This window comes from Peromyscus californicus, unplaced genomic scaffold, assembly GCF_007827085.1.
Source record: "Peromyscus californicus insignis strain IS unplaced genomic scaffold, ASM782708v3 Scaffold_5__1_contigs__length_169319896, whole genome shotgun sequence".
NCBI classification, from domain to species: Eukaryota; Metazoa; Chordata; class Mammalia; order Rodentia; family Cricetidae; genus Peromyscus; species Peromyscus californicus.
In genome coordinates this window covers 37,752,225-37,823,512 of record NW_026294573.1, presented here as the reverse complement: position 1 = coordinate 37,823,512, position 71,288 = coordinate 37,752,225, and the positions used below count along the sequence as shown (strand labels likewise).

At 49.3% G+C, this 71,288-nt stretch overlaps 1 protein-coding gene across 1 annotated transcript; it reads right to left on the bottom strand.

Moving 5' to 3' along the window:
• Nucleotides 1-29,603: 29,603 nt before the first annotated feature.
• Nucleotides 29,604-54,327, bottom strand: Faah (fatty acid amide hydrolase). Its single transcript, XM_052715980.1, has 15 exons — nucleotides 53,663-54,327; nucleotides 42,503-42,616; nucleotides 40,472-40,606; nucleotides 40,141-40,274; nucleotides 39,847-40,053; nucleotides 39,562-39,602; nucleotides 39,209-39,333; nucleotides 38,366-38,491; nucleotides 37,798-37,895; nucleotides 36,449-36,548; nucleotides 36,164-36,204; nucleotides 35,396-35,435; nucleotides 34,848-34,956; nucleotides 34,178-34,323; nucleotides 29,604-33,977 (listed from the first exon to the last, which is right to left on the bottom strand). The coding sequence occupies exons 1-15, from the start codon at nucleotides 53,855-53,857 to the stop codon at nucleotides 33,849-33,851; spliced, it is 1,740 nt and encodes a 579-aa protein (XP_052571940.1). The 5' UTR covers nucleotides 53,858-54,327; the 3' UTR covers nucleotides 29,604-33,848.
• Nucleotides 54,328-71,288: the final 16,961 nt, after the last annotated feature.

Genomic DNA, 71,288 nt, shown 5'->3' with positions numbered 1-71,288 from the left:
ACACACACACACACTAAACTAAATAAAATGTAAAAAAAATTAAAATTAAAATAAATAAACTCAAACATGGGAAGGAAATGAGAACCCCTAAATTACTGACAGTAGGATTTAGGGAATAGGAAGTAACAGGTCGGTCAGTTTTTCATTTTGTATTATTTTGCATTGTTTTCTTGAGTCTTTTCAAGCCATGTATTGGTTATGTACATTTATGAAATAAAATTTTAAAGAGAAATGAGAGGCTAGAGGTAGAATGCTTACATTGGGCAAGAAGCAGAGTGGGGGGGGTGCAATCTGGCTAGGGCAGGACTGGCAATCAAAGGCGAGCAGGTTGACTCAAAGGAATAGAAGGCTTTTACCCAAGCAATGCCAAATACATTCCTTAGCCTTGTCCCTACCACGGAAAATCTGGCTAAGGCTGAGTAATTGAAGGCTAATTGGGTTTTAGGCTTGTTAATGCTCTACGAATGTTTGCACAGAGGAGAGCCAGTCGATCCGGATAAATGACTCCCCATGGGACACATTGGACACGTTGGTGGAAGAAACATGAGGAGAAAGAGCATTATGAATGGTGAGCAGCAGGGAAGAGTTTTTCACTCCAGTCCAGAGGCCAGGGTGAGGGGCCCTGAGATGCCCCTGGAGCTCTAGAGGGTATCGAAAGTGGTAAGAAGTGGCTAGTTGAGGAAACACTGGAGCTGTGCCCTGGTGAAGTGGGATTCCTCTAGCATCAGGGAGGAGACCAAAAGGGAGGCATGGGCTCGAGACACACCCTAACACACACCAGAATCCAGCATACTGCAAGGTTGATGCTCTGGTCTCACCAGGGAGTGAGGAGCTAAGCGTGGTACCAGAGATAGATGGGTACTGAGGGCTACCAGACTTCTGCCCTCCCCCACAGAGAGGGGTGAAAGAGAATGAATGCCTTTTAGAACCATTTCCTGGCCTGGACTGTACAGGAACTTGGGAATATCATGCATTCCCCAGGCCCAGGTCACAGACCTTCCTTCCAGATTCACCTCTACTGAACCCTTGCTTGAAACCCAGGCATTGGTCGAGGGAGTCCCTGAGGCTCCCCAGACTCTGACCAGTGGATGGTGTTGGCTTCTGATTCTGACATAAATATGTTCCAGCCTCTCTGGTTCCCCTAAAGAGGTCAGATGATGCCAAGAGAGATGCCTTGGAAGGCAGGCGGGCCCTGGAAGACAGTGACTTGAAGGAAATGGTTTTCTTCTGCAGAGCTGCTGCTGGAGGAGCTGTATCATATATGTGCCGTGGAGACAAAATTGCCAGCTCCCCAGAAGCCCACAGCCTTCACAGTCTCCTCTCTCCTTACCAGAGGCAGGAATACTGGGTGTGCTTTCGGAGGATCAGCTGCACAATGTTTTCCTCCTCCTCGGGCCTGACTTGGGAACTAAGGACCCTTGTGACAAGGAAGGAAACATTTAATGAGTTTGTATTCCCCTGGCAGCATGGTGACTGACAGATGCCCAGGGGGTCACTACTCTTCCCGTGTCCGGGAAGAGGATACAGCAGCTGTGGGCCGGCTCTGCATGCACACATATGAACACATGTCTGTGTCCCCTCCTGAATGTGTACCTGGACAGGGCTGGAACCAGAGATCACTTTTCTACGAATAGAGACAGCTATGGGTTTGGGGAGAAGAAAAGGAGGTTGGGTAACTAACTACCTTCCTTTCTGTAGGAGTTCCATTGGCCTGAGCCTCAGCTCCCCACCTGGTTGCCTTGGGTCACTCTTCACATGACCAACCTGAGCCAGGTGGGTGGGAGGGAGCCTAAGGCTGCCCACAGTGGGGTTGGAAGGAGTCTGGGGGCATGGTCGATGTAGAGGCCTGAGTCTGCATGGGTAATGAGGCCAGGGACTGGCTTGTCAATAGCATTTAAGTACTTTTCTCCCATTTTCAGGCCAGACTGAATTATTTATTTGTTTCTGGTCAATTGCTGGTAATATCATTAGCATTTGTCCATCAAACGTAGGGAGCAGCATGTAAGTGGCCCCCTCCACTGACCACCACATCCCAAACTGACTCTCAAAGGTCACTCCATCCAGTTCCTTGCCCCTGATCTCCAGTTATTCCAGGGCCAGAATTTCTCAGAGGCCCTGGGTCCAGGATGGTCTCTCTTCCCACAAAGCATCAAGCAAGAGGAGTTAAGAAGTCTGCCAGTGGGTGTGTTTCCTGCCCTTCTTACACACTCCCACCACCAACTCAGAAGCCCCATCTTCCTATAGTCGGGCACCACATTTGAAAGAGACTCCTTGGGAAACAAGCCAAGGCCAGCAGAGGAAGACTTGGGTGGGCAGACAGCGGCAGAGCCCAGTCAGTAGGCAGGTGAGTCAACCTGCATCTTCCGAGTCTAGAGTAGAGTACAGTTACCTTTTGGAGTCAGCTGTATGTAGCATCTTTTCTCCTACTCAGCACTGATTCCTAAGCCAGAGTTCTCCTTTCCATTCAGACCAGACTCCCAGGAGGTGAGCTCTCTTCACCCCAGATTAAACCCTTAATGAGGATTTTCTTTCTGGTTCTGCAATCAGTTCCCCCAGGCCTCCCTCAGGCCAGGATCTCAGAGTGGATCTCCATGGCTGAACCTTAGGCCTAGCTTTAGTACATGTGACTCCCTACACTACCCCACCGAAACCAAAGGAGCCCAGAGGATTGGTGCCCAGTAAAGGATTTGTTGATCCACACCTAGCCACCTAGCATCCAGGTCAGGAGCTTCTGAAACCAGACCATAATTTTATGGGCCAACCTAATCTGCTTCCATCTTCCAATGTAAGATTTAAAGAAGAAAGTGAAGGGTGAGACTTTGAGATATTGGCTGTGTGCAGGAAGCTTACGGAGAGTGGTCTGGGGAGTGATGGCAGGGAACAGCAGTATTGGAGGAGGAGGTCCAGTTGTAATGCAGTGATATTAGAGACTCAGCCAACTCCTCAGCCCAATCTAATGCTGGGATGGCCTTTCAGAGTTGCCACAGATTGAGATGGGGATGGAGCACGTTTTCCTACTATTGCGTTACCCTGTCACTTATAGACTGTACCTGAGGAGGGCACGGCCTTGGGAGAGCACCTGAGGACAATTCCAGGGGAGGAAACACTCCCAGGAGCTGCAGACATGAATAAATCTAACATTCCCCAAAGACATCCACAACAGACTTTCTGGGCAGCATGGATAGATGGATAGGACACAGGGGCAGTGCATGGAGATATAGGTTGTTATGAAAGTCGGGGGATGGGGCTAGAGAGAAGACTTGCTGGTTAAGAGCACTTACTGCTCTTATGGAAGATCTGAACTTGATTCTAAACACTCATGTCCAGAGGTTCACAACTGCCTGGAACTCCAGCTCCAGGGGAGCTATCACCCTCTTCTGGACTCCACAAAAACCTGCATTCATATGTGTGTGTCGTGTGTGTGTGTGTGTGTGTGTGTGTGTGTGTGTGTGTGTGTGTGTGTGTGTGTGAAAGAAGCAGAGAGAGATTTTTTTTCAATAATTGTTGGGGGAAGTGGCTGGACAGGGCAGTGTGGGTAGGTACACCAGGTTGAAAAGTTTTCAGGGCAAAGAAGGGTGACAGACAGAGAGGCCTGGTGATCTTTCTTCCACGCTTGCTGGGCCCAGCAGCTTCAGTAGAAGTCTCCCCCAGCGCTGCAGCTCCTTCTCCTCAATCGCTAAGCAGGATTAGCCTCCTCTTCCTCAGGAGGAGGGGGCTCAGCGCCTGCATCAGCCACCAGCTCTGGCCCTAATCCCCCTAGCTTTCTAATCCATCCACGACTTTCTTAGGCATTAGCGTTGGGCTCCCTAAGCACCACCCTGAAGATGGGAGCTGGGCTCTGAAGGGAATTAGGCCAGCCTCAGAGGGTGGTTGGGCAGACAACTGGAGTGAGTCGGGGGATTCCATCTACCCCTCAGCTGCTCCTCTGTAGCTTCCCCCCAAGACAGGGTCCAGGGTCCCTTCCAGATCACTGATAAAACTAGGTAAGGAAGGGCAGAGAGGGTCAAAGGAAGTGCTCCTCTGGCCTCCTGAATATAGAGGGGGTACCAAATGAAGGTATGAGGTAGCTCAAAGCTGGCCAATGAGATAGGGAAGTTCAGAAAACTGCCATGGGAGAGACTGAAGATAAACTGCGGCCAGATTGTGAAAGGCTTTGAATGCTAGCTGAAAGATTCGAACTCTACCATGGAGGAAGTAAGAAATCCTGGTAGAAAAATGCAGAGTCATGGTGTTGGTACCTGGGAAGGACTGGCAGGGAATGCAGGGTCACTCGGTGCCAGCTCCAATCTTGTTTGGGCAGCGTAACATCCCAGGTCGCCACAGGGACAAGTGTAGCCTGGCTGGAGGCTCTCTCTGTACTTGTCTGGGAGGTGAGGTGAAACTACAGACCATTAACTGCCCATGGCATTATTTGATTTAGAAATGGATGGCGGTAGCCCAGCTGTAGCACAGGGCAGGGACCAGTGCCGAGTGGGCAGAACGTTCCTGTGTCCCAGGATGCTCTCCTGGAAGACCTGTCAGACCCAGTCCAGTCCCTGAGAGTGACCATGGGCATCTTTCTTATTATGGCAGCCTGCGCATGGAGCTGAGAAGACAGGAGACTATGTGAGCCCTGGAAGTCAAGAGGGGCCTGTTCAGTAGCTGCTTCCTCAGAGACCAGCCTCCTTCCTCTTCCCACCACACCCTCCCTTCCCTAGCCCAACACCCTAGCTGAAACACCTGCAGACATTGCCAAAAACTTTACTAAAATTCTCCATTGCTGTTCACTTTTCTTTTTTTAACAGGTGAGACAAATGAGCCTTAAAAGGATGTCACTTTTCCTAGCCTCACACAGCAAGTGACTGCACTGAAACCAGGGAAGCCGAGGGAAGAAGGACATCCATTCACAACCAAGGCACAATGTACTACAGCAGCTGCAGCCTGACCGGGCGAGTCTGATGGATTTTCCCAGAGAAGCCACTCTGCCTGCTGCTTCTGGCAAGAAGGCCTCCTGAGCCTCGGGTTTCTCAGGTGGAAATGAGTTGATAATTCCAACTCACAGGACAGCTACAGTCCGTATCCAGTAGGAGAATACATGTACAGGGTCCCAGTGAGGGCTGGGAAGGGTTGGTTGCTGTTGCTTTGTTAAAAACAAAAACAAAAACAAAAAACTGCCCAGTGACCAGGCAGAGAGGTAGGGACGGATTCTCAGCTGTAATTCCAAAGTCTTGAGATGGACCATCCCAGAGGTAGCGGTAGGGAGCTGGGATCCCCAGACTTTTTGCAGGGGTGGGCAGTAGGGCAGGCGGAGGTATCGAGTGGATGGTGGGATATTAACAGGCTGGAAGGTTCATCATGGCAGGTTCGTTAGGCCATCCCAGCAGGCCCCTCTCATTGGGCCTCCATAATGAGCCTCCACTGGATTATCTGCTCCCACCTCCACTCAGTTTACACTGTCAAATCGAGTTTGCATTTTAAATGGGAATTTGACAAGATGGGCAATTTGTCTACTGACGAGGTTAATGGGTGTCATCCCTGCGGACTAGAGAGGGAAAACCCATGCCCTTTCATGTTCTGGCCTCTGCTCAGATCAATGACCCTGGCTGCTCCTCCTTTCCACTGTGCGCTCAGACTCCCTGATCCCAGAAGCTACCCCTATGTGTAGCTCACCACCTCCAGGCAGTCTCCCGGAAGAACCCTGATCTGACCCACTTGTAGTAATTAGGCTGGGTTGACAACCCTTCCACCTGCTCTCAGTTAAGGTTCTGAGGACTGAACCTTATCACCTCTCTTAGAGAAAGAGCCTCTCCTCTTGGAACCAGGCTCTGAGGCCAGGGCCAAAGTTTTCCTCAGAGTTGGGCTTACCTCCACCCGCTCCATGTGGAGCCAGTGGTGTTCAGGTTGCCACACGTGTTCCAGTGCTGGGACAGGGTCATCTTGACAAGGAAAGGTTTTGAAGCTGTCACCTCTAAGTCTTCCAGATAGGCCCAGACTTGACCTCCCCAACACTGGGTCCACTTCCACGCTTTCCACATAGAACTGGGCAAGAACCCGGGTTTGTAGGAGCCTAGCCAAAGCCAGGTGCGGGGCCAGGCCAGGATGCAATCAGGCCGTACTTGAAGAAGCCTCCTCCTCCGCTTTGCAGAGGCCCAAAGCCCTGCCCTTCCCCACCCTGGCTAATGTGCCACAATTACCTCCTAAGTGCCCAAACAAATGTGGCTGCTGGGGAAAGTGACACGGGGTCCAGGTGATGGATTCGTGCCATCGGGGAGCCGGGCGGAGCGGGCCCCATGCGGGGGGGCAACACTAATATTGTATCAGCGTCGGCGCCGGCGCCACGAGCCGGTGATGAATATGTGTCACTTTACACGGCGCACACTCGGGGGCCTGGCTGCGCAGGCATGGAAAATAGAGTGTCTGGGATTAATGATATTGAAAATGATAGAGAGCAGATTGGAAATGGCTTCGCCTGCCCGACCCGCAGAGATGGAAACGTACCTCACAGCTATCTGCCCAGGCTCGGCCCCCACCTGCCCCCCCCCACCTTCCACCAGCTGCAGAGGCTCATGATGCGGACCCTGAGTTTTGGTCCTACCTGCAACTGCTTGAGACAGTATGAGCAGGGGTTGTGGACCTGTGAGCAGAAAGACAGAGCATCAAGAACATCAGCCCTTGATTGGCTTTTGACCTGAAAGATTCTCACCCCCATCTACCTAGTGAACCTTGACCTTGTCCACAGACAAAGCTCTGTTCTCAATTTCAGATGAGACATGCTTCTGGCCAGAGTAACTCTGTGGAAGTTTGAGAGTCTCACAAGATCATAAGAGCAGCAGTGGTATATGTGGTGTGTGTGTGTGTGTGTGTGTGGTGTGGTGTGTGTGTGTGGTATGTGTGTGTGTGTGTGGTATGTGGTGTGGTGTGTGTGTGTGTGTGTGACCACAAACACACCTGTGGGCTGTGTCTATCCTATGAAGAAAGAAAAGTAGGTGGATCAGTCATTCTGTGTGCCTTGGTGTTTATGTGCATGTACAAGGGATTTTGCCCTTGGTTGTGGCTCATCTTAGGTCACTTTGTGCCCATGTGATTCTGTGTGAAAGTGTGTCTGTGAGAATATGCAAATATTCACCCGGAGATGCGTGAAGTCCAGGCAAGGACAAACTTTTCTGTGATCATAGGCGCCTATCACAAGCTAAATTCCTAGCACCAGAGCAAGATGCTTTTCCTATAGGAGCGGGATCTATCGTGCTGAGATTTCAGCAGATTTTTTCAGAGGGACACCAAGCTTGAGACCATCACCCTAGCTCAATAGCTATCAGGCTCCATTTAAACCAAGGACAGAATAATACATCAATTGACCCAATGATACTAGTTTTTTTGTTTGTTTTTGAAACAGGATCTTGCTCAGTAGTCCTAACTGGCCTCAAATTCTACATCCCCATTTCCACCCCTCAAAGGTATTACAGGCATGTACCATCACTCCTAGCTTACAAAAGCTGCCTAGGGGCTCCTGATGTGGCAGGTACTTTTTGGTGAGGGGACAGATGTGGTCCCAGATGTCATAGACATACAATCCATCGGATAAATAAAGGCCTAAGAAAACAAATAATAGTAGTGCACAGGGAAGTGCTGCAAAGGAAGTATTTGGATGGCCATGACAAGATTAATGGGAGGGCATGTCACTGGCTGAGATGGTCAAGTTCAGCTCTGTACAATGACTTTCGACCTGGAGATGAGGAGCTGGGCCTGTGGAGAAAGGAGAGGAGGGAATGCCAAGGCCTTGGACACAGACTAAGCCCTGCTAGGAGGTGGAGCCAGAGGAGGGCCTGAAAAAGAACAGGACCAGATATGATTTCAGTTTTGCTCTGGGTAAGTATGGAGCTGTTGGGTTTTTTGTTTGGTTGGTTGGGGTGTGTGTGTGTGTGTGTGTGTGTGTGTGTGTGTGTGTGTGTGTCTGCCACACAGCCTGGTTTTTATGTAAATGAGGGGGATCCAAACTCCAGCCCTTGTGTTCGCAAGACAAGTGCTTTTATCCTCTGAGCCATCTCCCCATCCCCTGCTGGAAGGTTAAGGAAGAGACAAGGCAGGCCTGGTGATTCAAGCTTTAATTCCAGAACTTGGGAGGCGGGAGAACTGCCATGAATTGGAAGCCAGCCTGGGCTACCTAGTGAGTTCCAAAATTACACACACACACACACACACACCCATCCAAAAGGAGAGAGAGAGAACACAGCAGATGATATTTACATTTCCCCCACGGTCAGTCTAGGGTAGAGACTCATTCGAAGGATTGAGAGCAGTAGTTCTAATGCCTTTCAGGAAGTTATGGGGTCAGCTGTCTGGGCCCAGGGCCTGTGCACCAGTATCTCACACATACTCATCACTTGCAACAGAAACAGTAGAGTGTATTTTCCAAGGTCTTTCCCAGCAGTACCTTGGGGGTCTTGAAAGCCTTGGGGGCCCCTTTGGGGAGCATTCTCCTCAGCCTGGCCACTCTGGCTCTCCCTGGGCCCTTTCTCACTTTCCTTCTCACAGGGTTGCTGAGAAAAGCCTTGCTCTGAGACCACCTCTTCCCTCCCTACCCAACTGGCCTCCAAAGCAGCAGCACCCCACCTCCCACCCTTCTCCCCACCCCACCCCTGCAAGCTGGCACCTGAGAGAAATGGGCATGGAGCTGAAGGATTGCTACAAGGCCCACTCCACCAGAGGACAGAGGAGAAACCTGACTCTCCCCCAGACTTGGCATAATCCACCCACTCTGTCCTAGTCTGCAGCCCAGGCAAGCTCCCAGGTGGCAGTGACCTCAGTATTTGGAGGAGGGAGGAGGGAGAAGGGACTTAGGAACGACCTGTCCCCCCCTGAGGCTACTTCCCTCTCCCTTTCTGCTCAGTCTGACTTTGCTCACCCACATTCTCTCTCAATCTCTCTGTTCCTTTCTCTCCCTCCTTCCCTGCCTCTCTCTCCCTTAGTCATTTGCAGAGCGGAGATGGCCTAGCCCATCTGGGAGCGAGAGCGCTGCCCGGTGACGGAGGCGCAGGTAATAGCCGAGTGGAGGAGAGAGACGTGGAAATTTATGACATTGAAAATGACTGAGAGAGAGTGTATGTGTGTGAGTGTGGGAGAGGGGGTGAAAGGGAGAGGGAGGGAGTGTGCACGTGGCTGTCTCACACACACGCGAGAGCTTACTTTCTCCAAGGGAGGACAGCCTTGTTGGAGTAGGGGAGCAATGCCAGGCCATGGACAAAGGCAGACAGGCAGACAGACAGACAGACAAACGATGGCACCGAGTGGGAAGGAGGGAGAAGAGAGGTGACGGCCACTGAAAGCACAGTTAACAACCAGCCACAGGACAGCCACCCAGAGCCACCAGTTGGCAATGGCTTGCTTTGCCCTGCTTGTCCCCAACTTCAGGAGTTCTGGTCCGAGGAGGGACCGTCCCCATGGCATAGGGCAGTATGAGCCTGGAGTCTGAGCTAGAGGTTTTCTAAGGGGTGAGGCCAAGAAAGGGTCAGACAGACGTCACAGCAGGTCAGTGACAAAGTAAGGATGGAACCCAGGACCCCCTTTTTCCCAGAGGGGGTTCTGTCTCCCTAGGTGTCAGTGTGGTGGGAAAACAGTATAAAAGGATCATGAAAGGTAAAGAGATACCCAGAGTGACTTCTTTACACCCCCTAGTCAGGAGAGAATCGATCCCTTGGGATGCTGAGCCCCCCTAATACCTCTACCTCAGCTGTCTCCAGACCACTCAGGACACTGTTACTAGGAATAGAAGTGACTAGACATCCCTCAGAGAGCTTAGCCTGCATCTCCACTAGGGAGCACCCCAGGCCCAGAGGACTATACACCCTGGTCTCCTTGACTCTGCCCCCCTGGCTCACATACTGTTGAGTCTCTTCCCAGACACGGGCTTTAAACCAAGATTCACTTAACAGATGCCCAACTAGAAAGAAAGAGAGGCAACTCCCAGTTCCACAGAATGCCCTCTCTTTTTTACTGGCCCTCCACTGAGGCCCATCCTCCCCTTTCCCTCCCTCTCCTGTGCCTTAGCAGTCTTTCCAGAACTCCCTTGGATGAATATTTCCCATCCCCGGGCAGGAGAGGCGGCTGTCTACAGATCAGAAACACAAGATTCAGGGCCAGACAGCCTCCCCGAAGCATAGCTCTGCCGAGTGATTGGCTGAATGTCTCTGAGTCTTGTTTCCTTGCTCTCTCCTAAAAAAATGGGGCTGGGATGAGGGTCACACAGCATCCTGTATGCAAAATGACTGGCACAGAGAGGGTGCCCAACCGGTGACAGCTGTCCTCAGGCCCCTCTGAGCACACGTGCAGCTCTGTCTTGGCTCACAGCTACATTTAGAGGGATGCGGTTGAGCGCTGTGGGTGAGGACAGAAAGGAAAACAAGCCACAGCATGGGAGAACGCTGCCCACGTAAAGAGAGGTAAAATGGGAGCTATAGCAGAAGACACTCGAGTTAACCCTAAAAGGGACTTCCCATCCTGAGACCCTAGAGAAAGCCATATTTCAAAAGTCACCGCCATCTCTCCCCAGACCTGGTCCAGTCTGTCCTCATCCTGGAGGCAGCTCAGAAACAGCAGCAACTGCCCTGCCTGGGGAGCGGTGGGGGAGGTGAAGAGTTCACTGGGCTCAGGGGCTGTGGGCCGCAGGCCTCCCACCCAGCCCCAGTGCCCTGGCCTGGCCCATTGTGGCCGCATAAAAGGTGACGGATGGTTAATAGGGGAGATAACGGGATTCATAAGGGAAATTTATCGGTCACTCTGGTGGTATAAATATGTTTATAGCGGACTAAGGGGAAATGAAGAAGCCCCAATAAATCACCATGAAGCCACCAGCAACTAATAGGCAAGCGGCCGCAGGAACCCCGGCATTGGCGCTTGCAGACACCCCCTCTGGCTGCCTGGTAATGGCATGGCGGGGCTGCAAACTCGTCAGCCTGGACGTCTGGCCCACGCAATAGCAGGAACAGGACTCCAGGGGCCACCTCTGCTAGACCAGAACTACCCTGCTTTCCTGTGACACCACCCCCACTACACCCCTCATCATCGTGGGGGATCTGGACTCGGTGGACTAGAAAGACTTAGTGGGCTGTAGGCCTATGGGCCAAGGCCAGGAGGCTCTGGTGTCAGGCTGGCTTCAGAACTTGATGTTGTCACTTTCCAATCCCAGCCTCTCTTGCCTATCATCATCTGCACATTGACTTAGAAATTCCCAGTTACTGAAAGAAGAGCAATAATCCACTGCTAGCTGATTGACACCTTGAAAGCTTCAATGAGTGGCAACCAGTCTTGCCCTTGGGCAGGGCTGCCCCTGTTTAGGAAGTGTGAGAACTAGACAGCATCCTACACACATGCTCAATAAGAAATCCAAGACTCAGAAGTTAGAGGCCTGGCGACAGTCACACGGTAGAAAAGAAAGGCTATTTAACTCCAAGCCCAGGACTCTGTCTCCTGCCCCAGTCTGTGGGAAGGTTCTGAGGGCCCATGCTTGCAAAGGAAGTCTAGGATTCTTAGGGATCCTGGAGCACTCAGAGCAAAGCCACAGGCCTCTGGCAGTGATTGCTGGTGCTTATACTTGAGGCCTCAGGTCCCTTCATCCCTGCTCCCTCTCCCACTCCCTTGCTGTATAGAAAGGACTGGCCTGTCCTCACCTCAGCAGAGTGCCAGCCTGAAGCCTTTCATCTGAATGCACAGACCTGTTTTGGGTCTATATGTATTCCGCTATCCTGGTCACAGCTAGGCCAAAATCCCCTCTGGCTACTTCAGTCCCTCATTCCTCCCTTCCTCCCTTCCTCCTTTCCTCCCTTCCTCCCTCCCTCCCCCCCTTCCTTCTTGTAGTTTTACAGAGCTTTCTTGGCAAACCCAATGTTGAGCAAGATAGACGAGGCCCTGTCCTGATGGTGCCCATTGCCCGCTAGAGAAGTCAGGCCGGGATTAAGGAACAGGACGGGGTGTGTACTACAGCTGGAGCAGGTACAGGAACAAGAGAATGAATAACAGGCAGGCAAGAAAAGCACTTCCGGAGGAGGGTACCTGGAGGGAGTGAGGAGGTCAAAGAACTTCCAGGGCACAGTAGGCTTGGTTTGGCTATTTCTCTGTCACTGTGGCGGCCAGTGCAGACACCTCCACTTCCTACTCCACCAACACCTGGGTCCCTGCTCCTCCCTGGTGGTCCCTCCTCACTGGACAATGCTGCAGCCTACCCCCCACTTAACTGCAAGGATGGAGTGGCCCCTCCTCTCACCCTGGACACCAGAACTGTCTCCAAGAACCTAGTGTAGGGACCACCCTTCCCAGGGCTGGGTCCTCAGACATCCAGGGCCTGGACACCCCTAGGACTCCACTTCAAACCCATTGCTTTGAAGAGAGGAGGGACCGGGGCTACCTTCTCTCCCCCCCCCCCCCCCCCCCCCCCCCCCCCCCCCCCCCCCCCCCCCGCCTCCTTATGGTTCTTCCGTTCCTCTCTCCTAACCTAGTGGCTGTCTCTCCCACTCCTGTCTCTGGACCTCTCTCCCGTCCTGCTCTCCCTCAGTCTCGGGCTCGGTGTCTTCGACTCTCTCGCCCCCCTTCCTTCCCGAGGCCTCCTCCCTAGCCGGGCGGGGGAAATCGCTCCGTAAATAGGCGGATGGCCCGGGGCGCTCCGGGCGCAGACACTCGTTTTTAGAGCCGGTAATTGACTCCTTTCAGTTGATAATTCATGGCTTGCATATGCGCTTTAATGCGGGCGCCCGGGGAGGCGCGGCAGGCGGGGCGGCCCTGCGCCGAGCGAGCTGCAGCGCGGCGGGAGCGATCCGGCCGGCCTGGCTGCATCCTCACCACCCGGCCCTCGGGTCCGGGTCCCCCGGAGGCGCGGCCGCCCGCTCTGCCTGCCTGTCTGAGGAGCAGGGCACTGGAGAGCGGAAAAGGCTGTAGGGGTGAGGCGGGCTGCACTGGTGGAGCCTTCCACAAGAATGCAAGGATGGAGCAAATGGGCACCTCTTCCCCACGCAAAGGGGAAACTGAGGCTGGAACTGGGGCAATAGTTCTTACCAGCATTCCACCGAACAGGCACAAAACCTGAGCTCTAGCAATCGTACTTCTCAAGGGATGTGGGTGGGAGGCCTCAGGCCCGGAGGCTACAGAGATCCCTTCATCCCAGAAACTTTTCTTGCTTCCGAATTAAATTCTTCTGCGGTAATGGCCCACCCTGTTGCTCTCTCACAGACTCCCACTGAGGGGCCAGCTCTTCTCCGAGAATTCTGGAGTCGGACACCTAGACAGGTGGCCTCCCACCTCACCTGCCCCTCACCTTCCACGGGTCTGCAGCTTCCTGATTCCGTGGCACATGTAATCTTTAATGCCCTCTTAAAGATGTTTGCAGGAGCTGGGCTACCTGCCCGATGTCACAGAGTGACAGAGCGAAACCTGTGCCCAGTTGCTAAGTAGTGGGTCAGGCGTTAAAGTCGGGGGTGAAGCTGGCCTGGGAATAAGGAGCAAGAGGTATATTAGCTCAAAAGACTAGGGAAAGCCAATCCTGAAGACAGATCTGTCCCCAGGACAGAACTTCCTGTTTACTCAGCCCCTCCAGATGTTTCCCTCTCCCCACTGCTCACTTTCCTGTAGCTAATTTCAACCCAAAAAGAACAGTCCCTCTGCCTTAAAGTTCGAGAATGTTAAACCAATGTCAAATCGCCTAACTTACTCCTGCGTCTCTCTCGCTGTCCTTCCAAGGACCGATTTCCCCGTCTGTGCAATGGAGCTGGAGGATCAGAGAAGGGAAGTTCAATTTCCAGCGGGTCTGAGAGCCGAAGGCGCTGGCTCAGCTTGTGAAGCTCAATGCTGCCCTCTGCTGACCACACTTTGTAACCAGCCCTAGAAGGCAGGGACCAGAGACAGTAGACACTTGGCTGGAGAATCCCTCAACCTTCTTACTAAGCCTGTCTGAGGAAAAAGCATACGGCTATTTCTGTACCGGGCTTTTTCTTTTAAGCCACCAAACAGCTCCCAAATAATGACACAGAGACTTATTATTAGTTTTGAATGCTTGGCCTGACTTAGGCATGTTTCTGACTAGTTCTTTTGACTACATTAACCTGTTTTCCTTTATCTACCTTCCTGTATATCTTACTTTCACTGATTCTCTCTGTCTGGCTGGCAGGCATCTGCCTGGCTTCTTGCCCTGGGCATGTCCCTCATCCTCTCCTCCTCCTCTCATTCTCCTTCCTTTTCTCATTTCTCTTGAGCCTAGATTTCTCTTCCTATTTTTCCTCTCTGCATGCCAGTCCCGCCTATCCCTTTCCTGCTTAGCTATTGGCCATTCAGCTTTTCATTAGACCAATCAGATGCCTTAGGCAGGCACGGTGAAATAGATGCAACACATCTTTTCATAATTAAATACACATCCTTACATCATTAAACAAAGGCAGCACAAACAGAAGTAGCACACCTTTACACAGTTAAAGTAAAATGTAATCCAGTTAAAAGAATATTCCACAACGTATGTCATCAGAGATCTTGGACTCAAGTAGAGCTGAAGGGATGGGAATGTCTTAATGAGGTCAGCAGTATCTCTGTCCAGCCTGCACCTGGGCACCCTAAATGCTTCCCTCAGAACTGATGTAATACCTGGAGTCTTCATCTCAGCCAAATTCTTGTTTATTTTGCATGTTTTTGCCTGCGCCTATGTATGTGCACCATATGTATGCCTGGTGACCTCAAAGATCAGAAGAGGCCACTGGATCCCCTGGAACTGGGGTTGCTACAGTTTTGCCATTGTAAAAAATTGTTGTTACTGTTGCTAACTTGTGCTAAAATCAATTTCCAGAAAAAGTAACTTCTGACCCAGACATGTACCCACTCTTCCTCCCCCACCTCTCTTTCCCTTTCTCTTTCCTGCACTTAAATCAGCTGAGATGGTATTTCCTTTTGTGAACAGCTCTGAATTAGTCCTAGAAGTCATCGGTCATTTCCTGCACAAGGACCCTGCTACTACTTTGTCCTTTACTGTTTAACTTTCAGTACAACCTTTAAAGTACATAGTTTGAGTCCCATTTTCCTGGTGGAGAAACTGAGCTCCATAGATGTGTCCAGAGATAGCAGTGTCTGGTTCAGGTACCTGGTAAACTCCTGACCAGGGACATTCACCCTGCTCCACCCTCCTGTCTCTAGGATCTGCTTTCTCTCCAAATACCAAGAGGATCGTCATTTTGCTGTTTTCTCTCTGTTTTTAATTTGTGTGTGTGTGTGTGTGTGTGTGTGTGTGTGTGTGTGTGTGTGTGTGTGTGTTGCATGCCACCAAAGTGTAGGAGTCCGAGGACAACTTATTCCTTTCACCATGTGGGTTCCAGGGATCAAACTTGGGCCATCAAGATTGTCAGTGAGCCTCTTTGACAGTTTAGTCATCTTGCCATACCTGGTTTTGTGGTTCCCTCCTGACAAGGACGGGGCTGACACACAGATCAAATGGTGTGTCTTCAGGGATGGAAATGATCCACCCCTCCCTGCAGGTTCTAGCCAGGATTGAGCAGTTATGGGACAATTGCTCTTCACCTTTATCCATGGGGAAGTTCAAGATGTCCTGCAGGCTCAGGTAAGAGAAATTTTCAGCAGAAAGACACAGGAACACTCAGGAAATCAGAACTGAGAGAACGCAGGTAAGACTGTGAGTGAGTGCCCCTTGCTGGTACCTTTCGGAACTACAGGCTTCTGGACTTGGAATAGCTGTTCCCAGAAGATGTACAGACCTGCCGAACCTGGGCTTTCTCCCGTTCTTTCAGAGTGCAAGGAAGCAGGGAAACAACACTGGAAGCAGGGAAATAACACTGGAAGCAGGGATATAACACTGGAAGCAGGGAAATAACACTGGAGGAGCCTTACTCAGTGCCCGTTCCTGGGCTAGTCCCTTTCCATTTCGGAGTCTCTGATTTCTCTCCATTCGTGTGGTGGGGATTACTATGCCTTGGGTTCAAATGAAGGGACAAGGGTGACAGACAGGTGAAGTGGCTTTTCCAAAGCTATACCTGTGTACTGAATCCAGATGTTTTGGGAGGAGGGGGTTGCTGTGCAATCCTGCCTCGAAAAAGTTCCTCTGAAGCAGTCACTCCCATGAAGGGAGGGCCAGGGATGGCGAGACCAGAGACCCGAGGGAGAGCTAGGAGGATATGTTCTTAAGGTCAGGAGAGCAGTCCAGCCTGGGGTTAGAAATGGATTTCATCCTGCACAGAGCAGTGTCTTTGACATCAGCACCTGGTAGGGAACTCAGGAATGCCCCGAGCATTGCTCTATCCAAACCTGTGCTTCAAGTTGTCTATCCAAAAAACACCAGCTGGGCGGTGGTGGCACACACCTTTAATCTCAGCACTCAGGAGGCAGAGCCGGGCCGATCTCTGTGAGTTCGAGGCCAGCCTGGTCTACAGAGTGAGATCCAGGACAGGCACCAAAACTGCACAGAGAAACCCCGTCTCAAAAAAGAAAAAAAGAAAGAAAGAAACAAAAAGACACCTTTTGAGGTGGGGGAAGCAGAGGGCTTGTAAGAGTAAATTAATATGCTAAATGAAAGAAGCCAAACACAAAATCCTCACACTTTCTATTCCATTTATATGAAACTCTAGAAATTTCTGTCCATGGTGACAGGATAAGTGGTTACTAAGACCAGAAGCAGAGTGAACTGCAAAGAGACCTGATAGAAACTTGGAGGTGGCATGTTGTGGTTTGGGTATGAACTGTCCTCTATAAGCTCATGTGTTTGCCCACCAGGCTGGCCTTGAACTCACAGAGATCCACCTGTCTCTGCCTCCTGAGTACTGGGATTAAAGGTGTGTGCCACCCTCACTGCCCTCAGAGGCCTGGCCTTGATGTTTACGCTATCCCCCTTTCCTGTTCTCTCTGCTGCCAGTGGCCGTGTCAGAAGATCAGCCCACCAGCATGCAGGGCACTGATGGGTGCCTCTCAGACAGGCAAGGCCTGGAGGGCTTCAGCTTGAGAATGTCTCTTACTACTGCTGTGTTGCCACCATTTTTCTCTGGTATCTGGCATGGGTGAATGGGTGTGGGGGAATCCCACTCTCTTTAATGTAGTGTGATTATCTCATTGAACTATCCCATCCTACTGAGCATTTTTACCTGTGGATTATTACAAAGATTATTTCCTCCTAAGCTGTACTATTTAATTGAAGCAATGATTTTGTACAATAATAGTGTTAGCTTAAATAGAATTTTGATGATTGAGGGTTTTTTTAATAAATATAGTAAGAGATTGTGAATAGAGGTTAGATTCATGGTAAAATTAATATAGGTAAAGGCAGGATATGGTGTTATCGCTGCCCTTGATAAAGCAGGGGCTTCAGAGAATAGAAAATAGGTCCAAGGAAGTGTCATGCAGCTAGGACTTGAGTTTCTCTGGAGGAGCCATATAGACTGTGGCTTAGGTTAATGATTAAGGAAAACAGTTGTGTCTCAGAAGCTAGGCTAGCTCAAATTATTTTAATCTTAATGGTGGGGAGATGTGTTCACAGGTTTTGATGAGCATCATAGCTAAAACAAAGCTTTAAATCATGACCCAAGGTTAGGTTAAGATGTTTTGGTTATTGGCTTTGAAGTAGAAAATCTTGCTGAACAATTTAAAGTTTAGAAAGGCACATAGTTGAATGAGGGACTCGTTGAGGTCTAGAAACAAGAACCACGACAGCCCAGTTATTATTAGCTGATGTGCCTTTCTTGCTAGGATGGGCTGGTGATCAAAGGTGATGATTAATTACTCATACCCATTTTCTGCCCTCAGCTTCCTGATATAAAAAAATGTTGACAAACGGGCCTGCACCCTGAAGATTAAAATAGAGCTGATTGGTTTGTTTTTTCATATATAAAAGTTTATATTTGTGATTCTTATAAGAATTTTTATAAGATTATCTTTTGGGATAAATAATAAAGTGATTGATCCTTTCTTTTTAACCACAAAATGCAGCCTGCCAGTAAAAGAACTGGCTGAGAAAAAATACCTCACATGCTTACACTCTGTTAATCTATAACAAGTTGCTTGGACATGAATGTATGTAGGTTCTTGAAGATAATTTGTTTTTCACCTGTAATACATAAAATATTTAATCATGTAAGGGATATGGAAAGCATGTTGTTTTTTACTTGTATTCATTGTAATCATTCACTTAAAAAATAGAATGTAACCATGCTGTGATTTTTATATTGCTTGAAAGATTCTGCTGGGGTATATAAGCCGTCAGGGAGAAGATAGAGATGAGAGAGAAGGAAAACGCGAGGAAAGATGGAGAAGGAAGACATCAAGAGAGACAGAAGGCATACATCTGGGTAGAGGTAAGAAAAGAAATAAGAGAGAAGATGATAGAGAGACCCTAAATGTGTGTGTGTGTGTGTGTGTGTGTGTGTGTGTGTGTGTGTGTGTGTGGTGTGTTTTCCCTTTTTCGCCACCCCAGAGAGTTAAGTTTTAACCCCTCAGATTGAAGAGTCAAGTTGAGTGATTAGTTTTCCGACTCTGTGAATCCCCCTCAATCCCTGAGCTGCTGAGGCTGGTCCTCAAGGCAGCAACACTCTGCTTCTGGACTGCTAATCTGCATGAATAGATCACCCCGCCATCCTGAGGCCATGCCTTCCCATCATGACAGACTGTGACCTTGCAAACTGTAAGCCAAGAGAGCCTTCTTTCCTGAAGCTGTCATTGTCAGCTCTGCTGTCAAAGCAAGAAGAGAAGTCACTCATGGGGATATTATACTATATAAATTCTAAAGATTTATCTTACATTTTTATTAGGAAGCAGTAATCCAGTCAAAATTAATCAAGTCACTTTCAAATGGTGAACTTTGCTATTTAGAAATTATTATTTCAAGCCAGGGCATGGTAGCACACACCTTTAAGCCAGGCACTCAGAAGGCAGAGGCAGGCAGATCTCTGAGTTTTGAGGCCAGCCTGGTCTCCAGAGCAAGATCCAGGACAGCCAGGGCTACACAGAGAAACCCTATCTGGAAAAAAAAAAAAAAAGAGTATCTGCAAGAAGCATTTAATATTCCTCAAATGAACTCCATAGGAAGTCCCAAGACAACTGCATAATTCCAACATTGCTCCAAAGTCCAAAGTCTTTTTCTTCTCTTTCTTTCTTTTTTTTTCCTTTCTTTCCTTTTTTTTTTTTTTTTTGTTTTGGTTTTTGTTTGTTTGTTGTTTTGTTTTTGTTTTTGTTTTTCGAGACAGGGTTTCTCTGTGTAACAGCTCTGGTTGTCCTGGAACTCACTTTGGAGACCAGGCTGGCCTCAAACTCACTGAGATCCACCTGCCCCTGCCTCCCAAGTGCTGGGATTAAAGGCAGGCACCACCACCGCCCGGCTTCAAGGCAAACTTTTAATTGCGAGGCCTCACAGAATTAAAAACCAAGTTACATACTTCAAGAATACAATGGTACTAAGTAGACATCCCCATTCCAAAAGGGGGAGAACAGGAAGAGAGCAAAGTAAGACCAGACCCCCCCCCCCCCAAAAAAAAAAAGTGAAGCAGGGCAAACACCATATCCTGCATTCCACGTCCAGAATCTGGGCTCATGATGGCATCATCTGGGCTCCAGCAGATTTGAAGAACCTCGTCCCTCCAGCTCTGCTGCCTTCGACACACACGGCCTCCTTCCTGGCTGGCTCCACTCACCGCCTGTAGCTCTCCTCGGCAGGCGTTCGTGTTTTTGGAATTTACAACACACTGCGGTCTCCGTTGGCATTTATGCTCCAGCGTCCTGCTCACTCAGGACCTTCATGAAGGACCCGGACCCTGTTACACATTACCCAGGCTTGGCAACTTCCTGGAAACTTGGTGCCAGCCTCCATGACCCCATGGCGCTCTCCATGTTGCGTGCCTACAAGAACAGCGCTATGGACAACGTCAACAAAGTCCTGCTGCCAGCTCGTGATATTCCTAGTGCCATGATTTCTGCACACGTGCGGAACCCCCAGCCGGCCAGGTCAGGGTATCCCACTCGTGAGGGAGAGAAAACATGCTGGGCAGATGCGCGGGGGGGGGGGGGGGGGGGGGGGGGGGGGCGGGGAGGGGGGCGGGGGGGGGGGACATGGAAAGTCATTCACATCCAGGTGCTACATCCGCATGGGGCGTTTATTATAATACAGAGATGAAGAGAAAGACAGGAAAGTGAAAGCTGAGGAAGAAAGAGAAGGGGGGGGTTGCACACCTCGTGGGAATGGGGGGAGAGGGAGAGAGAGGAAGGGGAGGGGTATTCCTTGATGTCAGGAGGCAGGGTGGCCCCCAGGGGCGGGTTTCCAAGGGGCGGGTCAGAATACTAACACCTAGTCTCTTGGATAGTGAGGGCAATGGCCAAGTGCCTACAGCTGAAGCAGAGAAATACTCTCTTTAGGTTGTGAATTTTAGTGTCTGTCAGACACTCTCCTTCCAAAGGGGTGACCTCCAGTTTTATACCTTGAGCCTTCCCTGGGTGGGGTCTTGCCCTGAAGGCACTGTTCCTACAGTCCCAGTGCAAGGAGAGACAGAAGGGATACATCTGGACAGAGGTAAGAAAAGAAATAAGAAGAGAGAAGATGATAGACCCTAAATGTGTGTGTGTGTGTGTGTGTGTGTGTGTGTGTGTGTGTGTGTGTGTGCTCAGCGGTTAAGGGCACTGGCTGCTTTTCCAAAAGTCCTGAGTTCAATTCCTAGCAACCACATGGTGGCTCACAGCCATCTGTAATGAGATCTGACGCCCTCTTCTGGCCTGCAGGATGCATGCAGACAGAATACTGTATACACAATTAATTAATTAATTAATTAATTTAATTAATTAATTAATTAATTAAGCTTTAAAAAAACAAAAACAAAACAAACAAAAACAATTAAAGCTACTTTGCCAAACTCACGTTAGCTACCCTGCCCATAACTTTAACTATGTGTATACTCCATTACTTGCCAAATGGCAAATTTTTGCATCTTTGTTTTCTCTGTAAACCTGTCTAAAGGTGGTGAATAAAAAACATACCATAACTGGATGCTATGTTGTCTTAACATTTCCACACCAAACAAATTAGTCTATTACTTTTGAATTCAGTCTCATGAAAAATGTTTATGGCAGCCACTCGGCCCAGACAGGTGAAGGACACCCACAAGGCAGCTTGAGTCCTCATAGTCCAAGGCTGGTTGAAGACATCCTTGCGGTGCTGGGCAGATAGGTGCCATTATGATGAGCAAATACATGGTGGAGAAATAGGAGAGGAAAGAATCGGAATGGTTCATGAGCCATGGAAAGAGGTGGAGGGGAAGAAGCAAAGGCACTGAGGAACAGGCTGATGTGGGAGACCTGCTTGCCAGGCTGACATCCAGGCCCAGGTTGCTCCCAAGGGCCATGTCTAGGTCCATGGTCCTACTGCAGCTGGGTCTCTGTTGACATCCATGACTCATGTTGCCACCAAAGGCCACAAGAATGCCCTGGGTCTGGGCTGCCACCCGTGGCCATGTTGGTGTCCAAGGGCCACGCTGATCTGAGTGGTCTGTGCTGCCTTGATGATATCTGAGCCTGAGCTGCTGCCAAAGGCCATGTCTGGGTCTGTGGCCCTACAGTAGTCAGGGTCTGTGTTGATGTCCATGGCTTCAGTAACCACTGAAGGCTGTGTGGATGCCCAGGATCTAGTCAGCTACCTGAGTCCATATCTGTGTCTGGAAGCCATGCTGCTGCTGGGGCCATGATGATCTGAGTGACCTGTGCTGCCCCTTGGGGCCATGGTGATGTCCAGGCCCAAGCTACTGCCTAGAGCCACGTCTGGGTTCATGACCTTGCAGTAGCCAGGGTCTGAGTTGATGTCTGTGGCTCCTGCTACCAGAGAGGGATGTGCAGAGCCTGGGGTCTGGTCAGCTACCTGAGGCCATGTTGGTGTTATGGGGCCATGCTGCCACCTGGGCCATACTGATCATGGTGACATCCGGGCCTAAGCTGCTGCAAAGGCCATGTCTGGGTCTGTGGTCCTGCTGCAGCTGGGGTCTATGTTGATGTCCCGTGGCCTTGTTACCACAAGGGGCCATTAGACCCATGCATGTTGAAATCTGAGGGCCATGCTGAGCCAGCCCCATCCTTCACTGGTCCTGGGATAGCTGGCTCTGGCCCCTCCCTGGACACTGCAATGGCTAGGGTATAGGTGAGGTGGCTCCACCCCTCACCTGAGGGGGGCCATCCCAGCAGCCTGAATTGACCAGCTCAGTTACCACCCAGGCCCACATCTGGACCTTGGGTTGGCCCATCCTAACATATACCCAATCTATGACCTGCTGGAAGCTTGTGAAGGAACTGATCCTACCACTCAGGGCAACAGCAGGATATCCGAGAGGAATTTCAGTGAGTGTCCAGTGACGATGGTGTGCCGGAGGCCAGAGGCCTTGAACTAGACCAATGATTCATTTCAACGAACATTTGTGGGTGGAGCTGATTGGACAAAAGGGTATACTGTGTGACACACCACAGCTTCCAAGCCACCAGGATGAATGAAGAGGTGTTGGGGAGGTGGGAAAGATGGGAGGAGTAAGGTGGGGGTTTTTGTTTGTTTTGTTTTTAATTAATTTGGGGGGGAGGTGTAGGGTAAAAGGGCCAGCCAAAGAAAACACACCCTGACCCTGAAACCAGAGCCAGTTCACTGGCCCTGAAACCAGAGAAAAAGGTTAAAAAGGGCCAGTGAAGCCGGGCGGTTGGTGGGCGCACGCCTTTAATCCCAGCACTCGGGAGGCAGAGCCAGGCGGATCTCTGTGAGTTCGAGGCCAGCCTGGGCTACCAAGTGAGTTCCAGGAAAGGCGCAAAGCTACACAGAGAAACCCTGTCTTGAAAAAAAAAACCAAAAAAAAAAAAAAAAAAAAAAAAAAAAAAAAAAAAAAAAAAAGGGCCAGTGAAAGAAACACACCCCTGGCCCTGAAACCAGAGCCTAAGAGAAACACACTCCGCCCTATGACCAAACTCAGCATGAAAACCCAACCAATCCCTGAACACGAAGTCCAGCCAATCGCTGAGCTTTTCCAAGCTCAGGGGATTGAAATCCAACCAATTCCTACCTTGAAAATCTTCACCCTAGAAAAACTCCACCCCTAAGAAACCCTATATAAGCCCTGTACCTGTTCAGTTTGAAGCTGCCTTTTTCCACCCTGGCAGAGGCAGCCACCCTTCTGGCTTCCTCCCTCCCAATAAATCTCTTGAATGAGGTTTGGGTGACCACCTTCTTTGGCTGGAGTGGAGCAAGGCAGAGAAGTAACAACTGTCACCAGAGCAGAGCTATAAGGACTCTAACCAGAGCAGAGCAGAACTGCTATATCTCTGCGGAGGAAACTCCCTTAGCAGGGCAGAGCAGAGCTGTAACATTTACAGGTATTGCCTGACTTCAGACAGCCAGGATACCTTTCCCTCCAGAGCTGTAACACTTACGGGGAGATGCTGTAGGTGTGAGGGGTGGATATAGAGTACTGGGAGGTGAGTGGTATTGAATGTGAAATTCCCCAAAGAATTAAAAATGTTTACTACATTTATTTATTTCTGTGGGTGGGAATACACATGCCACCAACACTTGGCAGAAATCAGAGGATAGCTTACCGGAGTCCATTGTCTCCTTCTTCCATGTTATGATCAAATTCAGTGTGTCTGGCTTAATAGTGAGTGCCTTTACCTGCTGAGCCATCCTGCTAGCAATCATGTAGATTTTTCATAACAAAGGCAGAATATAGAAAGGTACTTTGCCAGAATGTAAAATGGTTTCCAGTCCAAGTCTCAATAAGATGCTTGTTCCCTTTTGAAACTACATATTATTGTCCATTTTTCTATCAGAAATATGGTCTTCAACACTCCCACCAGGAATGTCCCACAGGACTCTACCCTCTGCATATAGCATTCTCAGATTTTCCTAGCCTACAGCCCCAGATTCTTCCACATTCTACTAACCGATCCCAAAGGCTTCTGAACCAAATGGTCACACCAACAACCTGACTTCGCAGCACCAATTTCCTTTATGAATTTTCTTGTCCCTGTGATAAAATATACCTGAAAGAAGCATAAAGATGCTTGAAAGGAGATGATAGGAGGATTTATTTGGATTGTGGCTTGAGAGGGCCTGGTCTATTTTGGCAAGAAGACACGGTAGCAGGATCAGCTTCAGCAGCAGGCGTGTGGAGTGGCTGGTTACATTGTACCAGCAGTCAGGAAACAGAGTGAAAATTCAGGCCAGAACCAGGGACGGGCTATGCCATACGGGTTGCCCTCCATTCACCCAATTCCAACAGCAAAACCCTACCTCCTGAAAGTTCTACAACCTGCCCAAACAGCACCACCAGCTGGGAACCAAGTTTTCAAACAGATGAGTCTGTGGGAGAATGTTTCAAACCCAAACCATCACACTTCCGGCACTCCACGATGGTTCTGCCTCTTTCCTGTTTCCTGCCTCTACTTCCCTTGCTCTTGCCTGCAATGTCCTTCTCTGGTTCTGTCAACCTCCCCACTGACTGTGCCAATGGCTAGAATACTTTTGAATCATTTGGCTCTTCCTAGGCCCCGCCACCACTCCACCTATCCTAGGCCCTCCCCTAGGACTTCACCCCCTCCTCCCTGGGCAATTCTCCTGCTTCAGCCCCACCAGGGTGCTGGGATTACAGGTGTACATTACCATACCCTACTGCTCTCTGGCAAGGCTTGAGCTATAGGCCTCTCACTCTTGGGTTTGGAGCTTTGAGCCTCTGGATCTGTCTTGGGCACTTACTGAAGGAGCTTCTCTTTGCCTGTTCACAGATTCTATCTGGACAAAACAGCCAGTTGGTAACAAAGGGGTTAATTCTTCTGTCCAAGGAGGGTCATGAAGATGTCGAAGTCCAAGCCATTTGAACCTTAACGGCTACCCTCTACAGCTCTTGGGAAGCCTTTTTTGGTGAAGCCCTTGCTAGAAGCCAGTCACTGCAATGGGCTCTTCTCCACTCTGGACATCTATCCCTAGGACTTCTTCCTCTGAAAGGCTCTCTGTTCACCTGCCAGTCCTCTGCTTAGAGATCCATAACCTGTGTGTCCCAAGAATCTCATCTGACCCAGATAAGGATCCCTGTGAGCATCCCTGTGAGCCAAGCTACCATTCCACTGGAATACACCTCCACAGCTGTGCCAATGGCTAAAATATGGCTACTCATTGTTCATCAGGTAAAGAGCCAACCCCAGCAGGGATGTTCTAGAAACGCTCTTGGCACAACTCTTGAATCCTTAAGGCTAGTCTGTACCCATCCCCATCCTGCTCCCCAGGCTAAGAAGCCCTAGCAAGCCCTAACAGAAACTGTCCCAGTGCTCACTAGTTCACAGGTTCACCATCAACACCAGCACCATTACCCTTCATGCCCCCCTAGTTCCTGTTCCCACAGAAATACCTGGACATCCACAGTCAAGTACCTAGTGTTGTTGTGGGATATTTGATCATGCTGTGTGAAGATACGTCTCTGTTTTACCTCACCTGCCCAAGGCACCTTCTGGTTGGTTTAATAGAAAGCTGAATGGCCAATAGCTAGGCAGGAGAGGATAGGTGGGACTTCTGGCAGAGAGAGAGGAGCTTGGGGGAAGAATCTGAGAGGAGGGGATTCACCAGCTAAATGCGTAGGAAGCCAGCTGTATAGTACTGAGGAGAGAGGTAACGAGCCATGTGGCAGAACAGATTAATATAAACAGGTTAATTGAAGCTTTAAGAGCTAGTTGGGAACAAGCCTAAGCTAAGGCCAAGCTTTCATAATTAATAAAGTCTCTGTGTCATTATTCAGGAGCTGGCAGTCCAAAGAAAGACCCTGTCATATAGTGTGTTGGTTTGGACCCCTTGTTTAAGGCTCCCCTAGAGTTCCTGTATGGTAGCCTCTGAGGCCTTTGGCTCTCAGGGAACAGTGGTAAGGTGGGAAGGGCAAGCCAGGGAGTGCTCATGGGGCTACCACAGAAGCCTGATGAAACTGCCCTTCAGTTAGCAGGCAGACATTCCAGTAAATGGGAGGTCAACAAAGCTTTGTCAACAAGTCTCCTGAACAAACTTATGACGCTCACCCCAGAGCTAGGTGTGGGGGCATATGCCTCTGATCTTAGAACTTGGGATGTGGAGGAATATTTGGAGTTCAGGGTTGTCTTTACCTACTTAGTGAGTTCAAGTACAGCCTGGGCTACATAAGACTCTCTCTCTCTCTCTCTCTCTCTCTCTCTCTCTCTCCTCTCTCTCTCTCTCTCTCTCTAGTTTTTTTTTTTTTTTTCTGGAGCTGAGGACCAAACTCAGGGCCTTGTGCTTGCTAGGCAAGCACTCTACCACTGAGCTAAATCCCCAACCCTGAGACACTCTCAAAACAAAAGAAAATAACCACAACAAAATCCCTCACCACTAAAATCCACTGGCCATGGACATTATTTGCTTTCTGTTTAAAATGAGAATTATCACTCTGCAGGAATTGTGTACACTGTTAACAATCTGTAAATTTATGTAAATACTGTAATGAGGGGCTCCAGGGGTTAAGAGCCCTTGTTGCTCTTGCAGAGGACCCAGCTTGATTCCCGAGCACCAACATGGTGGTTCATAACTGTCTAGTTTCAGGAGAGCTGATGTATTCTTCTAACCTCTGCAGGCACCAGGCCCATATGTGGTGCACAGACATCCATGCAAGCAAAACACTCATACACATAAAATACATTTTTAAAATGCTGCAATGACCACCTCACCCCAATATAGAGATGAGCCAATAAAAGTACAGAGGAATTATTTAAAATATTAGTGTCTAAATCAGGATCTTAGTGCAGGGAAACAGAGTCCTAGAGGCCACATTATACAACACCATTTATTATAACATGCTACCAAAATGGTTTAGACTTAGCTGGGAACAGAGATGCTTAACTGTACAGAAAGAGCTGGAAACCTATGAGTATAGTAGTTATTGGTTCAGCAAAAGCAGAGAGGATTCATCCCCAGGGAAAGATCACTGATGTCAAGGAGAAAGACTCAAGTCAGACATGGTGGTGTGTCCCTTCGGTCCCAGGTAGGGACTCAAGAAGGCAAAAGGATTGCTTGAACCAAGACCAAAGAGTTTGAGGCTAGCCTGGTGGAGAGAGCAGGTTTCCCATTGCACATGGCAGGCTAGCTGACTTAGGTGAGTCTGGGAGTCTCCTGTCTCTCCATCTCAGGAGCACTGGGTTTACAGAATGTGCTATTGCACTCAGCTTCACATGGATTCTGGGGATTCAAACTCAGGTTCTTACACTTGCATGGCCAGTATTTCACCCTCTTTCGCCTTTTAATGAGCATGGGGTCCAGAACAAAGAAAGACCCAGAGAAATCTCCTGCATGGATTGATCAGAGTCCTGTGAAATTTTGCAATGGTAAGCTGAATTGTTTGTTGGAGGTTTTGACCTTCCTCCTCTCCTGGGACATAAAGCTGCATACCTGAGAACTTAAGGGCACTCCTCTTAGAGGGTGACCAGACTGGGAAACCATCTAGAGCAGGCCTGTATGGCTTTGCTGTGGCAAGAACAAGGTGCCGAGAGCCACGAAGCTTGCAGCCATGAGCCTAGAGATAGATGACCTCTTCTAAACCCCTCCTCTCCACCAGCCAACCAGACACATATCCCAGTGGGTGCCCAGCTGGTAGCTGCATACCCCAATGCCTACATGCACACCAACCAGGTGTCAGACCCTACACGGAATCAGCTGTTCCAAATTATCAGACATTTTACATGTCTGGCAAACACTCAGACCAACCCCAGCCATACATGTCAGCCGTACATGTACACACTCCAGACAATAACACAGAATATACTGTTGTGTAAGAGACTTTTCCTGGGTAGACACAACTCATGTACATCTACTCACCCCAAAAGAGAACCCCCAGCAAACGAGAGTAACAATTTCACTGAAGTCCAACTTTGTGAACCAATGAGCTTTTATTGGGGTTTCTGCAGGAGTGTAGGTGAAGGGTCACTTCCGGGAGTAGGGATGACTCAAAGCAGCTGCATCACCGAGAAGCCCACCCCACCCCATGTGACGACTCGCAGGAGCTTCACAGGCCTGAGAGGACTCTGGCAGCATGATTGGTCAGTCTCCTCCCCAGCAGCTGTCACTGCTTCTGTAACTCTGGAGAGGGGCCCTCTCGAATCACCCAAGACACAGCTTGTCCCGATGTGAAGTCTGTTCACCTCCAGAGTTTCGCGAGCCCCTTTCCTCCCTTCTAGAGGGAATGTTTCGATCAGAGGGAACTGCTATATAGTACACTCACAGGTGGCTAGATCCACACACCACACACACAAGCAGCACGCAGCCACACACACACACCCAACCACAGCACAGTAAACTCCAGCAGGAGGCACAGGCGGCGTTCACAGTAATGGTTCCTAGGCCACCACTGGCCACAGATGAGGCCTCAGCAGCTCAGGAATCCTCTCCATCATGCAGATTCGCCACAGCAACCCCATTAGCCCAGACTTCCTCCTCATCAGTCGGGGAGGGATTGCTGCTCTCTGGGGGTGGATTGATTTATCCAACTAATTAGTTCCAATTAATATTAATACACATTCTCAGCAACTGCGGCAGCTCAGGCAGAGAAGTTGCCCATTGGGACCATCCATCACCAAGCAGGGGACAGCAGAGGACACTCCGGATCTTCAGCACATAGGACCCCACACCTCTGACATTATCCCCAACCTCTATCCCTCGGGATTCCAGAGGGAGTGTATTACCAAAATCAGAGACTCCACACTGGGGAACCCAAAGCCCAGAGAAGGGCTGTCACATGCCCCAGACTACACAGCAGATCCAAGGCTATATCTCCTTTCCATACACTTCTCTCCGCTACCCTAGGAGGGTCTGTGATATACCCAGAGCCCAAGTACTTCATCTGCTGATCCCAACCAGCCAAAGCTGCAATGGCTGTCTGAATGCTCTGAAGTTTCTATCAGATGCTCAGCAAACATTTTCAGAATGGAGTGGGGTGGACACAGACAGATGTGTTGACTAGGTTATTGTCTCAGTGGAGATGGAGGACAGGACCACCTAGGAGATGGACAGACTCCTCATGTCTATCCACAACCCCCCAAGGGAGATGACCCAAGAAAGTGAGGATTGAGGCAGGCGGTTAGGATCCTGGGGATCCAGCCTATTTGCTGGGTCTCCCAGTAGAGAAAGGGGCTATGGGTGAGGATGGGAAGAGAGGAGAAGCAGGAAGCTATGAGAGCTAGAGGGACAGAGGGGACTTGCGTTAGGAACCCCATTGTTCTTGATGTTTCAATACAGTCTGTTTTGGGGATAGGCACTGCCACCCGTAAGCGAGTCAGTGTGGCTACTGGTCACTGTGACCAAGGGAATGGTGACTACCTCAACACCAGAAGTCAGGAGATGCAAGAGTCAAGTTTGTGGATGACACTGTTGGGTCTGAGCCCTCAAGTCACTCAGAAACAGATGCCAAATCACCTTCACAGCACCTCCAGCGCTTGCCCTGCTCCAGCCTTCTGCCTTTTTATCCACTTTAAAGGCTGTCTGCTGATGCCCTCGGGTCCCTCTTTAAGGCCATGTCAGCTGCACCACACCCCCGGGCACCTGGACCTTGTTATTTCATCTTTCCTTGGGCTGTAAGCCCCCATTGCATGCCAACCTTATTTATTCACACTTATCATCAGCAGAAATTGTTTTATTTATGTACTTATTTGCATGCCCCCTCCCTAGGAAATGAGTTCCTTAAAAGCCAGGACCTCCTCAGCCTTTTGCAGAGTGTCTGGTACACAGTAGGCACTCAATGATAATTCAAGGATGGCAGGTGTTCTCCATCCCTACCTTCACCTGTCCTCATCCCCTGTTACATCAGCAGCATTTAGGTTGACTCCACCATTCTTGTAACACTCAGTCCTTGGCTCCTGTGACAATGCACTTTTCAGCTCGGATGTCACTTCACAAAGGAAGTAAGTACTCCCTGACACACCTGCTCACCACACACACACACTGCAGGCCAGAGCTGGCACTTGCTTGATGTCATCATCCCCAGGACTTCTGCTTCATAGCATTTCGGACACACTGTGTAGTCACACAGTTGCTGGTAGACTGAAAGACCATTCAAGCAGGGGCTGTTTCTGTTTGATTACCCTAAGCATACTGTGGGAGGAATCCAATGTGTTTACGGGATGAATGGAAGGAGGAGGGGAGGGGCTGGGGGTTGGTGGAAGTTGATACACGCAGCTCTCTAGACCAAAAGAAAGCTCTAGGTTGAACAGAGACAAGGAAATATTCGTCCTTGTGGTCATGAATCAAAGTGAAGAAAATACATTAGATAAAGGTAGAAGGTCAGGGTCAAACTGGGAAGTTCCCTATAATGAATGAGAGAAGGAAGTAATCAAGAGATGCCCAAACGGATCCCCTCGTAACAAGTGTGTGCCATCCTCCAACAGGCCTTCATTGACCATCCACTAAGTACTAGGCACCATGGTGGGTCCTGGGCATACACGGATAAACCTTACAAAGCCCGGACCAAAAGTGGTCTCATTCACTTAAGGTATCCTAGGTCACCACTCCAACCTATATGTCGGAGACTTTGGAAGCCTGACCAAGACTAGCAAGCTAACAAAACACAGACCAGAGACAGATTGGGCGGGGAAGCTCATGACTTGATTACATGGCTATCTCTAAGGGGTTCCCTGGCAGGTGTCCAGAGTGACATGCCCCTTCCTTGGTCCAGTGTTCAAATCTGTGGATGTTATGGGAATTTCGTTTATGTTGTGGTCTGTTGTCCAACTGAATAGAGTATTTGGTTCAAGAGGTAGACTCAGGATGAGACAAAGCATGGCCCCCAGAGAAGAAGCTGTCGGGCCCTTTTGGAGCCAGGAGGAGAATGGTGGCAGATGTGTCACAACCGTGGTGATGGTCTCGGGTTCTTATATTTGTCCCTGAGTTTTATATTATAATAAACGGTAGAAGAAATCACATCATGTACATGCACAAGAAGATGGTTTGCAGAGGGGAAATGCCACAGATGACCCTAAAAAATGTCCCGTTTGTTGCAGAATATTTGTTTAACTATGTAAAGATGTGTTGCTGTTTTGCCTTGCCTGCCTAAGGCACCTGATTGGTCTAATAAAAAGCTGAATGGCCAATAGTGAAAGAAGAGGTATAGGCGGGACTTCCAGGCAGGAAGAGTAAGTAGGAGGAGGAATTTAGAGACATAGGAAGAAAGAAAAGACACCAGAGAGTCACTGGGTGGCGGGGATGGGTGGTAGGAGAAGGCAGCTGCCAGTTAGCCATGGAGGAAGCAGGAAAGTAGGACATACAGAATGAAAGAAAGGTACAAAGCCCAGAAGCAAAACATAGATGAATAGAAACTTGTTAAATTAAGTTAAAAGAGGTAGTGGGACAAGCCTAGGCTAAGGTCAAGCATTCATAATAAGTTTCCATGCCTTTATTTGGGAGCTGGTTGGTTCTCAAAGAAAATTCCAACTACACCCATTAGGCCTGGTGTGGTGGCGCACACCTTTAGTCTCAGCACTAGGGAGGCTGAGGCAGGTGGCTTTGTGAGTTGAAAGTCTACAGAGTGAGATCCTGGACAGCCAGGACTACGTAGAGACCCTGACTCAACAACAAACGATGTTCCCTTACTGGGACCCACGGCAGGTCCTCTAGTTGTAGCCTGAGCTCTACATCACAAACCTGCAGGACAGATCAAGGAAGGGGTCGAGGGCAATGACCAAAGCTCCTGCAGACATACAGCAACAGAGAAGCAAGTATAGGGACAACGCTTCCATCTTTGAGGAGATGGTGTCACTCAACACAGAGGCTGGGGTACCCAGAACAGTTTAATGACTGCACTGGTGGTACCCGGAACAGTTTAATGACTGCACTGGTGGTTGCAAAATGAGGAAAGTACATGAAGTTCAGAGTGGGACATGTGGGTCTCAGGTCTTCACTATACCTCCTCATTGGCCTTGGATGAATCGGTAACCTTCTCTACACTCCAGTTTCCACAGATTTTCATATGAGATAACGGAGTCTCACCTCCAGAGCCTAAGAGATGCTATTGTCCAAACACAACTTCTCCCTTCATTGAGAAACACCCTCTATAATTTAAGCTCTGTGAGGACAACAACCGAGTCTCTATCACCTGTCACTGGAGCCTCAACACGGCCCGGTGCCTGCCCTGTGCAGGGGCTCACTTTGTTTCTCTCCACTAATTGAGCACCTTCTGAGTTCCATTCACTCCAAGAACTCCATCACACACGAGCAGTACGGCTGCTTTCACAGAGACGACAAAGGCCTGTGTTTTCAGATGGTGATACTCTGATGGGGAAAGCTCAGAGACCTTAGAAAGCAACAGGATGAAGGGACCAGGACACTGAAGCTGAGTGCTCCGAGCAGAAGGAACTGATAACATAAAAGGTCCCAGATTAGAGATTAGTCACGTCCTTCTCTTTGTCTAGGCTTTGACCCTCAATCTGCCCTCCTTTCTGAACCTGTATAACCCCCCAAGACCCTTGCCACCCCTGAGAAAGAACTCAAGTTCCTCACCTGGCTACCCAAGTCTTCCTTAACCTGGTCTCATCTGCATCTCTGCTTCTCCCATGCACGTTCAACACGCCCGCCATGGCCAAACTCACCCTGGCCTTTGGGTATACTGCCCCTTCTCTCTGGGATGTTCTCATTCCTTTCTTTTTTAAAAAATAATTTACTTATTTGTATCTTATATGTGTTGGTGTTTTGCCTGATTGTATGCCTGTGTAAGGGTGTAGGATCCCCCTGAAACAGGAGCTAGACCGTTGTGAGCTGCCATGTGGGTGGTGGGAATTGAACCTGGGTCCTCTGGAAGAGCAGACAGTGCTCTTAACCGCTGAGCCATCTCTCCAGCCCCCGTGTTCTTATTTCTTAACTCAGCCTCTGAGAACTTTCTAGGCTCAATACAGGTCCAGTTCCTCCTCCTCCTCCTCCTCCTCCTCCTCCTCCTCCTCCTCCTCCTCCTCCTCTTCCTCCTCCAGGAAGACTTCCTTCCAGGCCTTGGTCAGCACTGGTAGCACTGACAGACTGCCTTGCTTATTCCTCCCCAGGCAACAATGCCAGCTGAGGGCCAGGTGCGCCCACTTGGCTCCCTGCCGTCCAACCCAGGTGCTTTCCCTGCTGCCCTGCGCTGTCTGTAGTAGCAGAAATGGAGTCCCCACCATTGAGGAGGGCTAGTGTCCTCAGGGAAGACCACCCACCACAGATGTCCACTACACCATCAGGACAGAATGGGAGGAAAGATCCCACACTCTCTGGGGCCCAGAGGAGGACAGAAGGCTTCCTGGGGGAAAAAGGGGGGGAGGGGTACATGCTGGGCTTCCAAGGACTAAGAAGCGCATGTCGGCAGAGATGGAGTGAGCGAAGGAGAAAAGAGGCAGTGTCCATCAAAGCTGGGCTGAACCCAAACAAAAAAAGGAAGGGAAGGAGGTAAGTGACGAGAACACACCCCTGTGTCCAAGCTGTGGGTGATGGTACCAGGGAGGTTTTGGAGCAGGAGAGTGACATGAATTGCAGCTGGCTCTAGAGGTTCCGGCCAGCCCTCTCAGCGGGCTCTGGTTCCCAATACCCTAATAGAAACACCTAGAAAATACATAACACATTGCTTCTTCGCTGTTGACGAGCCCAGGCCATTCCTGCTGGCTGCCACATGAAGTAGGGGGATCAGGATGGAAAACGAACCAGAGAGGGGAGCAAGGTCCAGACTTTGTGTGTGTAGAGGGAGTGGTGGGGGGTGGGGGGGGGTGGGAGGAGGTGGGTGGGTGTCCTGTGCTTCTGCAGGGGTCCAGGGGAGGACAGGTGGACACCTCTTCCCTGCGCTCGGCATTTCCTCACAGGCGACAGAGCTCATAGGCCTTCGGTCCTCCAGAGCTGGGCAGGTGAATGACCCTCAGGACGGCCGCTTTTCAGGGGTCATCAGCTGTTCCACCTCCCGCATGAACCGCAGACACATCTCCTCCTGCCAGGGCAGAGCCACACACTGCACGGCCACAGGCAGGCCTACACTCTTCTTCATGGCCTACAGGGGACACAGACATCAGGACGGGAGAAATGGGACCAGACCCCAGTTCCAGGAAACATGTACCCCGCGGGGAAGGGCACGCAGCAGACTTGGAGCTTATTCTGAGGAAGGCTGCCAAAGCCTGCCAGTGCTAGGGCTCTGTCCTCTACAGCAGCTGGGTCTGGGCAGCAGAGAGCTAGGAGATGGGCAGGCTTTACCTTCTTCAGTATATGGTCCCAGATATCCCCAAAGTAGCCTCTGTAGTGTTCCATCTGGGCGTCGTCCTCAGCGGTCACAGTGGTGACGGGCACCACCCCCGCAGGGAAGTCCAGGCAGTTGTAGAGCACAGTGTAGCTGATAGCCCCTAGAACACAACACACCGGCTGCAGCGAGCCCTGACACCCGCAGTGCCAACTGGCCTCTCTGGGCCCAAGTTACCCTCATCCCACACATAAAATGGCACTCTGCTTCTACAGCTAGGCAAAATCCCTCTCCCCGGCCTGAGGCCTGCGGCAAAGCACAGGAGCCAGCGAGACTCGCCGATGCGTGCTTTGTGCCTTTTTCCATGTAGCTTTCCCAACCTGGAACGCTGTCCCTATTTCCTTGGCTTATCTAAAAATCACCTTGATTCAAACACCACCTCCCCAAACTGCAGGCTCTGCAGGGAGACCTCCTATGGGAGTAGTGTTCAGAACAGACAACTCATCCCCTCCCAGCACTCCACGTGTCTTTCACCTCTGTAGCCGACCAGACAGTGAGGCCCAAGTGAGGAGCAAGACGCTCCTCCACGGACGGGGTATTCCCCCAGAACTCTCCCTCTTCCACACCACAGCGCACAGGGCTGAACTCAGAGGAGGAAATGAGGAAATGAGGGACAGCAGGCCTCACCTGTGGCTCTGCCCGATGCATTCAGATCCAGAGCAGGGCCCAGCATGGGGGTCAGCAGCACATCCAAGTTCATAGCTTTCCACTGGGCAATCACAGAATTTCGGTACACCTGGAGGGACACGGACACACTGGGGGAGGCACTCAGGTAGATCCAAGGCACCCCAGGATGTCCAGTGGACCCTGAGGTGGCTCTGGTCCTCACACTTAGATCTGAGCTGAGCCACCGTGAGACGGGAAGGGCTGCCTCTTGATGGTATTGCTTCCACCATGGACAGAATATTTTCTGCTAAAATGGAGCCACTCACTAACAAGAATAGTCCTAGAGGAATAAAGAAGAGCTCAGGACAGAAGACCGGTGCTGACCCAGCCTCCAGGACAGACGCTGGGCAAACGAACATCACAGAAGGGCCCAAGCCACAGTCCCTAGAGAGGAAAGAGTGGCAGGCCACTCCAGGGCCACAGTGGGAAGAGCTGCCAGGAAAGCTTGCCGGTAGATGCCCTGAGCAATTGCACCCTCCTCCCCCTGCTCCCCAGGGCTCAGACCTTACCTCAATCTCATGCTGCAGTTCCCACAGCTTTCCAGCCGACCTGGGCAGACAGAGGGAGGTCACCAGCCATCACAGCCATAGCCATCAACAACATCATACACCCTACTCTCACCACGTCTAGATCTCACTCAACCCCAAGGGATCTCTGAGAGGGGAAATCAAGGCCCTGCTGTCCAGACAGAAACATCCAGGATCTCACAGGACTCCAGCTGGATGGTTTAATGACTTCATATCCAAGCCAGCACTAGACCAGACCTCATTCCTAGTGACCCTTGAGCTACAAGAGAGGGCAGGGCTGTCAAAGGTCCTCAATACCTAGAGGTGAGAGGAGCAAGTGCACAGACGTCACGCCGGAAATGGGGTGGCTCATGTCCTACTTTTGAAGACGCAGCCACCAAGGGGCAGGCAGGACCAGGGCCAGGCCAGTTTAGTTCAGATTCCTAAAAGCCTTTTACCTGTTTCCCTGGTACCCACAATCCCCAGCACTCCCCAGCTCAGGCTAGCTCCTTTCTGGTCTCTTCCCCTATATTCCCTTCTATGTAGCCTGTCCTGCTCTGCACTCAGGCCCTTGTCCTCCTAAGGATCCAGGACCCTCCTCAGACATCTTCAGGGACCCCCCTGCTGGTCCTAAGCCGACCTCCCTCCCTGGACCACCTCAACCTTAGGAGCCATTTCTCCTGAGATTTTTCCTGTCAAAACCACCTAGATTCAGACCAGACCAGTCGGGGAAACACGGGGCAGGTGGCAGGGTACAGGAGAAGGTCTCACCGAGGCTGCATGCTGTTGAGAAAGGCTGCCATCCGAGGAAACTGTACCAGAACAGACATGGGGTCAGTGATTGGTCCCCCACGCCACCTCTTCCACGCCCTCCCACCTCCCAGGTCCAGCTTTGCTAAAGACTGAGGGAATGGGGGAAGAGACAATCAGGGAAGAAGAGAAGAGGCCATGCCTGTCTAAACCTGGAGGCCAGGGGAGGAAGGCAGAGCCAGAGACCATGAGCTATCACAGGATGGGGGCCCGGAGGCTGCCTCCTTGCATGCCTGGAACTCTCACCAGAGGCTTCAACAGGAAGCTCAGCAGTCTTTTAAACCACCTGGGTAGCTTCAGAATTAAGATCAGGTCCCCCAAGCAGGGATCCACAAAGTCACCTTTGCTGGAAGACAAAAGGCCTAGTTAAGGTGCTCCTCTCCCCGTCCCTGATGACTGCAAGCCCCTGTTGACTCAGTGGTCCTGCCCACCTCCTTCCTCACCCAACTCCTGTGGTACTGGTACCTAGTCTCTTGCTTGGCCTCTTTCCAAAGCACACTTTGCTTCTGCTGCTCATTGGGGGTACCTGGACTCTGTCCCACTCCTCGGAAGCCCTGAGGCCTGAGGAAAATATCTCCCTAGGCATTTTCCATTTAGCAATGATGCCAGCCTACATTTATGAATGGGGCTGAAGGATAGGATACCCGGGAAGCTTGTTTCTCATCTGGTTCAAGAGCTTGGAGAAATATTCTAGGAATGTCTCATTCTCAGAGCTGGATTGAGAGGTAGTACCTTCCACTGATACCTAGGCAATATTCAGCTGCTGGGAAATTGCTGGGGGGAGGGTGAGATGGCTTAGTAACATATGACAGGCTGGGCAGTTGGCTGAGCAAGGCTTCGGGGACCAAGCTGAGCGACATGAGACCAAGAAGCAGGTTTACTGCCTTGCCCAGCCTAGCTATGTCTCCAGGAGGCACCTTCTCGGGCCTCTGCAAACAGCTGGGAGGAACTGCTCTCTGGCAAGCCTCTTAACTGAGTCTGTGCCACACACCAACCTCAGAAAAAAAAAGAAAATTGAGGGTTGAAAAGAAAGAATTAGCTCAGGAAAGGCCCAACCCCCTTCCTTAACAAACAGCAAAGAAGCCCCTGACCACCTGCATCTCACAGGGAGCTTGGCTCAGAGGGGGCTATGGAGTCACCATCCAGCCTCCCATTACGCTGTCACCTTTCCACAGTCTCTCCAGTGACTTATCTCCAGGCTCAACTTGCATAACTAGAAGGACAGCAAGGTCACGGCCCAGGAAGCCCAGGTCTTCCATGTGTGCATCGAAGGCCTGTCCTGGACATGGTCACAGGGCCCAGCTGCCCTCCCTGGGTGTACACACGTTTTAAATTTACTTTATTATCTTATGTGTGTAAGTGTTTGCCTGCATGTATCTCTGTGCACTATGTGTGTGCCTGGTGCCTGCGGAGGCCCGGAAAGGGCATCAGGTCCCCTGGAACTAGAGATACAGACAGCAGTGAGCTGCCATGTGAGTGCTAGAAACTGAATTTGGATCATCTGGAAGAGCATCCAGTGCTCTGGACTGCTGAGCCCAGCCCCTCTGCACATTCTCCTGATTCCACCCTACATCCTGAAGCCCAAGAGCACTCACAAGTTCTGGAGGAAAGTGTGGCCACCGTCACTGAACAGCCCACCTGCAGACAGGACCTCCAGGGCGTAGGGGATGTTGTTTGGCAAGAAGGGAACCAGCTGCGGGGATTGAAGGGTATAAGGCCCACAGATACTATAGCCTTCGGGTCCCCTAACTCACATGCTGCCCCAGGGGCCCTGAGGATGATCTGTGCCACAAGGTTAGCCTTAGTTGACTCATGACTTCAGGAGAAGTCTGGAGCCACCCATGAAGCTGTCTCAGAATAATAAACCAAAGCCCACTGGCCCACAGTCTCAAGTCCCCGGGAGTCTCTAGAGAGGTGTGTATCACGGTCATGGTTATAAGGCATGCACTCAACGGTCACGGTTATGAGGCACGCACTCAAACAGCTCCCAGTGCAGGCTAAGTCCTCCGTCCACTACATGCCCCAGTCCTCCCACCTCAGTCTTTATACTGGTCTCACAGAGCCAGAATTCTCATCCCAAATGACTAAATAACAGGGAATGGAGGGGCCTGGGAGGGCTGTGGGTATCAGGAAGCCTCCCCTGGAGGAGAGGAGACGCCATACCGTGTGGCCAGCAGCCTCAAGGCTCCGCTTGGTCTCTAGCACCGCCCTCCTCATGGCTGGGCTAGGCCTGGTATAGTTGTCAGTTTCATAGTATCCCACCCGCAGGGGTCTAGAGCTTGTGTAGACCTAGAAGTAAACATTAGACATGAGGCGGAGGCAGGGGAGAACGGCCCATGCAGAATGCTTAGAGACAGAGACTACTCCCACGAGCTCTGTACATAAATACAGATAACCTCTGTGGTCCTCCTGAGTCCCTGCTTCTCTGCCAACTCACCAAAACTCCAAACCTCTCACCTAAAGCTCTTCCTCTTCCTGAATCCCCCTCCCTAATTATTAATCATGGTCCTGACCCAATCCTAGCCCAACTCCAGATCCACCTAGGTAGGCCCGATTCTGCCCTTGCCTCTCGGGCACTAAAGAGGCCGGCTCCCCAGCTTCAAGCTGTTCAGTCCTGTCTGATCAATGGCCTATCTTGGTCATATTTAGGAAGCTGACACTTCACACTGCTCTCAACTCATTCAGCCTACTTGCCATAAGGCCTATTTTCTGGGGAGATGGGCAGGAATACTGTAAGAAACGCTGCTACTTCCTAAGAGCAAATTCAACCCAGGTCCACAGTTTCTTTCTCAGCAGCATAGGCTAAAGCCTGAGAGGTCCCAAACGCAGGCACGGGCGCCACCTAGTGGCCATATGTGGAGTAGCAGCTGCCCCAGGCCTACCCTGCCACAGGGGACTGACTGATTTTCCAGAAGAACTTCCAGTCAACCCTGCCCACACCGCCTGGGTTCTAGAGTTCACTCCTCTTGTCCATTCCCATCCCCCCCTCCCCGCCACCTCACTCACCTCCTCTCTGAAGGGCAAGGGGGGGACAGTGGGGTCCAAGCGGAACAGGTCCTCACACAGTAGGGCTTTCAGGCATAATGCCAGGCTCTCCACATCCCGGGCCATGGGGCCAACAGAAAGCTGCACTGTAGGGAAGGGAAGGGAGGGAAAGGAAAAGGTGTCACTTGTTCCCCAATGAGCTGGGTCTGAGTGAGGATTGGTCTATGGCTCCAGAGTGAGAGCAAGAAAGCAAATTCAGACCCACAATGGCCTGACCACCAGATATTGTCCACAGGCAAAACAGGGCCAAGGCAGATCAAGAGGACCCCCCTCCCCACCCCCAGGACACCAAGAGTATATCAGACCTCACTCACCTGCCGTCTGTCCATAGACACAGCCCTTCAGGCCACTCTTGCTGGTCAGAGACACAAGATGTTGGAAACCAATGGTAACCACTCTATACTCAGCCCAAGCCCAGGCCCCAACTCTAAACCCCCAGCACTGGAAGCGAAGCCAAGCACAGCTGGTGATGTTTGTCCCCCTCCCACACCCTCACAGATAATGGCTAGTGAATCCCTCCTGGACCCCAGAGAGCGCAAAAGCTGAGCCAAGACCATGCTGGCGTCAGGAAGTCCAGGAGGCCCCTGGACCCACCATACCTGAGGCGATTCCCGGTAGGCTTGAGGCCACAGATGCCACAGAAAGCGGAAGGGAAACGGATGCTGCCTCCAATATCAGTGCCTAAGCCCAGCGGGGAGCCCCCAGATCCAATGAGAGCGCCCTCGCCCCCTGAGGATCCACCCGGGCTCTTGGAGGACTTCCAGGGGTTCAGAGTCTGGCCAAAGAGGGGGTTGCTGCAGTCAAAACTGGAGAGAGCAGGAAAAAGTTAGGCCAGGTCAGGTCAACAACTGCCCTCGGTCTACTCCCACCTCACCCACCTCCTAAGGACCAACCTTAACATGGACTGGGGGACATTGGTGTGCACAAAGGGCACAGCCCCCTGCAGCTTCAGCACCTGTACCATCACACTGTCACACTCCGATGGCACCCCCTCATTCAAACTCAAGCCCAGCGTGGAGTCTTGGCCCTTAGGGGAGAGACGGGTATGAAGATGACACCGTCAGTGAGGTAGGGACCCTCCGGCAGCTCACGGACACTCTCACCACCAGCACACTGGCCCGACCAAGCCTCCCGGGTCTCTGGACCTGAGACATCCTTTCAGGCCTCCAGAGCTGGAGACAGAGACAAAGGCAGCGTGGAAGGCTGACACCAGGCAGGGGGTACCTTGTAGCTGAAGCATTCCTTGAGGCTCACGGGGATGCCGTAGAGCAGGCCTTGTGGTGGGGCCTGGCACAGCTGAGTCTCACAGTCAGTCAGATAGGAGGTCACACAGTTGGTCCCCTTGTTCACTTCCCAGGCCTGGGGAGAGGGAAAGGGACACAAGGCAGAGGGAAGCCAGCACCTCTCTTTCTAAGATTTCCTCCCTTCTACATTTCATGTAACGGAAAGTAACCAGAAACACGGCTCAGGGGCAGTGGCACAGAGGACGACCTCCAGCCCAGCACCCACCCTGCTCGGGCTATGTGGCCCCAGCTTCACCAGCTTCACCCAGGCTCTCTTAGAGAATGAGACTCAGGGCCAGGTCAGGCAAGGGAGCAGGATGCTGTCCGCAGAGGCACTCAGAAGAGGATGAGCTAGAAGACCACTGGCCACTGCCCCCATATTTCCAAGTCCTATCTCTGCCCAGGGAGACAGACAGGGGCAGATCTCCACGTCAGGTCATGCTGGGAGTCAGCTGCACAGCTGGGCTAGACCAGACCCTGGCACTCCCTCCTCCGGCCTGTGCCTGGCTCACACTTGGCCAAGCTGAGCATCCCTTTTCCCTGGGACTCTTGAGTCACAGATGACTGACCTCAATAAAGAAATAAGAGTTGGACCCAAAGTAATGATAAACTGGCAGCAGACATCTAGAACTTTAAGTCCCAGGCCTAGGGCCCCAGAGGTACAGAAGGGGACACCTAGGCTGAACCTAGTGATCCCTCTTGCTCCTGGGAGACAGCTAGAGAAAAGAGGAAGTTGTATGGCCACCCTCAAAATTGCAGGCATCAGCCACCAGGCCACCCAAGGCAGGAAGGGAGGAGCCTGAGTCTCTGTGTCTTGGTCAGTGACACTGGCCTACTTTCTCCCACCCACTTGGCTCTAGTCCCTTCTAACACTATCATTACACACCTCACCCTGACATTGATACTCACCTACTCAGGGTCACGCTCATAGACACAATCACACTCAGAATACATCAGAATGTATAGTCTGTCTTACTCTTTTCTTACGTATATTCCCTGAGCACTTCTTAAGTGAAAGATAATGTATTTGGCACTAAGGCTTAACAGCAAATAAGACAGTTTCTGTCAGGGCTGGAGAGATGACTTCGTGGTAAGAGTACTTGCTGTGTTTCCAGAGGACCCTCGTTTGAGATCCAATACCTATGTCAGGAGGCTCCCAGCCACCTGTAACTCAAGTCCCATGGGATCCAATGCCTTCTTTTGGCCTCCAAGCGCATCAGCACACATGCACATACCCCCTCACACACACACACACACACACACCAATACACAGAATTTCTTTAAAGAAGTAAAGAACAATCCCTGTTCACAGGACCCATGGAGAGCGGGGTGGTGGTGGTGGTGGTGGTGGTGGTGGTGGTGGTGGTGGTGGTGGTGGTGAATCCTGCCTGTGAGTAGAGAGGGAGAGGGAGCACCCAGCAGGGCAGGGACAGGGGAGGTCTTGCTGGTCAGCATGGAACCAATGGCCTAGGAGGGACAAACAGAGAGAAAAAAAAATTCCAAGGAAAGGACACCAGTACAAAGGAAGGCAGACCCTGAGCTCAGTGTCTCCGGTCTCCCAGGGCCTGGGCTGCTGGGGATGAAGATCAGGACCTGAGGGGCACCTGCCTGGCGGTGGCTGTTGCTGCTGCTGCTGCTCACAGAGCGAAGAGGGTAGTGAAGAGCAAGGTGGTAAAGGTGGGTGGAGAACAGGGGAGAGAGAGGAGAGAGACAGAGGGGAACAGAACAGACTTGGTGACCAATGAGGTGAAGGCGGGAGAGCAGGGAATCTGGGCTGAGAGCCAGGTCTCTAGCTAAGACAACATGCTCAGTGTCCCCCCCCCCCCCCCCCCCACACACACCCTCTGGCTCCTTCCCTCCCTGGTAGTCCCTGGCACTGAGGTTCTACCATGATCCAGAGCAGGACAACTCCAGGCCAGGTTTTCCCCACAGCCTGTGCAGAGAAGGTAGGGACTAGCCTCGGCTTGCTTACCTTTCCTAAGTAGGTGAAGAGTACCACCTCCGGGGACAGCTCCCCACTGTGTAACTTCTGTACTAGTTGAGGCAGGGGCAGGGCTAGCAGCGCCTCTGAGTCCAAATCAGGGTTCTGTGGATAATGCACTCCATCAGCCTTGCACATGTGTGTGGTGGTATTGTGTTCCCCGAAATATTGTGCACGCTAATAAACTTATCTGGGATCAGAGAACAGAACCACTGCAATATTAAACATAGAGGATAGACAGTGGTAGCACACGCCTTTAATCCTAGCATTCCAGAGGCAGAAATCTGACTGCATCTCTGAGTTCAAGGCCACACTGGAAGCAGCTAAGCATGGTGACTCACACGCCTTTAATCCCAGGAAGTGAGCCTTTATTCCCCGGGAGTGATGCAGAAAGCAGAAAGGTATATAAGGCATGAAGATCAGAAACTAGAAGCTTTTGACTGGTTAAGCATTGAGGCTTTCGAGAAGCAGTTCAGCTGAGATTCATTTGGAGGACTCAGAGGCTTCCAGTCTGAGGAAACAGGATCAGCTGAGGAACTGGCGAGGTGAGGTAGCTGTGGCTTGTTCTGCTTCTCTGATCTTCCAGCATTCAACCCAATACCTGGCTTCAGGTTTGATTTTATTAATAAGACCTGTTAAGATTCCTGCTACACATGTGACTTTTGCCCCTCGGTCCTCACAGTTCACAGGCTGATGCATCCCCATAGAAGGTACCACCTGCAGCCCTGACACCAGAAACCAGATCCAACCTAGGTGGGCTTTTGGCACCCCAGACCATTGCAAATGTAACCTCCGGAAGTCTTCTGGATAGGAAATGGTGAGGGACGGCCATTACCCAGACGGATTATTACACCATTAAGACTAGCAGCCAGTACACCTGCCTACCGCCTGCCATGCACAGTGCTGATTGTGTTTTATTTGCTTGGGTCCCCACCCCCACTCACATGGTTATTTATTTTTCATTTTCTTCTATTTCTGACAGTTTCTTACTATTATATAATGCATTGTGATCATATCCCCATGTCCCATTACCTTCTCTTACTCCCCCCCACACATGCCTGTTGACCTTCTTTCCAACTAGCCCTGTTCCTACTTTCTTCATGGTATTTTCATTTGGATTGTTGTTGTGTGTGTCCAAATCATGTTCTGATTGTAACAGCCCTATCATACTATGCAGAAGACTGCATCTCATGTTCTGATTGTAACAGCCCTAGCATACATATCCAGAAGACTGCATCTCATGTTCTGATTGTAACAGCCCTATCATACATATCCAGAAGACAGCATTTACAGTGTTCCTCCCCATCCTTAGGGTTTTTGTTTTGTTTGAGACAGGTTCTCACTATGTAGACTAGGAAAGCCTCAAATTCAGAGATCTGCCTGCCTCTCCCAAGGGCTAGGATTAAAGATTTGTGCCACCACACCTGGTTGTATTTGTTTTTTGAGAGGTCTCAGTTATTTTGACCAGGTTAGCCTTGAACTTTCAAGATCTCCCCACCCATCCACCCATCCCAAGAAGATGAGATCACAGGCTTTTGGTTTGGTTTGGTTTTGATTTTGGGTTTTGGTTTTCAAGACAGGGTTTCTCTGTGTAGCCCTGGCTGTCCTGGAACTTGCTTTGTAGACCAGGCTGGCCTAGAATGAAGAGATCTGCCTGTCTCTTCCTCCTGAGTGCTGGGAGTAAAGGTGTGCACCATTACTATTGGCTGGATTACAGGCTTTTCAACACCAAGTCTATGACCCTCCATGTCTTGATTAACTTACTACTATCCCCATTCCACAGATTTAGAAACTGAAGCTAAGAGAAAGGAAGTGCTTTGTTTAAGAGCAGAAATGTAAGAGTGGGGCTAGAGAGATGGCTCAGTGGTGAAGAGTACTTGCCCTTGCGGAGGACCTGGGATTGGTTTACATGATGGCTCACAACCATCTGTAACTCCAGTTCTAGGAGATCTGATGCTCTCTTTTGACCTCTGGAGGTAGCGGGTATGCATGTGGTGCACATACACACATGCAGGCAAAACACTCATAGACATAAAAATGAAATAAATCTTGAAAGGAAGGAAGGAAGGAAGGGAGAAAAGGAGGAAAAGAGAGAAGGGTAGGTAGGCAGGTAGGTAGGCAGGTAGGTAGGCAGGCAGGCAGGTAGGTAGGTAGGTAGGTAGTGATGCCCTACCCACCTAGCATAGACCATCCACTGCACACAAGCCCTGGCAGCGGAAGTGCAACCACAAAAGCCCCATTAAGATGCTAAGTTTGTGGCTGAAGACCACATCCAAAGGGGGATGATTGACACACTCATTTCCAGACAGGCATGAAGTGCCTGCTCTGAACCTGGCCCTGCAGCAGGAAATGAAAAGCTATGCCCACGTGAGCTTACATGAGACAGGGATGGAGCTGAGAACTAACAGGTAAATGTGCTGCTTAGTTTTGTCACGTTGACACAAGCTGAAGTCATCTAAGAAGAGGGGGCCTCAGTGCCTCCATCAGATTAGCTTGTGGGCATGTCTGTGGGGCATTTTCTTAATTAATGGTTGTGGGCAGTGCCACCCCCTGGACATCGGTCTTCGGAAAGCTAGCCAAGCAAGCCGTGGAGAGCACACTAGTACACAGTGTTCCCCCAAGACCTCTGCTTCAGTTCTTGCCTGGAATCCCTGCCTTGGCTTCCCTCAATGATGGACTGTAACTTGTAAGTTGGAATTAGCCCTCCCACTTACTTTTGGTCATAGCGCTTATCACAGCAACAGACAATAAGCTAAGACACAATCAGATGTGAATTATCAATAGTGAGGGTTCGAAAAAATAAAACAGGGTGTGGTGGAGAGTGGCACCTGGGTTGGGGGGGGGAGGTGGCGAATTAGTCTCTGAGGGAAGAGGGCCCTAAGGCACGCCCACCTGCCAGAACACCAAGGCTCCAGGTCCCTGGGGTCAGCTCTACCTGCAAACTCCCTCCTGGGTCCTCCTCAAGAGTATTAGACCAATTAGCGAACACTGAATCACCACCCCATTGCTCTGTTCCTGCAAAGGTCACCAGAGAATCTCTTGTTACCAGATCCACCAAATATCTTCCTCCATGCCTCACTGAGGTCTTCAGAGGTGTTAGACCACATGCCACTCTTCAGTTTCTCATGGATAGAAATACTACACCCCGAGGGTCCCCCGTTACCATCTCTCCGATGTGCTCTCTGCTATTCATTCAGTCAGTCAGCAAACAGGGGCAAAGGACTACATGAGAGGCCATGCATCCAGAAGTAAACAAGAAGGCAAGGTCCCTGCATTCAGAAAATCAACATCTAAGCAAGCAAGCAGGACACCGGTAGACAGCTTGTGGTAAGGCGAGACGGCGGATAAATGGTCTTGGTGGAAATGAGGATGCTGTGGATGGTCTACCTGGTGAGGTGACATTTTAGCCATGATCTGAAGCGTGGCGAGGGGAGAGACACAGCCTCCTCCAGGTTCCTCTAGTACTTGTCTTCACTCTCTGGGACCAGAGAAGGCTTGCCCTCCTGGCTTCCACTCCCATCTGTTCCGCCTGATCCTCCACCACGCTCCACATAAGGCAGCGCACAGCGGTTCATGGGGTGAGTCCTGTCCTTCCTTCTGCAGTCACTCTCTCCCACGCTTTCAATTTGGCTCCATCTCAGGATGCCCCAAGACCTTCAGCCCGGCAAGTGCACATCTATGTTCGGGTAACTAGTGAACTCATCCGGGTTCCTTACTCTTTCTCTCCATGGCATCCAATCAGTCATCAAGCCCTTTAAACAGCTCTGGAAATTGGCTCTATTCCTCCCCTCTACCAGGCCCCTCATCCAGCATCATCCATTCCTCCCCAAACTACCACCCTACAAAGCCCTTGCCTCTGTGACCCATCCTTCCTGCTAAGTCTATACAAGGGCAAAGCCCAACCTGGCCTTTCCTGTGGTGATGTATTGTTTGTAATCTAGGAAATAAAGCTTGCCTGAAGATCAGAGGACAGAGCCAGCCACAGAGTTAGCCACAGAGGCCAGGCAGTGGTGGCACACACCTTTAATCCTAGCACTCGGGAGGCAGAGGCAGAGATCCGTCTGGATTTCTGTGAGTTCAAGGCCACACTGGGCTACACGAGATTAATCCAGTCTAAAAGAGAAACAGCCAGGCAGTGGTGGCACACACCTTTGATTCCTGCACTTGGGATCAAACACCTTTAATCCCAGCACTAGGAAGGTTCAGACAGGAAGTGCTATGGCTGGGCAGAGCAAGGAATAAAAGGTGAGAGGAGACAGGAACTCTCGCAGGCTGAGGAGTTGGTGAGGTAGGAGGTGGCAGCTGCGGCTTGCTCTGCTTCTCTGATCTTTCAGCTTTCACCCTGATATCTGGCTCCGGGTTTTTATTTTAAGACCATTTAGGGCCGGGCAGTGGTGGAGCATGACTTTAATCCCAGCACTCGGGAGGCCCAGCCAGGAGGATCTCTGTGAGTTCGAGGCCAGCCTGGTCTACAGAGCGAGCTCCAGGACAGGCACCAAAACTACACAGAGAAACCCTATCTCGAAGAAAAAAAAAAGAAGAAGAAGACCATTTAGGATTTGTGCAACACTTTCCCCTTGAAATGTCTACACAGCATTACACAGAGTCAGAGTGTGCTCCTGAAGGCGCTTCCAGCCATGATCTTATCAGAAGACCTTTGGACCATCACTCCCTGGCACCCCCATATACCCAGAACACAGCCCGGCCCCACAACTGAAAACCTTACATTCTTTTTTTTATTTTTTATTTTTTTTAATTATGTATATAGTGTTCTGCCTGCATGTATGCCTGCAGGCCAAAAGAGGGCACCAGATCTCATTACAGGTGGTTGAGAGCCACCATGTGGTTGCTGGGAATTGAACTCAGGACCTTTGGAAGAGTAGCCAGTGCCCTTAATCACTGAGCCATCTCTCCAGGCCCCGAAACCTTACATTCTTAATGCCAGGAGGACATCCCCAAATTTGTTAGATGATATAACACTTACTTGGGGTTTTTATTCTTTTAATACAAGTTACACAGAAGAAAAACATGGATCATAGATCTCTTTCTAATATATCGGATAACTCTAATTAATATTATATATATATTAATCTTGAAAGTATCTAGGGGGCTGGAGAGATGTCTCAGAGGTTAAGAACATATACTGTTCTTGCAGAGGACCTGAGTTGACTCCCAGCATCCACAGCCTGTAACTTCAGATCCACTGGCCTCCATGGGCACTGCACTCATATGCATATACCCTTACATACATACACACACACACACACACACACACACACACACACACACACACACACACACACACACTTAAAAGTAATAAAAAATAATCATAGGGAGGTGGAGACAGGAAGATCCCTGGACCTCACTAGCCAGCTAGTCTTGCTGAAATGGTGATCTCTAGGTCCAAGGAGAGACTCTATCTCAAAAAAATAACGTGGAGAGTAGTAGAGAAAAATATCTGACATCTGGCCTCCACACACAGGAACATACACACACGAGTGCATATACACATGTACGCCACAGAGTCACACCAAGGTATATGAAAAGTGAGCATCCATCCACCCTGCCCAGACCCTGTTCTGAAAATAAAACCAGTTTCTGAGGAATAGGACAAAACAGTATGAAAAGCCCACACTATTGCTGTCCATATTCACTCTTTTGATTTTTCCCACAAAGCAATCATACTGTAGAAAGCACTGCTCTTGCCTCTCCCGTCCCACAACAAACACAAATTGTGCTTCATATTTTTTTCCAGTCATGGAGGCTTATACTTCTAATCCCAGCACTTGGGAAGTGGAGGCAGGAGAACTGCCATGAATCTGAGGCCAGCCTGGTCTACATAGTGAGCTGTAGGCCAGCCAGAGCTATAAAACAAGTCTGTCTCAAAACAAAACAAAAAAACCGTAAAATAGGAGTCTAAGACTGTAGTTCTGTTGGTATTTTTCTAATGTTCGCAAAGTACTGAGTTTGATACCTAGTAGAACATCAAACCAGACATGGTAGCTGGGCGTGGTGGCCCATGCCTTTAATCCCAGCACTTGGGAGGCAGAGGGATCTCTGATTTTGAGGCCAGCCTGGTCTACAAAACAAGTTCAAGGACAGCCAGGCTACACACAGAAACCCTGTCTCGAATCCCCTCCCCCCTAAAAAAAACTAGGCATGGTGGAGGCCAAAGGATCAGAAGTTTAAAGGTCATCTTTAATAAATATAGTGAGTTCAAAGTCAGTCTGGAATACATGAGACCCTGGAATACAGTATGTGTTCATTGTTTTGTTTGAGACAATCACTTCCGGCAGCTTAGCCACCACCTCCTCCCTCCTGCAAAACCCCTGCCCATGTCATGCAGAAGTTACCAACAACCCTTTTGGTGGTCTGATAGGAATGGCCCCCACAGATTCATAGATTTGAATGCCTGGTCGTCAGGGAGTGGCACTATTAGATGGTGTGGCCTTGTTAGGGTAGGTGTGGCTTTGTTGGAGGAAGTGTGTCACTGCGGGTGGGCTTTGAGGTTTCAGGTGCTCAAGCCAGGCCCAGTGTCTCTCTCTTCCTGCTGCCTGCCGATCCAGATGTAGAACTCTCTGCTCCTTCTCTAGTACCACGTCTTCCTGCGTGCCACGTTTCCCACCATGACGATAGTGGACGGCACCTCTGAACCCGTAAGCCAGCCCCAGTTAAATGTTTTCCTTTATAAGAGCTGCTGTGGCCATAGTGTCTCTTTACAGCCATAGAAACCTTGACTAAGACAACCCCCATTCTCAAGCACATTTCAATTCTTTCTAATGTCTTCACTGTTGACAGTTGATGATGACACAGTTGCTAACAGCTATTTTTAAGTCTTCAGCTAACATCAGGCAGTTGAGACATCCTCCATCTCCCAAATCACCAAAGTCTGCACCCCAGAGAGGCCAGTCTGTGAATATTTTTTTTTGTTTTTTTTTTTGTTTTTTGTTTTTCGAGACAGGGTTTCTCTGTGTAGCTTTGCGCCTTTCCTAGAACTCACTTGGTAGCCCAGGCTGGCCTCGAACTCACAGAGATCCGCCTGCCTCTGCCTCCCGAGTGCTGGGATTAAAGGCGTGCGCCACCACCGCCCGGCTCAGTCTGTGAATATTAGGACGCTTGGTTTTGCATGGGAAACAGAGGGCCAGGAACTGATAGTCTCAAGATAACTATATGGCATCCAGTGTGGAGACATTTTTCAAGAGGGAGCTACTGTACCTCTTTTAAGCACTGGCCCTCTTCCAACTGTTTCTTTCTCTCCTGGGCCATCTACTGTCCCATTTTCAGACTCTTGGGTTGTCTCTTTTTCTCTCCTGGTTTTTTATCTCTCTTGTTCTATTTCAAACTGTCTCCTCCATTTGCTCACAAAGATGGCCAAGATGTTCTCAATGGTATAACCATGCTTTCAACTTATCAATGGAATCATTCTAGGAAAGGGCCAGGAGACAGAGCCACAGCGGGTCTGGTTGAAGGGAGAGTCATTTGTAGGATCAGTGAGCTTTTACCAAGAGAATGCATGAGACAGTACAACAAAGTACATGTGCAAAGGCCCCAAGACAGGGATCATGTCCTGTGACATCTCTTCCAACCTCAACAGTCTAATGCTGCTGGTTCTTGTCTGCAGTTTATAAACAATGGGAGACAGGGGCTGGAGAGATGGCTCAGCAGTTAATAGCACTGTCTACTCTTCCAGAGGACCTGAGTTCAGTTCCCAGTGTCCCACACAGTGTCTCAACCATCTATAACTACATTTGCAGGGGATCTGAGGCCCTCTCTGATCTCTGTAGGCACCAGGCATGTACACGGTGCACAAACATACATGTAGGCAAAACATTCATACACATAAGAACATTTTTTAAAATGTTTTTTAAAAACTCACTCAGAGGGCAGCTGGGGGGAAGTAGGGGAAAGGCTGTTGCTGGTAAGCTTCCATTGATCAATAGTAACCAGAAATCGACCTCTCCCTAGAGTTGCTCCATAGTATGGACAAGTGAGCCATTGTGTGAACCTCAGTGACTCAGAGGTGCTCATGTCCTGCCTGCCATCTAGCTTGTGTCTACCTACCTTGGCACAAAGTTAACTTTGTGTAGTATCCATCAGAGGGACTGAACTGCTTTGGCCCTCCCATTACACGTGATCCTGTCTTCCCAGGTGCCCCTTGCTATCCTACCTTCCCAGGTGCCCCCTTCTATTCAGGGACAGGCTCAGAAAACACTAGAAGAGACTGGACAGCAGCCTCAGGTGCCACCTCTCATTTCTCCAAGAAAGCCAGAGCCCAGTAGGAGGGTTCTATGGGGTAAAGAAGGAAAAGGGCTGATCCCAAGGCTGGGATGATTTTGCATCAAACTCCTACCTCCTAACCAACCCCTGACGTCCACAAAGCTACTGTCACCAAGAACCCTTAGGTAAGTATAGTGGCCCACACCTGAAGTCCCAGATATTTGAAAAGCTGAAATGGGAGGGAGACCCATTAGTTAGCTGGTCTCTGACTCAGCCAGGACAGGGAGACGGAAAGGGAGGTGCGGGGGAGAGTGAACGATGATATGAATATGAACATCTTTTCTGTTTGCTAAAGAGCACAGAGGGAAAAGAGAGCAGTAGCATACCCTGTACTTGCCAGCCCTTGGGAGTCTCAGGCAGGAGAACCAGGAGTTCAAAGCCAGTCTGGGAAGCATGAGACCTTGTCTAAAACACAAAGAAGCAAGCAAGCAAAACAGGCACAGAGGCCTGAAACCCCAAAGCCAGTTTCCCTTCCTGAAAAAGCTAAATTTGGTGTTTGAGGCTAGGTCTTGGCTCCACGAAGATATGCAAACAACATTTTGTATTTTAGAGCCAAAACTTCTGCCCTAAAACATTCTTTGGCAAAAAAAAAAAAAAAAAATTCTTCAGTTCTTTAAAAGACTGAAGGACAATTACTTTATAAAAAAATGGAGGAGCTGGGCAGTGGTGGCACACGTCTTTGATCCTAGCACTTTGGAGCCAGAGATAGGTGGATCTCTGTGAGTTCAAGGCCAGCCTGGTCTACAAAGCGAGTTCCAGGGCAGACTCAAAAGCTACAGAGAAACCCTGGCGGGAGGGGGGGGCTGGGGGGGGGGTAGGGGGGTGGAAGAGGTGAAATACAGGCAGACCCAGCCTTTTCCCAGCCCCCACCTCTCCCAGCCAAATGGATTCCTTATGGCTAAGAGGAGTACTTCTTGTAGGCAGGAGCTGTGGGCAGATTCCTGTGCCTGCTCCCCAAGCTGTGCTGGAGGCTGGCAGAACTCAGCTAGCTGCACAGAAGGACACAGGAGCAGCCAAGGCTCCCCAGGCCTAGCCCAGGATCATCATCATCATGAGTATACTGAGGACACCACCAGAGAAAAAAGGGGGAGCTGGCAAAGAACCAGTGCTCAGGTAGAGGAAGTGGCCAGTGCGGGATCAGAACCTCCCAACCTGGGAAGAGACAGCTCTAAACACTGATGGTAGGCTTTTCAGACAGCTTGAGGAGTGGAGGCTTGAACCAGATACACTTTTATTTCAATATATACATAAGATATACCCAGGGGTTAGTGACGGTAGGAAGTAAACTCAAACTATTACAGCCAGCCAAAGTTTTGCCCGGATTCAGGACCACAGCTGAGTGTGGTGGTATTGTGTCCCCCAATATATTGTGTACCCTAATAAACTTATCTGGGGTCACAGAACAGAACAGCCACTAGATAGACATAGAGGCCAGAAAATGGTGGCACACACACCTTTAATTCTAGCCTTCTGGAGGCAGAGATCCATTCGGATCTCTGAGTTCAAAGCCACACTGGAAACCAGACATGGTGACACACCCTTTAATCCCAGCACTTGAGGTCTCATGTCTTGCTTGGGAAAGACACATGTCTTTAATCCCAGGAAGTGATGGCAGGAAGCAGAAAGGTATATAAGGCATAAGGACCAGGAACTAGAGGTCTTGTTAAGCTTTTGGTTTTTAGCAGCAGTTCAGCTGAGATCCATTCTGGTGAGGACTCAGAGACCTTCAGTCTGAGAAAACAAGATCAGCTGAGGAACTGGCAAGGTGAGGTTGGATGTGGCTTGTTCTGTTTCTCTCATCTTTCAGTATTCACCCCAACACCTGGCTCCCGGGTTTGTTTTAATTAATAAGACCCTTTAAGATTCATGTCACAGCTGGGTAGCCCAAAACTAGCCCCCACCCCCAATTTCTCTTCATTGCTGTGGGCTAGAGCTCCACCAAAGCACTTCGTTGCAGTTCCTGCTCAAAAATCACTCGCTGCAACTGAACACCTGCAAAATGCAATTTTCACTGATACTGATCCAGAAACACCTTCCTGACTCCTACGGTCCCCATCACCTGGGATCTCTCCAATTTGTCAGATCCCACAAAGACCCACAGCAACTCTTCGGTCCTTCATTCAGCACACGGGCACATCTAGAGTTCAACATTTGGGCTTCTAACTGGGGCCAGAGTTTCATAAAACAGGAGAAAAGGGCACCCTCTTGCAGACACCTTTTCTAACCTTCCCCCTAACTCTTTTCACACCCCCAAACGGACACACTGAAATGTCCTAGGCAGGAGAAGCCGCTAGAAGGATGCTCATAGAAGGGTTTGTGAGGTGTTGAATATGAAAGACCGGGCGGCAGAAACCGGGAAGGATTTACATTCTAGAGAGGCTTCACCACTAACTCCCTGTGCAAGTAGGCGTCTATTTCCACACCACTCTTAAGAGCCTCATGCACAAATTAACCAACATGAACTTTACGCTATTTCGGGGACCTGGGCCATTGACTCTTGGGTCATCATCACTCCATGATTCCAAAGACCAAAACCCTAGTTTACCCTATTGACTCTCACGCTAGCTTTTATTTTTTTGTTTTTATTTTTTCCTTTTTTGCGTGTTAATTAGCGTGAGATTCTCTGGCGCAGAGCAAAGTACAGCGCCCAGACTCCATGACCTGTCCTGTCCCTTTCTTTTCCGTTTCTCCTCGCGCTGCACCTGGCGCGGAAAGAGTACGGAAAGCGTTAGCTCAAGGAGGGGTTCTGTGCCTAGGCTCACATCTGCACTGCCCGCCAGTCGGCCTTCTGGCGTCCAGGCGGCTGAAAGTGCTGCCTTGCCCACGCCGTGCTCCCCACGCCCGCCCACCCCAGCCCCCGGCGCCCGCCGTCACCTGCAGCCGGAAGCGCTGCACCGCCTTATCCATGGTCTCCAGGCCCGCTCGCTGCCTCCGCCGCGCCCTGGCCGCCGCGCCCCGGGCCGTCCTGCGCCCGGTCCATCGCAGGACCACCGCCGCCGACAACAAGCAGCAAACTAGGGCAACCCCGGAGACACCGGACAGTGCGGTCCACACTTGGCGCAGCACCATAGTCTCCTGCAGCCGGCTGCTACTGGAGTGGAATCAGCACGCGCAAACCCAACAGCTCCGCTGCAAAACCCGGCCTGGATCGCCCGGCGATTCCGCCCGAGGGAGGGGCGGGCGCAGCCGCCGGAGCGCGCCGTTGCTGGGCAGCGAGAGCAAAGCTGGCAGCGCCAACGGTCAAGGTCAAGCCTGGCCGCCTGCTGGGCCTCGTTCCCCGGCGTCCCAGCGTTTTAAGGCAGGCGGAGCAATTGAGCTCCGCGTGGGCGCCCTCGGAAACACCAGGGCTGCCGGATTTCCTGGACCAGACCCCTCTGGCCGCGTCTCCACCCTGCGCATCCCGCAGCTTCAAACTCCCTCCCGAAAAGCTCGACCAACCCAGAGCTCTCAGAACAGGCCCGCCTGAGTAGACCCGGTGCAGCTGGACCTTAATAACCCCCCTAACATCTCAGCAGCATCTTTCCTGGGGAGCCAAGCGTCATCGGGGTTGTGCATAGCTGAACGTCCATCTCACCCGGGCTCAGGGCTAGCCCTCTGGGCGCGGAGGAAGTTCTGAGGGGTTCCACCAGAAGGCCTCTCCTTTACCTAACCCTCAGACCTTGAGTCTTTTACCCTGGGCGCCCTACCCACGTCTTTTTTCCTCATCCACTTCACACAGACGATCCCCATAGGTTATCCTCTCCTAGACCAAAGCCCTCTGGGATTTCACACCCAGGAAACAACAGTAACTTCATCTGAACCAGAGCCCTCTCTGGGGACCTAGTGCTCATCACGGTGGCGGGGGGGGGGGGGGGGGGGGGGGGGGGGGGGGGGCATAAATTAGGGCCATGCACACTCTAATTCTGGCTAGATTGCTCTCACAGAATTTTACGTGATTCATCTCATTTGTCCCCCTAGAAATCCTGTGAGAAAGGCCTTTTCTATTTTCACTTTACCAGTGAGGGTAACTTGAGGACAAGAAGGGTTAAGTAGCTTTTTTTGAGTCACACTGGTGACTGAGTGAAGATTCAGACTCTAGTCCTTACTCAAAGTGGCACTTTAACCATTAAGCAGTACTGCCACTGCTGCCTCTGGAAGTGAGGCACTGTGGGGGTAGGGCTGTCTCAGAACTCTGAGTGGAAACTCTGAGTCCCTGAGTGTCTTTTTACCTCTGAATCTGATAGGGGTGGTAATCATGCCTACCTTAGAAGACTGTTAGGAGCCTGTAAGTTTCTCTTATTAAAGTCCCTGTCCCCTGTCACAGGCTAAGCCTCAGTCTTTTCTTTTTTAAACTCACTATGTAGACCAGGCTGGCCTCAAACTCACAGAGATACACCTGTCTCTGCCTCGCTCCTGAGTGCTGGGATTAAGGTTGTGAGCAACCACACCTGGCGTTTTTCTTTTCATATATATATCTATCTATATAGATAGATATAGATAGATATAATATATTATCATATATAATATATTATATATATATTATGTGCATTGGTGTTTTGCCTGCATGTATGTCTGGGTGAGGGTATCCTGGAACTGGAGTTATAGACAGCTCTGGGCCACCATGTGGATGCTGGGAAACTGAACCTGGGTCCTCTGGAAGAGTAGTCAGTGCTCTTAACCACTGAACCATCTCCTTAGCCCCTGTTTCTTTTCTTTTTAAGGAGAAACTAAATTATTAATCTTTACTTCTTATTTTCAGAGTAATTTAGCTGAGTGTGGTGGTGCATGCCTGCAATTCCAACAAGAATAAGGATTGGGAGACGGGTCATTCCTGAGGCCGGGAGTGGACAAGTTTGTTGTCCTGCTGCCTTAGGACTCCATTTACAAAGCATTCCTTTGTGTTTGCTGTAATGATGGTCTTTCTACCAGTAAACTCCCTGGGGACATATTAAATTGGATTTACTTTACAAAAGGATGGGGGGTGGGTGTAAGAGCAGATTTGGAGTCCTAAATAGCAAGCTCTGGGCTGATTAAGTCTCCTGTAGAGGATCTGGTGGGTGGCCTGTGAGGATCCCCTCCTGCTACACTTCACTTTCTCAGATTCTGTGCTTCAGTCTCCACTGACCCCAGCTACTAAATGAATCTGTTTCTGTGAGACAGGCAAACCGAAGCAAATAACAAACCTGGTAAACAGCCTTGGAAAGCAGGACATGGTGACACAGCTTTGGAACCCCAAAACTCAAGTTCAGCTTGAGATATACAGCAGGACCCTGTCTTCAAAACCCCGAAACCAAACCAAACCAAACTCACTCAATTAAGAGATCATGCTATTATATAAATCCAAAGAGTCCTGGATTCTGGGTCTTGGGCTAGAAAGCCAGGAATTCAGCGTGCAGCACTCTGGAGTTAGACTGCCTGGTTATCCCTCCTTGTGTTATTGATATGCTGGACCGTAGTTTCCTTAATTGTAAAATGAAGATAACGCCTCTCAACACTCTAGAACTTGTGTGAGAAATTAGTGGATGTAGCAGAGCCAGGACAGTCTAGCATGCAGACACTCACCACACATGCATGTTAGCCATCATCAGTATTGTTTCTATTAGAAACATAGAGGCCTACAGAGAGGGATCTTCGGGTCTGAGAGGCTCAAGTTCAGGAACCAGACTGCCTGGATTTAAAGCCTAATTCTGCTGCCTACCATGACTGAAGTCACACCAACCTCTTCTGCCTTTTTCCTTAACTGTGAAATAGGTATTCATAGATAATCACAGCATTTTTATGACGTTAAACAAGCTAGTTCAAGGAAGTAGATTGCAACAGCATTTTACCAGTGATAAGGATCTGATAAACTCTATCTCTCTTTTAAACAGGATTGTGATGCAATCCTTCCAATGTTCAGAAGGCAGTGTGGAAGAGGATTGCTCCACACAAGCTGGAGCATGAAGCCTGGAATGGAAGAGCAGGTTCATGTGAAGCTCACTGGGGAGAGGGTTCCAGGGCTCTACCTTGTTATCAGGAAGTGAGCTATGGGGTCTGGCAATAGCACACCATTGTGGAAGCCTACAATGTAGAACCATTGTAGAACAGCATAGCTCTGCACCCACTTCCTTGCAGGGAGAGTTGACCTGCCCACAACACAATGGATCCTGGTAGCTCCTCAGAACAGGGGTCCTTCCTTAATTAACTGGTGACCTTGAGCCAAGTCCTGTGTTTCTTAGATGTCAACTGAGGAGTCAGGTAGTACCTTCCTAAACCCCCTTGGAGGTGGGGAGAGGCACAGCTGTCCAGGGATAGGAGTGTCCCCAAGGGAGGCCAGATGTGCATATTCCAGAGGGTTTTGAAATCTGTGTCCTGGAAGTTGGGGGAGCTCTTAACTGCTCTTGTCTCCTTCATTTCTATGAACTTTTCCAGAGGCTTTTCCAAAAGGAAAACACAGAAAGGGAGAGAAAAACAGCAGCAGGTCTTGCTGCAAGGAACAGCTATGGGTGTGTTGTTTATATATATATATATATAATTTATATATACAATGTGTATATGTTTATATATTACAGAGAGAGAGAGAGAGAGAGAGAGAATTATTTCCCTCCTTCCTTTCTTCCCTTCAAACCCTCCCATATATCCCCCTTGCTCTCTTTCAAATTCATGGCCCTATTTTTTTCTTTAATTGTTGTTACATACATACGTGTGTGTGTGTGTGTGTGTGTGTGTGTGTGTGTGTGTGTATTCCTAAATACATAAATACAACCTGCTCCATTTACATAATGTTATGTTTTATGTATGTATGTTTTATATGTGTTTTCAGGGCTAACCATTTGGTGTGCTGTGCCCTGGGAAAGACTATTTCTCCTATTGTCAACATTCCTTAGTTGCCTGTAGTTCTTTATCTAGAGTTGAAGCATTCTCCTTGGCATGTCCATTGGGTCATCCTTGTGGTTGTGGTTTTAAGGTGTGCTACTCCAAAATTGGTATGGTTGAAAACCTAATTAACAAGATATTAGAAGGTAGGGCTTTTCAGGGAAGTGCTAGGTTTTGAGGACTCTGTCCTCATGCATATTTATATTTTTTCAAGACAGGGTTTCTCTATTGTAGCCCTGGCTGTCCTAGAACTCACTCTGTAGACCAGGCTGGCCTCAAACTCACAGAGATCCGCCTGGCTCTGCGTGCGCCACCACGGCCCGGCTGCATATTTATATTTTAAAAGATTTGTTTTTATGCTTTTTATTTATTTATTTCTATGTGGGTCCCTGTAGAGGCCAAAAGAGGTTGCAAGATCCCTTGGAGCTAGAGTTCCAGGAGGTTGTGAGCCACCTGATGTGGGCACTGGGAACCTAACTCAGTGTGTACTCTGAACTGCTGAGCCATCTGTCCAGGCCCATCTACACTAATAACCTTATAAAGGAAATACTAGGATACAAAGAATGAGCTAACAAAGAGGGTACCAGGGCTGTGGTCTAACTCTAATAGAGCGCCTCCCTGGCACACAGAAGAAAGAAAGCTGCCCACCTTTGCCCTGGCACTCTTCTTCCCTGTGAAAACAGCATTTGCCTCCTCCGCCGTTTGAGGAGGCAGCAACAAATGCCGCCTATGGAACAAAACAAATCCCTCCTGAATGCCAGATCAAAAGATGCCTTGATCTAGACTTCCCACATTCCCAAACTGTAAGAATAAACTTTTCCTTCTTTGTAAACAACTCAGCCTCAGGCATTCTGTTAGAGTGGCACAAACACTAATACTGGAATGTCCAGCCCCACATGTAAAGTAGGACACACATGCAGAAGCACTATCATCCGTGAGGTGCTTACAACTCACAAGGCACTGTTGGGTCTTTGAACTCAGATGTCTGGGGCCTCCTACCACCCTTCTGAGTTTGGAGTTTGACTTTTGTGCTATAGTGACTGTGAAAATGACTCCAATAAAGCTGGGAGTGGTAGCTGCAATCCCAGCACCTGGGAGGTGTAGCCAAAGAGGCCCAGGAGTGCAAAATCATCCTGAACTACACAGTGATGGGCTATTATTATATAGCCCAGGCTGGTCCTAAACTCATGATCCCCCTGCCTATGCCTCCCAAGTGGTAAGAGTACCCTGCTTGCTGCCATAAGAACAAGCCCAGCCGGGCGGTGGTGGTGCACGCCTTTAATCCCAGCACTCGGGAGACAGAGGCAGGTGGATCTTTGTGAGTTCGAGGCCAGCCTGGTCTACGGAGTGAGATCCAGAAAAGGCGCAAAGCTACACAGAGAAACCCTGTCTCGAAAAACAAAAACAAAACAAAAAAAGGACAAGCCCAATCTAGTCTGCCAGAGAGTGAGAGGGTTCAGCAGAGCCAGAGCCCCAGTTATACCTGCTCAGGCTCTAACACAGACAGACCAGCCAAGCAGAACCACAGACACACGGGTGAGTCTTGGCAAGCCCACATGTGCTAGCAGAACCTCCAACCACCAGCTAACCCACAGACACAGACAACAGAAATGTTTGTTACACAACACTAGCTTAACTGGACATGGCGACCCACACCTGTACTCCCAGTGATGCTCACGAGGTTGAGAGCAGAAGATCACAAGTTCAAGAACAGCTTGGGCTACATAGGAAGTCTAAGGCCAGGCTGAAGTACACAATGAGACTTCTGTCAAGGAAGGAAAAGGGAGAGTGGGGAGGCAGACTACTAAACCCCATTGCTCAGATGAGTAATTGAGGAGCACAGATAACCAGTGACATAAAACTCCCCGTAGGAAGGCCCAACTGTGAACCAAACCTGGTTCTTCAAAACTCAATCCTCCTGTCTCTGTGTCTGCCACAGACACAGACAAGACTTTTCAACTGTTATTAAACACTCCTAGCCATGATCATGGGAAGTTAGCTGCCATACCTCACCTTAATCAGTTTTCCTCACCATATTTTTATGCTGTGCTGCCTTTGCATGTACAGGAAATGGCTTTGGTTTTTATTGTCATTTTTGAGAAAGGGTCTCACGCCGAACTAGAACTCGCCTCAGCCTCAGCCTCCCAAGTGGTTGAATTACGGGCAAGCCACCATCCCCAGTTTACATAAAATGTCACATCTGAGGACAGGTGGTGGCACGAGTCTTTAATCCCAGCACTCGGGAGGCAGAGTAGATTGGCTTAGTCTACACCGAGGGTTCCAGGACAGCCAGGATTACACAGAGAGACCCTGTCTTGAACAAGCAAACAAAAGTTATGTTTCTTCTTTCCTGTAACTTAATTGAGATTGTGAAGTCAGTTTTTTAACCATTTGATACTTGGTTTCCTCAACTGTAAACATGAACTGTTTTGCCATTAGTGTAGAGAGCCGTGCACGGCCGCACTTCAAAGATGGCGCCAGCGTCCGGCTTCCGCCCTCCTGATGGCGGGTGTTCTCTGAGATAAACAACTCCTTATTTGGCTTGGGCGTAGAATCTGGCTTGCTTGCGTATGTCTGACCCTATCAGCATTGTCCACGTGGCACTACGGGGTTGGTTGCCCAGTGGCTATAAAGGGCATGGGCTGGCTTTCCCCGGGGTCAGAAGATTGTTCAAGGTTCCTGAATAAACGGCAGAAAGAAGAGCTCGGTGTTGTGTCTTCCTTGCTGGTCGAGGTGGTCGCAACAAGTGGTGGCCCGTACGGGGAACCTCAGCCTCTTCGTGGAGCTCAGAACTTTTTGCTGTCAGGGTGGTATACCGGTAAGTCCTCAGGTAATTTGGGGAACCGCGATACAAGCGGATTTTGCTCTCATCTGTAGATAAAGAGAGAGCGGGAAAACGTAGAGCCGCGACAAAAGCGGACGGGAAGCCGGGCGGTGGTGATGCACGCCTTTAATCCAGCACTCGGGAGGCAGAGCCAGGCGGATCTCTGTGAGTTCGAGGCCAGCCTGGGCTACCAAGTGAGTTCCAGGAAAAGGTGCAAAGCTACACAGAGAAACCCTGTCTCGAAAAACAAACAAACAACAACAACAAAAAAAAACGCGGACGGGAAAATTAAAGAAAGTGAAGGCAAAAGTGATGCTAGTATCATGGGCGCAACTTCTTTGCACCCAATTTTTCTGGCTTTTAACGAGCTGCTCCTTTCAAAGAAATTAAAGATTAAGAAGAGTACTTTAGAAAGATTTCTAGAGGAATGTGATGTCGTGGCACCCTGGTTCGCAGTTTCCGGAAGCCTCACGGTAGCTTCCTGGGAAAAGTTGGGCCATGATCTAGACTTCGCTGCAGAACAAGGGATGCTTAAACATGGGGTTAGACCAGTTTGGAAATTAGTGAGAGGGTGTCTCGAAGACCAGCGCTGCAGCGATGCGGTAGAGAATGGGCAGGCAGCCTTAGAAATGTTGCAGGAGGAAAGATCAGAAAAGGCCATGTCTGCTAAAGCAGCGTCTACCAGAAGTAAAACAAAAAAGGGGAAAGAAAAAACAAGGTTATATCCTGACCTTTCCGACCTAGAGCGTTTCGAGTCCCCTATCTCTTCCCCTGATTCTGATGATGTAGAGTCATTATGTGAAACCTTGTAGAGCGTGAGAATAAGAAAGAAAAGGGGTAGAAATAAAGGAGAAAGAGAAAGAATTAAAGGATGTGAGTCTGAGTGTGGAGCCGCTCCCTCAGCTCCTCCACCGTATCTGGAATCTGCCTCCATGTCTAGAGTTGTCTCTATGGGGAATTCTTTTAACCCGGAGGTTTGGAGACAGGTTAGAACTGAAATGCAGCTAGCTTGCCCAGTGTTGCTCAATGCCCAGACTCAACAGAGATACCATGAACCTTTGGATTTTAAGGTCATCAAGTCTCTAGCGGAATCTGTCCAGACTTATGGCATCACAGCCTAATATACTGTTGCTCAAGTCGAGGCTCTGCACAGATTTTGCATGACTCCATCCGATTGGATGAATCTTGCTCGAGCATGTCTCAGTGCAGGGCAGTATTTAGACTGGAAGGCATTTTTGATAGAATTTGCCAGTGAACAAGCTGTGATTAACAGGGCTGGAGAGATAGCTGAGCCGTTAAAGGCTAGGCTCAACCAAAAATATAAGAGTTCGGTTCCCAGCACCCACGGCTGTCCCTCTGGCTACCTAGTAGGGCTGCTAACTATTCTAAAGCTTTGAGTGCTATGTTGACAGGAACCTGGTCGGCGGAGTTTGATAACCTGACCCAGATCCTGCGCAATGAGATCATTGCGGTCAACTCCACCCATGTGCACCTGGCCTCCGTGGAAATGATGTCTTGGCTGCGAAATTCTATCACCTTTTTAAAGGAGTGGGTGGGATTAGGTGCCCTGGCAAGCCTACTGGTACTTGTCTCCCTGATGTGCCTGTGGTGCATTGTTCATTTAAGGGTTTCTCAGCAGTGCAATGCAGCCATGATTATCCAAGCCTTTACAGCCATAGAGGCTGGACAGTCTCCCCAGGCCTGGCTGACCACATTAAAAGCTTGATCGCGCAGGATGAGAGGCTAGTGCACTGCACTTGGGTCTAGCTGTATTGCAAAACCCAAGAAGAGCAAGTCTAATTGCATGTGGGTTGATACCCTAATTCCCACCTCTGCAAAAAAGGGTATCGGATGGGTCAAGTGTTCTCTGGGTGGATGACACCTGGACTAACACCAGTACAATGTCCAAGTTGTATTTTGGCAGAGATTAGACCTCTGCTCTTGCCTGCTGCTTAAAACAAGAAAGGGGGAACTGTAGAGAGCTGTGCACGGCCGCGCCTCAAAGATGGCGCCAGCGTCCGGCTTCCGCCTTCCCGATGGCGGGTGTTCTCTGGGATAAACAACTCCTTATTTGGCTTGGGCGTAGAATCTGGCTTGCTTGCGTATGTCTGACCCTATTGGCATTGTCCATGTGGCACTACGGGGTTGGTTGCCCAGTGGCTATAAAGGGCGTGGGCTGGCTTTCCCCGGGGTCTGAAGATTGTTCAAGGTTCCTGAATAAACGGCAGAAGAGCTCGGTGTTGTGTCTTCCTTGCTGGTCGAGGTGGTCGCAACACATTAGAACTAAATGAGCTAATGTTTAAATTCCTTAGAACCCTGCCTGGCATATATCATTTAATAACACAAAAGTGTGTGCAAACGAGTCACAGCAATGGATTAGAGAAACACTTTGATCTTGAAGCGTCATGGTTTTCACTGCGTTCTGGACACATCAGTGTGTTGAGCCAGCTCACATGCCTTTCCATCAACTCATCTAACCAAGATGGAGTGCGAGATATCTTGTGGGTGGCAAACCAGTTTTTGAAATTCAGATATGCAAAAAAGCACATGCCTTCATTCTTGATAAGTCCTAATGGAATATTATTACACATTTACATTGTGTTCCACAGAGAATATATTCATGGTAGGTTGTATGTAAATCAATGTTATATGAAGAATTCATCTGGGGAAATATTCTTTACAGATTGAGCCTGGCATGGGGGCTTGTACCTGTAATCCTAGCACTCAGCTGAAAGAGGGAAGAGGGGCTGGGAGAGAGGGAGGGACAGACAGACAGACAGAATACAATACATACATGGTAGTTTGAATGAGAACAGCCCCCATCAGCTCATATATTTGAATACTTGGTCCCCAGTTGGCGGAACTGTTTAGGAAGGGTTAGGGCTTTGCTGGAGGAGGTGTGTCACTGGGAGCAGGCTTTGAGGTTTCAAAAGGCTCTCATCATTCCCAGTTAGCTCACTCTGCCTGTGGCTCAAGATGTGCACTTTCAGCTGCTTCTCTTGCCGTTGTTAGCCATTCCTTTGCTCTGCCATCATAGACTTGAACCCTCTGTAAGCCCAATGAAACTCTTAGTTTTATAAGACACCTTGGTCATGGTATTTTATCACAGCAACAGAAAAGCAACAACATACCAGTAAGAGAAATTTAAAAAATAAATGCTTTTGTTAAAGATATAAAAACTCAATTTCTTAGATTTTTTGGGGGTTTTTTGTTTGTTTGTTTGTTTTACATATACTTGTTTACTTTGTGCATGTCAGGGGTACCCGCCATATGCATGTGGGGGTTACAGGACAACCTTGTGGAGTCAGTTCTCTCCTTTCCAGGGGTCAAACTCATATCATCAAACACTATTACCCAGTAAGCCATATCACCAGCCCTCTTTGATAAGTTTTTAAAAAAAAACAGACATTGGGAAAGAAAAACTTCAGTAAAACCTTTTCTTTTGAAACTGGTGAGTGGGATTTCAAAGGCAATCTTGGTTTCCTAAGTATGCCCAATGGGCACATCTACTATTTGGATTCTCATATCTTTGATAGCTTTCTCAAGCAGCTAAAACCCTCATAAGTTCCAACTATTGGGAGAAGAAAACTCCTTCAATTTAAAGCTTGACCTATGATGTATAAATTGATGTATAAAGGTATAAATTAAGTTTAAATTTAAAGAAGCATGTCCTTTCATTTTACATTCAAGGCAAACTTTGTTTTTTTTCTTCAAGACTGGGTTTCTCTGTGTAGTTTTGGTGCCTGTCCTGGATCTCGCTCTGTAGACCAGGTTGGCCTTGAAGTCACCCAGATCTGCCTGGCTCTGCCTCCCGAGTGCTGGGATTAAAGGCATGCACCATCACTGCCCGACTCAAGGCAAATTTTTAAAAAGGGAGAATGGAAGAGAGAAGAAAAGTAGGGAGGGAGGGAAGGAGAGGGAGGAAGGGAGGGGGCTAGTGGTCTTTAAGGGACATTCAAAAAATGCTGTCTAGAGATACACTGAGTTTGTCCAATTACCATAAATCTCTCCTACCCCAGACTCTCTCAAAGAACTCTGGCCCTGCTCTCCCATAGGTTCCAGGACTGGCTACCACCGAACTTCAGTGTGATTCAGTGTCCCAAGAAGCGTCTTCCTTCTCTTATGAGGCTCCTTGCCTTGGCTGCATAGGGCTGGGACCCGCCCTCTCCTTTCAAAACAGAGGGTTTGGAAGAGTATTCCTGTGCTGTTATGACACCACTGGTCTGGATCCTCTGCTGCCATGCCTTCAGGCCATCTGGGTCCTGCCACAGCTGCAGTAAGTACTGGGACCTTCTAGCACAACAGACATCTAAAAGAGACAAGTCACTGTAGCTGGAGTTGTCTCCAGTCCCGCCTGGGCCTGCAGCCACTCAGACCCAAATAAACACACACACAGAGGCTTGTATGAATTAAAACTGTATGGCCTAATGGCTCAGGCTTCTTGCTACCTAGATCTTACATCTTAAATTAACCCATTTTTTAAATCTATACCTTGCCACATGGCTCGTGGCTTACCAGTATCTTTACATCTTGCTTCCTCTGTGTCTCGCTGGCGACTCCTGACTCAGCCTTCCTCTTCCCACAATTCTTTTCTCTGCTTGTCCTACCTATACTTCCTGCCTGACTATTGGCCAATCAGTACTTATTTATTAAACAACCAGAACAAAACATTCACAGCATACAGAGCGATGTCCACAGCAAGTCACATGCTCCAGAAGATGTTCTAAGAGCTGAAGCAATGTATCTGATGGTTCTGACAGGCTGAATGAACACTGAGATGAGGGAAGAACATCACACAGTTCTCAGCCTGACTTTTGCCATACTTTAGGGTCTACTGTTGTTCTTTGCCTTTGAGCAGGTGTGGGGCGTTTACCCAACCACCCCCACAGTTCCCCAGAGTTTTCTTGATTGCGAGCAGCAGGAAATATTAGATAGAAGGATTTATTGCGGAGAATATCGCGAAGATAAACAGATAGAAAATAAAGGATAGCCTCGAGAGGGCCTGGAACCTATTCCAACGGGCCCCGACTGTCTCTGCCCCAGGGTTTTTATAGAGACGCCAAGGGGTGGAGTAAAAGACCTCCTCCCCCAGCACAGTCAAGTGCAGACCATCTCAGACACCTGCACTCAGGCCCGTGGTCTAATCATCCTCTATGCGGACCTGCTGGGTAAAGCCACGAGAAACCCGAGAACGGGCTCCCACAAGCAGGCTGTCTGCAATCTAAAACAGCAGCACTGGGGGAGCTGGGGAGGCCAGCCTTGACCACTGGGTGAGATCTTTTCTGAAAAGCAAAGAGAATATACAAAGTATACAAAAGCCTAATTTAAAGGCCCCTGGATCCAGATGGCAACATGTACACTTACTGTCTCTGTTAAAATAGCAAAAGTTGTGGAATGCTCCTTTACACTGTGTGAATATATGTCACTGTAATTAGTTTAATAAAGAAGCTGACTGGCCAATAGCTGGGCAGGAAGAGATTGGGTAGGAGACCTAGACTAGGAAAACACTTGGGAAAAGATAAAAGATACCAAGCCATGTGGCAAAGCATAGCTAAGAATATGGATTAATTTAAGAGTTAGTAATAAGCCTGAGCTATTGGCTGGGCATTTGTAATTAATATTGTCTCCATGTCAATTATTTGAAAACTGGTGGGTAGGAAAGAAAAGTCTGCCAACAAAAAGGTTTTTTGTTTTTGTTTTTGTTTTTTGAGACAGGATTTCTCTGTGTATCCCTGGCTGTCCTGGAACTCGATCTGTAGACCACACTGGCCTAGAACTCAGAGATCTGCTTGCCTCTGCCTCCCAAGTGCTGGGTATAAAGTCATATGCCAGTACTGCCCAGCCAAAGCAATTTTTTTAAGACAAAAAGTTATTGATAAACCAGAAACATTTAATTACTAGAAGATAGAAGGCAATATCAAACTAAAAGGACAAACAGGAAAAGAAAATCAGTATAAGACACCAGAAGGAACCAAGGTGCTTCCTAGGGATGCAGTGGAGAAGCCCTAAGCAAGAATGAGCCATGAGGACAGCCATGGGGCTGTGAAGAGCACAGCTGGGAATGAGTGTGACTTTGGGGTCTTCCTTGCCCTCTAATAAATAGTTAACAGTCCCGGTTCCCCCAGTCCAGCTCTAGAGAAAAACTCTGTATTGCCTAGTCTGATGCATCAGTGCAGAGGTGACTCAATGAGACAGGAAAGGGGGGACAGTGGGGCGGGGGTTGCAGGGACAGTGACTTTGTGAAAGCTGTGGGAATCCCTACCTACCCGTATTATTCTAGGTTACATTTCTTCATCTGAACAGCCAGGCCTTGAATTAGAAGAAAGGCCTCCTGGGAGGCCACCCAGCCAGGAAGTAATGCACAGCACCTTGTGCATTGCTTGCAATTGTTTATTCTTTCACCCTCTCAAGTGCAGAACTGAGTACATAACATTCCTCAGTCCCCAGTACAATAGTGACTGACCAATCCAAGCCTTTCCTTGTTTTCTTGTATGTATTCATCCTTTTTTTTTTTTTTTTTTTTGAGACAGGGTTTCTCTGTGTAGCTTTGGAGCCTTTGCTGGATCTCACTCTGTAGACCAGGCTGGCCTCAAACTCACAGAGATCCGTCTGCCTCTGCCTCCCAAGTGCTGGGATTTAAAGGCATGTGCCACCACCATCTAGCCTATTCATCCTTTTATTACTCCCCAGTCTCATCCCCTCTTCACCCATAAACAACTCATTCGTTTAATGCCTGTCTTTCTGTTTTTTGTTTTTTGGGTTTTATTTTTCCTCACCAAGCAACCCTGGCTGTCTCAGAACTTGCTATATAGAGCAGGCTGACCTCATTTCTTAGAGATCCACTTGCCTCTGCCTCCCAAGTGCTGGGGTTAAAGGTCACAGGGTGACTAGGAGTCAATTCTCTCCTTCCATCATGTGGGTTCGAGAATTGAACTCATGTCATCTGGCTTAGCAGCAAACATCTTTGCCTGCCAAATGTGTGTTCATATAAAATATATGTTGTTATAATGCAAATCAACAAACATAACACAAAGCTGAATATGGCTGGCCTTGTTTGTACCTGCAAGTACCCAGGAGGCTGAGGCAGGAGATCATAAATGCAAGGTCCTCCTTAGCTACATAATGAGTTCAAAATTAATATGGATTACATAAGACCCTGATTCATAAATAAGTCAATAAATAATAAAAATTAAAAATAGGCATGGTGGCACATACCTTTAATCCCAGCACTCAGGAGGCAGAGGCAAAGGGACCTCTGTGAGTTTGAGGCCAGCCTGGTCTACAAAGTGAGTTCCAGAATAGACAGGGCTACACAGAAGAGACTCTGTCTCAAAACAACAACAACAACAACAAAACTGACAAAAAATATTTAAATAGGTTATTTGAAGTAATAACAATAACCATCAATAGTGGTTAAAATAGAAATCCAAATTAAATGAGAACTGTAAATGCATGGTTGGGGCCCACAGTGTTCAAATGACTGTAGTCAGTGTGTGTACATGTGCATACATATGGATTCCTTTATAATGCACCAGGTTTACTTCCAGTCTTGCCTTCATAATTTCCTGGTCTGCCTTAGGGCCACTCCTTTCTCTTCCCAAAGCTCCCAGGGCCAACCTGCTGGAATGCAACTGAGTATTTATCTGTCTGGACTCTTCTAGGATCTCTGCCTATGTCATCATATTATTCTTAGCACCATGTATATAGCTGGGCATTGTTCAATGGGTTGTATGAATGAACTGTGCAATTATATTATAGACTGTACTGCATTAATGACTCCTTGGTTCCTATCCCAGTGGCTTCTTAAGATAGGATTTATTTTGGCTCACAGTTTCAGAGATTTCAGTCTATGGTTGCCTGGCTTCCTCCAACTAAGCCCATATGATAGTCTATTTAGCTACGTATTCATCAATAGAATATTGATGAAGCTGGAACTCACTCTCAATAATGCCATCAGCTGGGGACCAAACTATTACCATACGAGCCTTTTGGTGGGGGACATTTCCTATCCAAATCATAACAGGATGTATATTAAATTGGTAGCTTCTGGCCTTTAACATGTCTAATGATAAACTACAGGTACTCACTTGCCCCATGGAATTGGTAAATTAAAACAAAAAATTTAGATTTATGTGTAGGAAAGTTTTGTCTGCATGTATGTATGTACTATGTATGTACCTGGTGCCCTCAGAGGTCAGAAGAGGGTGTTGAAAGCCTTGGAACTGTAGTAACAGATGATTGTAAGCCACCATGTGGCAAAAGTAACAAGTGCTCTTAAATGCTGAGCCATCTCTCTAGGCCCAGTAAAAAAAAATTCCTTTATTTATTTATTTACTTATTTATTTTTTAGTTTTTCAAGACAGGGTTTCTCTGTGTAATGACTCTGGCTGTCCTGGAACTCGCTTTGTAGACCAGGCTGGCCTCAAACTCACAGAGATCCACCCGTCTCTGCCTCCTGAATGCTGGGATTAAAGGAATGTGCCACCACCCACAGCTCCCAGTAAGTTTTTCTAATTTAATTTTTTAACATTTTTATGTACATATGCGGGCACAGTGGAGGTCACAGGACAATCCGGGGAGTCAGTTCTCTTCCATCACGTGAGTCCTGGGGACTGAACTCATTATCAGACCTCATAGTACCATCTTGCTAGCTCCAAGTTGGCACACTTTGAAAACCCATTCTCTTCTATGAAGCGCTAGCATCCCACAAACAACTAGATCAAAAAGAGAATGGAGCCGAGCGATGGTGGCGCACACCTTTAATCCCAGAACTCGGGAGGCAGAGCCAGGCAGATCTCTGTGAGTTTGAGGCCAGCCTGGTCTACAGAGCGAGATCCAGGACAGGCACCAAAACTACACAGAGAAACCCTGTCTCAAAAAACCAAAGAGAGAGAGAGAGAGAGAGAGAGAGAGAGAGAGAGAGAGAGAGAGAGAGAGAGAGAGAGAGAGAGACAGACAGACAGACAGACAGAAAGACAGACAGACAGAGACAGACAGAGAGACAGAGAGAGAATGGACACAATCAGACTGAGCCTCCTGTCCCGGCTTTATCCACAGAAACCCCAGGTAAGCTGCAGACCCTGTGAAGCTGTGGAATGACGTCAAATGAGATTCATCTGAAAAACCTACGAAGAAAAAGGAAGGGCAGAAGCAGGAAGGACAAACAGACCGATGCCAATGAAAGGCACTTGAGCTCTGTCAGCTCTCAAGAGACTTCAGGGGTCATTTAGTCATTCTTCCAGTAAGACATAAATCTTATCAGTGACGCCCTTGTCTCAGAACCAGGTGGGTCACTAGTGTGTGTGTGTGTGTGTGTGTGTGTGTGTGTGTGTGTGTGTGTGTGTGTGTGTGTGTGTGTGTGTGTGTGTCTGTGTCTATCGTGTGTGTGTGTGTGTGTGTGTGTGTGTGTCTGTACATGCAACACTTAAGTACAGTGCCCATGCCAGAAGGGGAAGGAGGATTGCCTTGAACAGGAGTTGCAGATGGTTGTGAGCTGCCATGGGGTGCTGGAAACCAAACTTGGGTCCTCTGCAAGAGCAGTTAATGCTCTTGACCACTGAGCCATCGGGGCTTGATTCTCAATTTTTAATGTGCCTCCACGTCATGGAAAGAGACTTTAAAAATGTCCATATCTAGAGACAGTGAGGGGTTCACTCATTGGTTAAAGGTGTTTGTCACCAACCCTGCAGACCTGTGAATTCAATCTCTGGAACCCATGTAGTGTAGAGGACCCACTCTGGTAAGTTGTCCTCTGACTTCTACATGTGCACTGTGGCACACATACACACAAACATTAATGTAATAAAAAAAATTAAGCCATTTATGTTTCTAAAGCTGGGCATCATGGGGCATGCCATTAATCCCAACACTTGGGAGGCAAAAGTAGGTAGATCTCCATGAGTTCCAGGCCAGCTTGGTCTACATATCAAGTTCCAGGCTAGGCAAGACTACATAGTGAGACCGGCCTCCAAACCAACAACAACAAAAGCAACATATATTTCTAAAGAAAACCTGTATCAATTAATACAGGGACCAAGGTAGTAATTTTTAAAAATTATTTGTGTGTGTGGGTGTTTTGCCTGCATGTCTGTGTACATGTGTGCCTGGTGCCGGAGAAGATCACAGAGGGTACCAGATTCCCTGGAACTGGAGTTATTCCGTTGGGAACCATCATCTGGGTGCTGGGAATGGAGTCTTGGTTCTCTGGAAGAACAGCCAGTGTTCTTAACTATTGAGCCATCTCCCCAACCTCAGCAGCAATATTTTAAACAATTACCCCGGGGCGATTCTATTCTCCACACTTTGAAGAACACCGAGTTCTGGGTTTTCAATCAATATTTCCCTGTCAGTCAGTTTGTTTTCAGTTAGGGGGAAAAAAAGGCAGTTTAAATTAGCTGAAGTCGGTGTGAGCTATAGCATTCATCCGGGGTACTGGCAGATTCTCAGCCGTCTGCCTGGTTTCGCCTTTCTCCACGTGTGTCCACTTTGCGTCAGCCATCTCAAGGCAGTAGTGCTTCACGATTTCTCTTCTAAGCCAGGTAGAAACACAGCTTTCATAGAACTGAGGACCCAGAAATAAAGCCAGGCAGCTAAAGCCACTGATTATTTACTTATTTTGATTTTGAGACAGAGGTTCACTCTGTAGTCCTGGCTGTCCTGAAACTTGCTATGTAGACCAGGCTGTATTCAAACTCACAAAGATCCACCCGTCTCTGCTCGCTGAATGCTGGGATTAAAGGCTTGAGCCACCATGCCTGACACAGCTACCTAATTTTTGATAAAGACTGTCAAAAATATGTTGGGATAAACTTTTTTACACTGTGTGAAGATGTGTCTGTTTAA

Coding starts and splice junctions, on each gene's coding strand:
- Faah (XM_052715980.1), bottom strand. CDS start 53,857: ATGGTGCTGCGCCAAGTGTGGACCGCACTGTCCGGTGTCTCCGGGGTT. Junction 40,054..40,140: donor GTCCCCCAGTCCATGTTAAG/GTTGGTCCTTAG, acceptor TGCTCTCTCCAG/TTTTGACTGCAGCAACCCCC. Junction 38,492..39,208: donor CCTTGCCCTTCAGAGAGGAG/GTGAGTGAGGTG, acceptor GTTTACTTCTAG/GTCTACACAAGCTCTAGACC.